Raw genomic sequence first — 60,942 nt, forward strand, 5'->3', positions numbered from 1 at the left:
CTCATTCATCCAGGTCATAGTCATTTCCAAGAGTTTAAATCGAGGCAACTGGACTCAAGGATTTGATTGATTGTTTTTTGAAGACGTTTCGCCACTCCCCCAAGTCAGCAGAACTAGGAAAAGCCACTTGGGGGAGTGGCAAAACGTCTTCAAAAAACAATCCTTGAGTCCATTTGCCTCGATTTAAACTCTTGGAAATAATCCTATAGTAAATCATATAGTATTTCACAATAAAGTCATGAATCAGTTTGTCAGATATCAATCAAAGATGGTCAGACAGGTAGAAATGGATATTCTGTCATCACTGTCCCAGAGTTTGTCCTTTCACCCTTTAGCTGTATATGCACAATGAATGCACATCTTAAGAAGAAATGGTACAGTTGGTAAAATTGTATTTTATTAATATAATTTGCACAAACATTCCCATGGGCTCAAAAGTCAGACAAAAAAACTCAAGCGTTGGTTTGCCTTTGCTGCCATCTAATGTTTGTCTTCAGAACTCACGCTGCTGGTGCTGGTTGAGATGAAAGTTTACAGTCTGCTTACCCTTAATTAAATGAAGTTTAATGCTTGTGATGTTAATTGATAAATGTGGACTAGACAGACACTATGGTGCAGTCGGGTAGTTTCAACAAACATGGACGTGCTGTTTAACTGATAGTGAAACCAAATGCAATCTGATCATCAACAGAAATGGTCATTAAAATGATCTTGATCTTGCCATATTTTATTGACAATAATCAAGTAAATGCTTAACCACCACCACCATTGTAAAAAGCTATAACCATACTGTAAAGTGCACAACAGTGCAACTATTATCAGTAAACATTCTGTCAGTGTCAAATCGTATGTTTCCTGTGTTGAACAGAAATAAACAGGAACCATTAGTAATATAAAGGTGAAAGCCTGATAGATAGCCTGATAGCACAAAATATATAATGTGTGTCTAGCCTAGATACAATTAAATAGTTGACTCAACTTATGTTAAAACTTAGTCATCCAGCTGGCAGAGGCATGCCACCCCACGGTTAATCCAGTGTTTCTGTGGCTTGTCAGAGGGCAACTCGATGGACATGACATAGTTGGTAGAGTGTCCGGTGGTGGACAAGGTACCTCTGCGAGCGCTGGTTTTGTAAACAGGGCACACGTAGATGTGTTCATGTAAAAAGTTTCTCCTGGCCATTTCTCCTGGCTTGAGCTTGATGATAGGCAAAGAGTCAAAGAGAATCTTGGGCAAAGACTCTCCGATGACCATGTTCTGCCTGTCCCAGCGTGCCCCTTCCATAAAAAGACCCCTAACATAAGCTCCATCCTCTGGCTTTTCATCCATGTGGGTCTCCTCTCTGGTTACCTGGAGCACACATAGCACACATAAGAATATTAGTATGGTTGATCCCTAAAATGATTGAGATTGAATATGGTTTAGGTTAGAAATATACACCTCAAATTCAAAGCCAATGTAGTCAATGGGGATGGTATACTTCCTGGCAAAGTTCTGAGACACTCCAGTAAGAAATGATTGTGTGAAATAAAAGCCTGAGAGCCAGAAGACTGTAGGTGGGCCATTATCGATCCAATCCTGTCAAGAGCAACAACAATGTATATGAATCAGTGGGTATTGCAAGTGCATAAAAAAAATCACTGAAATAGATTTATAATAATCAATTGTGATGTCTGCTTTCACTAATATATACTGAAAAGAAATATTTACATGCACACATATCTACAGTATGCTAGTGGCCCTGATCTAATTAGTATGCACTACATTCCTCTCCACAGTCATTCTCCAAGTGTGACCCAAAACAATCATAATTCTTACTTGTAAGAACTGTAGCCTGGCTAAGAAATCAGTCACGTAGCTCCCCATCGGCTTGAGAGAGGGATAAGACTTGGCTGCCCACATAGCGGGCACCTTGCCTACCAGCATGCTGTTAAAGACGTTCTCAAGTTCTGAAGACATAACAATCTGGCCCTTCAGAGCTTTGCGTATGTTTACCAAGCTGACACGCACCACATCTGTAAGTCTAACCAAAGGGGATATGAGGGTGATTTCAGGGTTAATGGTAAAAGCATTTCTGCACAAACAGCTCAATAAACACAAATCCTTTGTTATCTGGTGTAATTGCGTGAACATTGATTACCTGTTGAAGCGGATGACCTCCTGCCTCAAAACAGTATTCATAGATTCTTCATACATAACTGGGTATTTATCCAGCACCATGCCTATGTCAAAGTTTGTAGGCAGCTTAGACAAAATGTCCTCTGCAAGCTCATCTACGACTTCCTGCAACAGAAAGAAACAATGCAATACCTTAGGCATAATGGTTTGGCATCTTAAGGATGTAAGACATAAATCTAAAGTCTGAAACAACAGCAAATGTGACCTGAGGAGACTTAGCTCCACTCCCTGACTGCCTGGGCAGAGTCAGCAGTACTCCGTCTAAGAGCTGATTGGTCTCCTGATTATCCTTTGTAATGTCAGCATTGCTATGAAGTCCAAATACGCATGGATCAGCACAAATCGGCAGGCTTCGAATGTAGTCAACGTAAGTCTGAAATAAAGAAACACAGGACACTGTTCTTCAGCACTAATATAAAAAACTTAAACCATTTAAATTCATTTTCAGATACATCTTACACTGTGTGATTAAAACAATTATTTGGCCCCTTCACAGCAAAGTTCTTAAAACAAGCCTCTGGTTAGTTTGCTAACAGCAGCTTCATATGAAATGACAATTAAACAGTGTGGCATTGACAATACCTGATAGGGGCCATGCGCAGGAACATAATACTGGTCTCCCTCACACAGATGGTAGCAGTCCTGCTCTATCAACTCCCAACAATAGAAGTTGGACAGAAGTGACAGAAGCAGCCTTCTGTCTTTGTCATCTGTAACCCTGCCACCATAGTTGCACTCACCTACGGGGAAAAAAAAAACAAAAAAAAACAATGATCATTAAAGCTACAAAGGCCATGATCATGGAGATGTTTGAGCTATGTTGTTATTCAAGAAATAATGTCAAAAATAAAAAAATAATATCTGCACTTAGTGATTTAAGAATCTGCATGATCTGCTTGATTCATTTTACTCATGTAAATTGCTGCCCTGCTGAGTTAACAGCTACCAAACCCCCACCTGTAAGGTATGTGAGGGCCTCCAGAGGAACCTCATCGTACTCATCCAGAAACATCTGGATCTGCCTGATGCTGATTCTCAGGTCAGACTCATTAAATTCATAGGGAATATTCCAACCTGCAAAAAAAGAGGTTTGTTCTTGCAGTGTATATGTGCTATTGAAATTATAAAGTCCAGATAAAAAAACAGCAACCCTCAATGCAACACACAAATCACACAAGAATCACATGGCAAAAAGGAAGTAGAGATTGTTGCATTTCTCACCCAGAGGTCCAAAGTTCCTCCTCTCCTGCACCAGAGCATGGAAGAAGGTGAGACCGAACAGGAGTTTCTGCCAGATGACCTGTTTCTTGGAGCTGCTGAAGAAGTCAGGGTCAGAGATGGGGTGACTCAGGTAAGAGCGCAGCAGATTGGCTCTGATTCCTTTGGGAGGCTCATTGGTCATCTTCAGCCCATTCTGCAGAATGCTGACAGGGAATTTGTCAGATGGGTAGCTTGTCAACCACAACCTGAGGAAAAGAGCATGAACATACATAAAATACGCATTTGCTGCAAAATTAAAGTTTAAGTTGAGTCTGTGGAGCTTGTTACCTAAAGCTAGTGTGTGTGTTCTCTGGGGTGATAGTTTCCTCACAGATCTTCTCCAAACTGGGCATCCAGCTGCTGGCCAAGTGGCAGTTTTGCAGAACTACCCAGGTGCCCTCCTTCATGGCTTTGTCAATCATTTGAGCTGCCATAGGTCCTTGTCCTTGACCAAGGGAAATGGTTTGGGTCTTATTGCCCCCCATTTGCAAGTCATCTGCAAACTTCAGCAGACCTAAAGTGGCAATGTCAAATTTTGTTAAAGTCTGTCAACATAAAAAACGTGTGCATAACATGCTAAGGAAAGTACCTGCAGTTGGATCAGATCCTGGTGACAACACAAAGATGAGAGGGGAGCAGCAGTTGGAGTCCTTGTAGCTCCCCGCTAAATCAAAGGTAGGTGGTTCAATATATGCTTTTCCCATGTTGTCCATTATGAAATCCTGCACTGCTGGAACCAATTTGTCTGGCCTGAAGCACCTAATGACAAGCATTCGGTCGAGTCCCGTCAATTTACTCCATTGTTCAGGCAACTGGTCTTTGTGGGGCGTTCCTGAATCATACAGATTCTTCCATTTGGAAATGTTATCTTGGACATGTTCAAAGAACCCCTTCAGGTTTGGTAGTTTTGAGGCCCTGACAATCTCTGACCAACATTTGTCAGAAAGCCACCCTGGAGCAGGGTTTGGATAAGGATTATCTAAAGCAATACCACCGGTTAAGAGAAAACGCCAGACTTGATCATCAATGCAGCCTTTACCCTGCATGATGCCAACAGTCAACAGAAAAGAAAAAAGCAGCTTATCCTTCTCAAAAAGTGAGCGGCACACATTGTTGTAGATGCTAAGGGTAAAATGCTCAACAATGTTGTTAATTCTCTTAGCCACATCATCACTCTTTACACTGTTGGCAATAGAATAAAGGTAGAGGTTTACGAACCAGGTCAGGGAGTACTGGTACATAGGTTCGATGTTGGCCATTTCTGAGATACAGAAAAACAAGATGGATGAGTGCTCAGCCACGGGACGGTAGCCCATACGAGTGTCATCAATCTCTTTTTCTGTGACACTGGCAATTTTTTGCTTCTCAGAGATCTTCTCAGAAAGTACTTTGGAGGATGACAACACCATAATGGCAGTCTCATCCTCCAGGATGTTCCCCTCAGAGGAGGACAGCACTTCTAAGATTTTAGCTTCAATTTCCTTCAACTGCTTGTTGTTGGCAGCACTGTCCAGAATGAGCTGGTTCTTTTTCTCTTCCAGTTCAGGTTTCTCTTTGGCTGCTACAAGCCCTAATAGTTGGTCCTGCAAGCCTTGTGGGGTGATCATAAAGTTCAGCAGACAGACTTTAACAGCAACTTCAGGGAGGTAGTGAGGGTTCCTTAGTCCAGTGGTCATGTAAAATAAAAAGCCTTTAGAATATTCCACAATATTCTCGCCGATTTTCATGTACTCTACACCCTTCTGTTTGAAGGTCTGCTTCAACAATACTGGCTCAAGTACTGGATCAAGTTCCTCTCCAACATTTTCCAAGAGTACTGGGGTCCCAAACTGGATACTGCTCTCTAAGACACGCACATAATTTCCATCTGACAGTTTGATGACAGCAAGATTATTGGCCTTCTCCATGTTTTTGATCCACTTGTTGGCTTGACCTTGAGGATCAATCATTAGGGGCCACCGACGGGAGTTAAACACAATCACACCATTGTCCATGGAGAAGGAGTCCACTGGCAGTCCAGCAATCTGCCATGCCCTGATGGACACCTGGTTACCCAGAGTGTTACTGAGGGTAAAGTCCTCAGAGGAAGGAATTTTTTTCTCTTGGCACACAAGGTGCCACTGCTTCTGGCACTCTGCACGGTAATCTACAGTAAAAGCTCCAAGGTAAGATACAGTTCCAGAGGAAAGGAGTATGTCACCTGTCAGATTAGTGTATCTGTGGAAGAAAATGTGGAACCAATCAGATCCAATCAAACCTCATACATCAGAACTAACAGTGACAGTAAATATACTTTACACTTTAACATACTTAATCTCAAGTTGTCTTGCAGCCTCTGTCCACCTGTCCTTTTCCCCACCCAGTCCTCCAATCAGCTTTTCTGCCCTGATCAGTTTCTGAGAACACAGCTCAATGTTGTCCTCTAAGTCCTTCTTCTTGCTCATCATGGCCGCCAGGTCATCATTCAAGCTCTGCAGTCTGTCCACAACTTTTTTCAGCTCAGCTTGTTTCACAGCCAACTTCTCCATCTGAACAGCTAGCTCATCCTCAGCCAGCTTCAGTCTTTCCTTTTTTGGTGCTATCTCCTTGGCTACACGCTCATACACCTCCATTGCGCACACCCATTTGCAAAGACCCTCACAGGCAGAGGACACATTTTTGATGATCGAAGGCTTAAAGTCAGGATGGTCTATGAACTTATCTCTGATTTTCTTGATATTTGGAGCAGGAATATTGTCTTTGTCATAGGTTTTGAGACTTTCCAAAAACTTCAAGTCTCCTAGGAGCTTCTTAGAAGGGCCCCAGAAGTCCTCAATCATTTTACCTGCAACATATTTCAACAGTATGAACTTATAATAATATAATAATTATCTTCATACCATTGACAAAGTTGTGATCTTACCTGAGCCAGAGGGATCATTTTTTCTATCTGGTTTGATACCCTTCATGACACAGATAGACTCCATTACCAGCTTGACTGGACCTGGTGGGTTCTGCATAGACTTAACTACTTGGATATCTGATGGTTTCAACGTGTCCAAGGCTGACAGGGCAGCCTCCAATGCAGGCATTGCTTTTGCTAAGTCTCCCTCACACTCATCCTGTAAAACAAGTGGTGTCAAAGCTGCACTTCCAAAATGTGTCATTGCTTCTGAAATTTGACATACCTTAATGGCTTGAGCAGCAGCTGCTGCCTCATTAGCCACTTTCTCATCCGCAGATACAAGTTCTTTCTTAGCATCTACCTCTACCGTTTCCCCCTCAATTTTAACCATCATCTTGTCAGTCTCAGCTGAGGTCTGGATGAGCTCCGGTTGCAAGGCAGTCAGCTCTTGCTGCATCACAGCTACCTGTAAGTGTGAGGCAATACTAGGTAAGAATGTTAATATCATAAATGCACACTTGACAGGGCAATGCAAGGTACAATACCTCAGATGCAGCAAACTCCAGTTTCTGGAGACCAACAATATAGCGGTTCCTTGTTGTGTTTACTTCATTCCTCTTAGATTGGAGCAGAGTCTTGAAGGTAAGAATGAGCTCAAGGTAGGAGGTGGGCGTGACATAGTTGTGTCTCCTTAACTGAAAGAAGTACCTTTCAGACAATTCTCTGACACTTGTCTGGAAGGTCTTGCACATCTCCACAACCCTTAGAAACAGGAAAGAGGCAAAAAAAAAAAAAAAAACACGTAAGCAAAGGACACAATGCAGTGCAAACTAAATCCATGCTGAAGGCTGAGCTGTGAAAGAATGTCAGGTTTTTGAAGATAATTTTAGATTTTCTTACTCCAGTCTAATGTCACTCTCCATTTCCACATCCTCCAGGAACTTATGGGCCACCATTTCCAGGGCATCATTTGGCCATGCATGGAACCAGTCAATTGTGCAGCAGTTGATAATGGAGGGAAACATTCGAAGTCGGTTTCTAAATGCATCGCCGATGGGACTCATGGCTGTCAAATAAAGCATTTTCCAGTTAGATTTACTCACAAAAAGTCCATTCAAAAACATACAGGTGCCTACCTAGCACAATGTGAAGGTTGGCCCTCACACGGTCAATAAAGAAGTTGTACATTGAGAGAGGGGTTGCATCAATCTTTTTGCCTTCAATCCGTGCAATTCCTTGGACTTTCTCAATGATGTCCGCACGTTCATCAGCAGCAAAGATATTAGGTACATCACCTGTGTTGAGCAGCATGTTCACATCTTCAAGCATGGCTTCATCCTTGATTTGGCTGTCGGTGAACAAAAACACCAGATTCTTTCCCTCGATGCCTGCTTTAAGCATCATTCTTTTCAGATCCTCACGCCAGTCAGACATGCTGTAGTTCTTAGTCAGCTCAATTTGGAACATGACATAATCACTGATGAAAGTGCCCAGCTTTGTGGTGCTTTGCCGCCCCGAGCCACCAATGCCAACAAGAAGAAGGTGGCCATTGTCTTGTTTCAGTACACGGCAGATGCGGGAAATGTGCTCAATGGCAAACTTAAACATTACAAGGGACATAGGAGCTTTGCTGCAGTTATTGTACTCATCCAGGTAGAACTCCATCACCTCTTGTAAGGCATGCAAGTCTGTAATCTCATCATATGCCCTAGTGTCAGAATCAGGTTTGGCATAGTCACCGAAGAACAGGCTACGGATATTCTCATCTACTACCCTGCCATCTGGGCTGAGGTGGCTCAGGAGCTAGACAAACATGGGAGAGGTTTAGAATGCAACACAGAAGCTTTAAATGTAGTGCTGAAAAACAGTTACACAAATCAAAAGTTTGCACCTTTTCCAAACTCTGCTTGAAGACGCTTGATGTTTGCTCTTTGACAATAATAAAAAATGTTTCCTTGTCTTTGTCGTCGATAAGTCGATCATAGAAAACACGGTAGACCTCATGAATCCACAGACGGATCAATTTATCTCCATCCTGACATAATGCATACAAAACAATATATGACATATATATGAGAGGAATACAGGACAGTTAATTAAACCTCTTCCTATACCACTCTAACCTGCATGTGTGTATGAGGAGTTAGGAGTACACCTCGTATTACTCGAGCAAAGTCTCGAAGGTTGAAGATGTAGTGGGACTTAGATGGAGTTGGAAGGAAGCTGTCCATAGTATCCTTATAGACAGCCATTGTGGCCTGAATCATGATCTTTGACAGCCTTGGACAAAAGAAAGTAAGTTTATTTTTTTTTTACCACAATAAAAATTATGGTAATTCTTCTGAAATATATAATAAATGCATTATTAAAATAGGTTACCTGTTGAAAGAGGCATCAAACCCTTTTTTGAAATGCCAGTCAGCAATGGAGCTAAATATCTTAGTCAGTGTATCATCATCAAAGGAATCAATTGAGATGATATTCAAGTGGCGGATGAAACGGCCTAGCATTTCAAACATTTTGTTAGTCACAGTAAACCCCACAGTAATACCACTTTATCCCACAGAATAAATATTTTTGGCGTACCTGTAATGTCATTCTTTCCACCACCAGGAGGCCCCATTGCAGACATAAATAGAACATCCACTATGTTCAGCCTGGAGGTGTCCTTCTTGTCATACCAGTGGTGGTGGTCAAGCCACTGTCTTAACAGCTCAATTGGAGGCTGGGCACCATAAATTTCTTTAGCTGGCATGTTCAGATCATCTGTGAAGAGGTATTAATAACTATAAAATTCTCAATATTTAATATCCTAACTCCTAACTCCTAACTCGTAAATGCAGGTAAGTACTGTATGCGCAAAGCCTTTACCAACAAAAACGACACACTTCTTTCCCACAGGAGGCCCAAATACGCCCTTTCTTCTTCGGTCCAACTTTGCCATAATAATGTCATGGGTCTGATTTGCTGAGGTGCGGGCTGAGAAGTTGATGCAGTTTGGTGTATATTGCTCTTTAGGCAGCTTTACCAAGAAGCTTTTGTTAATGACAGATTTTCCAGTGCCTGTTGGTCCCACAAACAGCATGGGTATTTCATGTGCCAGGTAGGTATGCAGGAAAAAAAGCTGACGTGCTGTCTCCATGGTGGGAATGATGAGATCTGACACCTGGTAAGGAAAGCAGAGTTTCAGGGAACATGGTATCTTTAACAGCAGAAACATATGAGATATAAACATACTCACATTGGCTCCAGGTGGTATTACTGTCTCTTCCTTTGTGATTGAATCACTCCAGACATTCCATTGTCCTTGTCCATTCTTATGGAAGTTGTAATCATAAACAGTGCCTGCAAAACAACAAGGATTGTACAGTGATTATATTCAAAGGCAGTTGCCTAATTAGTATATCAAAAAACAATTTGTGACCTCTCTCCGGGAAGATGCTGTTTTTTGTTAGTTGGATATTCTTGGGTCGGGGGTGCTTGTCATCCATGCCTGCGATCAGATTGCGGTAGAAGACATCAAATTTCTTACGAGTGTCTCCAGTTATGGTCCCACCCAGAGACCATACAACTGCTAATAGAAAGAGACTTTGCAGCCACATGGTTATCTGCTGGTTGGACATATTTTCTGCACCATCTGGTGCAGAAAATTCATCTGTTGGTGACAAGAAGATTAACACACATTACCAAACATAAATATAAGTTTATCAATAAACCAACCAAATGTGACTCTTACATACCCATCAGGCAGGTGTACAGCTTCATTAGACTAAAGACCAAGTGGATGGGAGTTGATTGTACCATGAAACGACACTCTCTATATATGAAATCCAGACAGGGCTGAACTAACCAATCAAACAGATCCATTATCTATGGGTGATTAAACAAATGAGCAAATATGAATTTTGAATATAAACACCATCTGTTAAAACATTTGTTAGCCATCAAAACATGCATGTCTGTAATCTCACAAGCTGCCTGTGTTCAGTAGTCAATCTGTCAGGTAGAGTGTTCATATAGGAATCTCTTAGAGGAGACCAGCCGAGCTGGTGGGGCTCCATGTAGATCATACCACACCTTCAAGTTAAAATCAAAACCACAATAACATCAATATTTTTGTTTTCTATTTACATTTATAAGCATTGCAGCCTATGCCTTTGCTACTTACCTACTGACAGTAGCTGGAGAGGCTTGCTCCAGGTCTGCAGTTTCAAAAATCAGGCTCATCTTAGGACTCATCTGAATGATCTCACCACTCATAAGACATAGCTGTTACAGAAGCCAAAGTGAGTAAGGCTTTTGTTTAGAAGTTGTTAAATCAAGTAAATCAATCTCAAAAAAGAGATTACCTTCTTGTTGTCATCCAACACCGTATTCATGTTCTCAATCCAGACTGCATCAATTGGCCCATCAAAGATGATCCACTGTCGATCTTCTGAGGTAGATATGGCTTGATCTCTAAAGGAGGTTGCCAAGACACCATCAGACCACTCATGGTTGACTGGATCAAAACAGCCATATAGTTGGCCCATGGGGATGGCCTTTGGGTTGATGATGCAATAATTCACTGCAAACTCCTCCATTAGATTTGCTAAAAAGAGACAAAAAGAGAGCATATACATACATACATCTGTAAAAGCTTACTAAGGTACTGACTAGTAAATTGTAAATAAATTCTACCTTTGTAAAGGTCTGTAAGTGCTGCAGCAAGAACTTGGTAGGCAGAAGTCTTTCCTCCTAGAGGGTCTCCTACTATCATAAAGCCATGACGTACCAACATCATCTCATACACCTATACACAATCATAGAAATTACACCCTGAACACATTCATGACTGTTGTGTTACAACTCTTATTTGTCTTCCTCAATACCTGGATGATTTTTCCAATGAACCACGGGACAGGCTGAAGGTTAAGCTTAGCAACATTGTCACTGAGAGCCGTGAAGAGGAGATCATAGTCTGGTTTTGGAAGTACAACTCCAGGGAATAAGTCAGAGATGATACCCTGTGGACAACAGTATGGGGGCAATTACTGTCTATGCTCAAATCAGACTGTAGTAGAATGTGCCATTAAATTACCTGAAACAGTGGCACATCCTGTGCCAGAAACTTGGCCATGTTGACGTCCATCAGTGCCCTAAGCAGCAGCACGCTCTCTTTCTCCTCTGGGTACTTCAGCTTCAGATTTCCTGCTGCGGTCAGCACAGACTTCACAGCTCGCATACCATAGTCATAGTGGTGCTGAGAAGACAGCTGCTCAGAGCATAACCGGTAGGTGGCCACGATCTTCTGGGCCAGACTGTCAGGGAAATGGTCAATTGTATTTGTCTGGTGTATGAACCAAAATATATTTGTTTATACAAAAACTACATTTATAACTCATACCTGCGAGACTCGATAAAGCCCATTGAATATAATGAGATCTCTCCAATGAGACCATAGTCTGGCACCATCATGGCCACAGTACGGAAAAGAGCCTACAAGATCGTCAGGGAGATAGGAAAATTTTGTTGCCTACAGTGGGTTATTAATTTGCTGTGTTTGGCCTGACATGTACCTTTAGGTTGTCAGGCAACTCAGCCCTGCCGGCATATCCAGGATTCATGGTGATGAAGACTGAACAAGTTGGATTGAGGGAAAGCTCTGTCCCCTCAAACAAGAAAGTCTTCAGGTTTTTAGCAATGGCCTGCTGTATGCACAGGACCTGCTGAGCCACTACTGAGAGAACCTCGACCTGTGACACACATACTCATATGGTTATCAGTAACAATGGAGAAATATTTCTGTTCTTCATATTGAGCTAACCCATAACAAATAAATCAATTGCCCTTACTAAAGATTCATAAATAAGTTATCATTTTAAAGCTCACCTCAATTCGATTGAACTCATCAAAGCAGGCCCAAGCTCCAGACTGAGCCAGTCCTTTGAAGAACTTACTCATGGCCTTGTAGTCTAGACCATCAGAGCAGTTGAAGACAACACACTGGAAATAAACAATCACTTTAAGATAAAATACACTACAAACAAACCGCTGATGAGTGTTTTACTGTAAACAGTGTTGGTGTACCTGTTTAGCCAAAGCTTTAGCCAGATCTTTGGTTGTCTCAGTCTTACCAGTTCCTGCAGGACCCTCAGGAGCTCCTCCTAAGTTTAACTTTAAGGCCCCTATTAGAGTACTGACATAGGAGAAAGTCATGTGTCAAAAATACACTGTGAACAAATATTAGTACAAAGAATGAAAATAACCTAAAAATTACCTGTAGCAGCGATCAGTAAGTGGTGTGATAACCAGACGGGGAGAATTGCCCAGATATTCATAGCCATATATAAGGCAAGTCGTAATCATGCGCAGCATCACTTCTCCACCCTCCCAGAAGTAACGCAGCTGAGAAATCCATGCAAAGTCATTCAGCGAGGAGATACAGTCATCTGCCAGTTTCGCCACAACATCACGAGCTACGACAGGAAAATAGCACGGGTTAAATACAAGGGCACACATTTTATCTCCTGAAAATATATTTTATTAATATTTTGGTATTTAGATATTACCATGAACGTCAATCACAGTCAGAGCACCAAGGGTCATCCTTGCCCCTCCTGGTAGTTTCCCACGCACCAACTCCACAATGTCAGCAATCTGGGCATTACACTTCTCCACATAGGCCTGTGGAAAATAAAATAATAATAATAATAAGTAATATGTACTTTAACATTAAAAGACTGTGGATTTAGATACTAACTGGCAAAGAGTTGGTCTGGATGGCTTCAGACACTTCGCTGGTCCAAAAGATGGAGGAGGCACAAATGACCACTTGGCCAGGCCACAACAACACCCACTTCTTCCTGGGTAACTAAAGGAGAAAATAAAGTATGTAAAAAATCTTTCAAAAACTTTTATCTGCTTTATGTTTGAATACTGCTCATGTTTTCAGAATTAAATTATTGTTTTATCAAACCAAAAGTTCATTAAAGATTCAAAAATAAGTGAATCAAAGCACCTCTGCATACTGAATCACTCCTTGATGGATGACATGTTGAACACTCCTGAGCATCAGTTTCTCTACCTGCAGCAGCCACTTCTCCACCATGCCCTAAAATGGCAGTGCACCAAAACAGAAAAAAAACAACAGAAAAAGATGTAAAGCATACATCCAAATACAACCGTTTTGTTGTTAATATGGACTTGGTTTATTTTTTGGTTATGATTTGTGCTTCAAAATGCACACCAATCTCTGTCCTGTTTTTGGGTCCTACTTACTAAACCTAACACGTTTCATACCTTAGCATGCGCTGGATAAATCATTTCTGTGAAGGGCACAATCTCCTTTTCAGAGCTGATCATGCCAGTAATTTCCTTGTCCTTAGTAAACTCAAGCTTTGCAATGCCCTCAAAGCACTTCTTCAGGTGGGGTTGCACACACAGGGGGTCTTTGGTCTGTGACAGAATCTCCAGCAGCTCATCATTTGACAGGAAGAAGAATCTGGAAAGATGATCAAGATAGAGACAACAGAGAAAACTTAAACAACTACTTGACAAGATGGAGACAAAAAAAGATGTCATTGTTTTAAAAATCTTGTTCTGTTATGCACTCAGGAATTTTCATTAGACATTTACATTACTAAAATGTATTAAATTCTATATAGCTGTCATTTCAGGAAGAAGATATAAAATGCTCATATGTATAAAGAGGTGCAATTATGGCTAAAACTAGTGTCAGAACCTTGGGAAATAGAGCCTCTTCTGTTCCAGGTAGTTATTAAGGCCTTTTTGAATGTCATCTAGGAGCACAATGGATTCCTGTAGTCTTTCTAGCATGTTGGGCTGGCCTGTAGCCACCAGCACACGTGTGTCCTTAACCTGGATCAGAGTAATCATACAAAAGATCCAGTAACAGAAAAAAAACCCACTAGAACAAAGAGCTGCATATGAGGGTCTTACCACCTCAGCCATGATATTCTTCCAGTAACCATCCACAATGGAAAACTTACGGCCCTCTTCAGGCATTTGGGCAATGATATCCTCTGAGCTGAAGATGGGTTCGAGGTACAGCCACGTAGCCTGACACTTCAACATACAATCCAGGATGTCCTGCATACTCAGCAGCTTATCCTCCCATTGCTAAGAAGGAAGATAATGTAAGAAGACAGAAACACTAATGGCAAATGGAGACAGTGGAGGTGCACTCTGGGTGGCATTATTAGTAGCAAGCATTTAAATAAAAAACAAACAAACATTTAAATCATGTTAGAATGATCTTCCTTTCAATAACGTTATCCATATCCACTCCCACTGGATGTGTCCATCAAAAGTGACATGTATCAATGTCTCACCTTACATTCGATCTCTATTGGCTCAATGAAAGGAGAACCTCTCATGGTCTGCGTCTTAATAACGTGGTCATCCAGAAGGACTTGTATGTCATCCACAGCTGACACAATTTTGCTTCCCTATCAGACAATGTAAAGAGTTAAAAGTACAAAGAGGGACAATACATACTACTATACATACTATATAACCATTGGAATCATGTAACAAGCATATCAGATAAGTGTGTGGTATGTGATTGTCATACTGTATCTCTGTAGGCAATGAAAGACAAGTGCAGTTCAGCCCATTCATTTTTCATCTTCTCCATGGACTTTTCCAGAGAGTACTCCTTACTAGCAGATGCTCCAATCTCTTCTAGCCTGAGCCAAAGGTAAAAAAAAATCCCAAATCAAGGCACAAGTGTCCTGTAATTGTGGCACATGCATGTCAAGATCTTACTTATCAGAGAACTCGGAAAGACCGAGATCCAACATGTTCAGCAGTGAACTGTTCGCATCCGGTTTGACACTGAACCCTACTACGCTGCTAATCTGCAAGCAGACGACAATTGTTATAACTTATTCAGACCAATGTCATGGATCACAGGAGATGCAGGACATTTAGTCCTTAGACTGACGATGTATGACTACAAGTTATCAACTGACCATCTCCCAGTGGCGATCTTTGATACCAGGATTACAGATGGTCATCAGGATGGGCAAATGCTGCTTAAACTTCGTTGTGTTTGTTTTGAAGATGGTGGCCACATGGCAAGGCCCAGGAAGATTAGATAAAGTCTTTGTCAGGTTATGCATAGTCCTCCACATGACATCCAGCTCATCAGAGACTTTTTCAGCATCCAAGTGCAGAAAGGGACCTGGTAGTTTAAACAACACTGGTTGTTATTTATGCACTTTACAACATATAAAATGCAGCCACACATCAGGTGTGACAAAAAAAACATAATAAATGTAGTTTCCTGAGTGCAAAATATTACCATTCATCCACACTTCTGACATGTTCTGAAAGTTCAGTGCTGTGTTCCAGAGCTGTTCATGTGGCTGTTTATCAGCAAGCAGAGTTTGCAGCATTGGGAACTGGCTCTGTTCCAACTCCAACAATGTCTGCTCCTTGTTGATGTCCTGAATAAATGACAGCAGTATAAATGTATTCCTGAAGCCTTACTATATGCAATTTGATCTTGGATTTTAAGACTGCACTCTTACCTCTAGTTCACTGAGAGCACTCTCCAGTTCGGTATTGATTTGAGAGAGACTTGCAACGTTGTTCTTTATTTCATTCATGCTCATCCTTTCCTTTTCCTTAAATGTCTTCAACTCTCTGTCCAATTCCTGCAGCTTCTGTTCAAAGTTAAACACCCTGAAATAGGGATAAAAATGATTGATTAATTCATTAATTGATAGTTGAATGACCTTATCGATCTATTAACGATTAATGGGCCTAAATTTCCATCAGTTTCACTAAGACTAAAAACTAAACATTGTTTACTAAATAAAATTTGCATGTCATATTCCTTAAGGTTTATTAACCTAGTGGACTATTTACAAGTAAAACATTAGTAGCACCTATAATCTCCTTTAATCTGAGAAAGGTGACAGTACATTTACAGGGCCTCCTTTAGAACAGTCAGTTCTATTTTTGTAGAAATTTTTATTTTTTTTATTTTCAGTATATTTTTGTTTTTAAAAAAACATTAATTAAAGGTAGGGTAGGAGATTTCCTTCTGATGCACTTTTTGTTAAATAAGTGTAACCTCTCTTTACAATAACCTCTCTTTACAATTCAATTAGTTTGTCAGTTTCGCTTTAAAACAAAGACTATTAATCATCTGTGGAAGCTACAAAATGCTAAAAACATCAGCCAATCCTGCGAGGCGCCCCTGCACTGGTTGTCACTCTCTTCCTGCTCTGCGCGCATCAGAGAGGTATGTGCATGTTGGCCAAAGTCACAGACTGGTTGGGAGGCATGGCTTCGAGGTAAACTCCGAGAGAAAGGGCCGTGTGTTTACTTTCAAAATCTGGCTGACTCTCACTGAGTTTTCAAAATTTCCTACCCTACCTTTAATACAAACGAGATGATATTACACACAGTGCAGCCTATGGATGATGAAGCATCTGATGCTGAGGTGGCGGTATGAAATTTTGCTTAGGGCCCCATAAAGGCTTGGGCCGGCCCTGTGTGTGAGTGTGGGTGTGTGTATGTGGGGAAACAGGGACTAAAGTACAGGGGTTGTAACCTGTATTGTTTGTGTGTTCATTGATTCCGCTGCTTATGTTAGTTTAATTTCCTTTCCTTTATTTTTATCATTTCTGTTATTTGATTATACCTGCTTGGATGCAGCTTTGGCTTTATGTGGTTATTTTTGTTTTCATTAGTTTCCTTATTTTGTTGCTATTTCAGTATTTTTATTGGTTTTATTCAATCATAACTTGACGGTTGGCTCTCTTTCTCCCTTTGTTTTAATAGCGTTGGCAGCCGACGGTGGTGGCGGTGGTGTCCTCTTGGTGTGCTGTGTTATTCGGGCTAAAGGTTTTGCACATTACTTTGGAGTGAGTGGCACGTACGTGTGGGGTGAATTCATTTATTTATCTTTGCTTTAATTGGACTCTTTCCGTCCCCCTTTCACCACTCCAACCCATGGACAGAAAGCCCCCAACTGCTCTTAGTCTTTTTAAGTGGAAAAACTTTTAGCCTGTTTCGGCCTACTGATTTTACTGCCTATTGTTTATAATAAAATTGTATTCTTTGCCTTGGGACCCTGTGTCTTGCCTCCCTGGGTACCGAACATGAGTGCCTTCTTTTTGGAGATTGTATAGTCATTACTGGTGTATCCTCGGGCACTCTCCCGAGGTGGCGTTGTTGGTATTGTTACATGTAGTTAGGCTGGTCATTTCACCAGCATGTCGCCACATTACTAACAGACAGCGCGCACTTGACGCGGTTTTCAATGCGTGCTCTCTGTCCGCTAGTGGGAGTTACAGCTGTACACACGTGTGTGTGTGTGTGTGTGTGTGTGTGCGTGTGTGTGTGTGTGTGTGTTGATTAATTTAATCTATCAAATTCTTAACGACAATTAATCTAAAGTTGATTAACTGTTACATCCCTACCCTGAAACAATCAAATAATGATAAAACAATATAACTTCCTCTTGATGGACCAATACACCCAGACACAGGGTAGAGCCTATAGGTGCAGGTGAGAAATGTAAAGGTAGTGATTCACTTGAACTGTGAATTGTGTCATTCTTTAACCTTGTTTGGGTATTGTCCTCAGCCTCCCTTCTCATGTTGTCCAAACGATTCCTGTTGTGCTCAAGTTCATTCAGGATCTGACTGGGCCACTGGAAAATGCGGGAGTTCAGCCTTAAATCATCAGCTGGAGGAAGAAAGAACCCAGGCAACAAAACAAAAAAAAGCATCAGCAAATGTACAGTTCTATGGAATGAGAATATCCAGAGGTAGTTGTATGGGACATACAAGGCAGTTTATCATAGTCCATGAGAAAGACGAGGCGGCATGCTGCTTCAGCAATCTCATCTCTCAGCTTATGAAGGGTCACATCACTGGTCTTTTTGATGTACTGGTTCAGAGACAACAGCTCCTCTGTGTTTTGCGGTGTGCCTCTGACAGTGTCTTTAATCTCCTCATGCTTTTGACAGATCCTGTGAGAAAACCAGATATAGATGACATCTTGTGTCTTGAAAATACATTGAAAAGGCATACAGCATGCTAGTGTCTTCTTACCTCGTGTTAAGCTCACGGTTCTCTTCCACTTGAAACATGATGATCTTATCTTTCAGCCTCTCAACACGGTCACACAGGTCTTCATTCAGTTTGCCAGCATACAGACAAAACATGGAGAGAGGCACAGTGACACGCAGGGAGGAGATCTGCTTCTTTAGGTGACTGAGGCTCTCGATTTTCTTAAGAAAAACAAAGAGACAGTGCTTTGGTAAATCGTTCAGACAGTACAATGAAAAGAGAAATATTTGGTTCAGATAGAAATGTTTCCTTACTTTGGTAAATCCTCCTAATGAGTGCTTCTCATTGAGGAATGCTGATATGTCCTGCTTTGCTGTACTGTCAAGTAGATTGCTGTATTTCTGATACCCATTCAAATATCTGAAAAGTCACATATGGGATTAGCATTGCCTTAATGCCTACGAATGCTTTGGAGTAAAGTATATAAAAGAAAGTTCACATCATTACTTTTCAGGTCCCACTGTGTTCTTGTTGAAAACATCCTTGGCTATGTCGGTGATGTATGTAACTACTGATTCATCAGGCCTTACATGTCGTAGGTACAGGTTCTTGATATCAGAAAAGAGGATACATTCCACCTGGGTGAATAAACATGTCTGTTACATTTATGTGTAACACAAATATATATATGTGTGATACAAACTGTCTGAATTAGGGTCATTAAAGTTTGTACCCTTGGGAGCTTCTCAGCACTTTTGATGATTTCCATAAAGGCTCTATGAATGACCTCCCAACATTTCTGGAAGCTGGGAATAAAGTCAATGTGTGGCTCGTCAACTTGTAGCTTAACTAGCAGGACCTGAGACTGAAGATATTTTAACTCATCAAACTCTTCTCCAAAGTCATTGCCCTCCTGGACAAACAGACGCAGGACAGATGATAAAGAAGAAAAGCAATATTAAAAGTGACGCCTGTATTCTGAAAATGAGCAACAAAAAATGAGGGCCAAACCTCATGTATCATGAAGAATTGCAGCAAGTCCTGTAATGACTCTATGACCAAGCTTCGTAGCTGCAATGACATGAGAGCAGCCACACAGTTGAAGAACTCCGGGACAGCAACTTCAGCCTCCTCAGACTTCTCGGGTATGAGGGGACACCACATGTTCTCATGGGTGTTCAGGAGTGAGGCACATTGAGGCAGCCAGCTTTAAGAGGAAAAAGATTTTTTTGGTTTATTCATACATAAAACTGTTTTTCCATATACAAGATACATAGATACATATTTGATAAAACATATTTTTGATTGTCAATTTATCAGCCTCATTTCTTTTGATTAATGGATGGATGTTTTAGTCCAAAGAACAGTCAAAACCCCAAAGACATTCAATTTACTACAGTAAAAACAACTCAGTTTTGACATTTAAGAAGATGGAGCCATACGTTGTTAAGTTTTTTGCAAGGAAAATATCTGTTGACTTATTTATCATTTTAAATGTCTAAAATAATCAACACTATGTAAATGCAGATTGCACTGGTAACAGGTGTTTTTTAATGTCCCAGTGTCACAGAGACACAAAATGTCTTGAGTCACAGCAGAATAAAGATAAGCAAGGAGAACTCTGTCCACATAAATATAAACAGGTGCCTTTTTTGTAAATTACAACACCTCATAATTCAGTTGTGTAGACAGACATACTTGACAGCAACAACATGGTCTGAAAGGCAATACAACACGAATCCTGAAGTGATGTGGTGTAAGTAATACCCTGAAAGACAGCCTGACAAAGTGGACAAGGGGGAAACATGATCCTGTACATATAATGGAATTTGCTTGCTTGGTTGTGTGAGGCAACATGAAGACACACATAAGCTTATAGAGCTTAGTGACAGTGGCAGCCTGTAGAGAAACTGGCAAAACTCACTTCTGAGTCAGTTCATCTCTTATAGCTTGGCACTGCGTTTGGACAAACTCTTCAAACTCAGATGGTAGGAGGGGTAAGCTGGCGGAGAAAAGGTCCTGCAGTTTGACAAATCTTAAAGATGAGAAGCTGAAACAAGATAAAACACAAAAGGTTGCAAGTAAACAATTCCTGTATTTAAAAAGTATGCGTAACAAGAGCAGAAATTGAAATGTTCACCTTTAAAATATTTAAATGTATTCCTAATGTTCTGTAAAGTGTACATTTCATATGTTTTCACGTAAATAAAATTATTACCTGTTTAACCAGAGATCCTGTAATAGGACCATAATGTGAGTGACTGCAAACAGATGTTTGCTTAGCCACATGTGGGCCTTCCTGTAGCTGTGGGCCCATGGCACTGGAGCACGAATCACTCTCCTGGGGAAAGGCTTGGGGATGCTGTTTATGGACAATCGCTGGCACTCAGATGGGTCCATCAGAATGTAGTCCACTGGCCACATAATCATATAAAGACTCACAGTTAGCTTGTGATAATATAACAATTTTTTTTGCATGATTTTGATACTGGTGACAAATGAAACTAAAGCACAATGACAGCCATTGTTTCATACCTATGCCTTTCTTGAGGCCGAAGTAATACTCTCTTTTGACTTCCTCCTCCAAGTCTGCCCTCAAACTCTGGAGCTGTTTACTGCTGCACTCGGACTCAGGAAACAGCAAATGCTTAATGTTGGTCATCTGCTGGGATGGTTGAGAGGCAACCACAGGGTCGGGGATGGTGGTGATGTAGTGGGTATACCTCTGTGTGACAAAAGTCAAGATCATAAGTCTACAACTCAAAGCATTTGAATCAGCAACCAATTACTTTATTATTGAATTCACTGAAACTTGCTTCTAGGTCTTTGCAAGAAGGCTTCATCTGAGTAGCTGCTATATTCTTCTCTTGCTTAATCATAATGTCGAGCTGCTCTGTAGGACTCATGGGCCGGCTCCTGGGGGCAGGTGGCTCTTCAGGATCAGGCTTTGCCTTAGATGAATCTGAAGCAAGTGATGATGCAGCTCTGTGAAAGTATGAATAAGTCAGATCAAGATGAAGGTACTGCTGAAATGTGCTGGTTTTAAAGTAATATTACCTTTTCCTTGATGTTACTGTTTGTCTCCTTCTAGATGTAAGTGGTGCTAAGAGCCTCATTAAGATCAAAACTGAATGTCAAGAGCACTGTTTACTCATTAAATGATCAGGCAAAGGCAATCCCTACAGATCAAGATTTGGCATGCAACAAAGTTTAAAGGATACAGAGCCTTGCTGGTTTTGCCACAGACTGGTGGAGAGTGTGTTGTCTGCGTTGGAGTTGACTAACTTTCAGGTCCTTAGCCAGGGGCCTGTAATTGTTTCCAACAATTTCAGTAGGAGTTCTGTGATGACGTAGCTCTTTGTATGGAGTTGCCAGAGTCCATGAACTGGCCTGAAGGATGGGCGGGTAAAGACCATGCCCAATCTGGGGTAACACATGAATTGGTTAATATGGTTAAAGATCTACACATAAATGCACTGAATAAAGAATAAGTCCCTATAATAAAGTGATGTATAAGAAAAAACTTACGTGATCTCGTTCTGAGTCCAAAGCTCGTGGAACAGAATACATCATGCTCTGGCTCATATCGGAGGTGGAGTCATCATCCATCTGTAGTACAGGCAAAGAGTGAGTTACAACACAAACACATAATAAAAACAGATTCAGCACAAATAAAACTGAAGGTGAACTGATGTAGTGAGCACAAACCCCGGAATTGGAAAGTGAAAGTGTGTATTACTGTAACCATGACGACAAACAGACCGCGGATAGTTTCCCGTTTCATTCTGAAATTTCTGACCAAGAACGTGTTCCACAGCCTGAACCTCATATTATATTAATGACAAGGTCCTCTGTTTAATGTAAATCATAATGTTTTTTCTAGAAGCAATCAAGTAGGAGGTTGTCAAATACTGTCGTTGTTCAAGACGTAAAACAGGTTAGAAGAAACGGAATAAAAAGGTAAACAGCAGCCTACCTGCTTCTGTCGTTCCATGTTCAAATTGCCAGCTATTGTGATGAAACTTCAAAATAACATATCAATATGACAAAACACGCGCGGTAGCTCACGAAGCAATTGTTTCGAACCACTGTGCCGAGACTTGCTTCGGTCACGTGAGTAGTGACGTTTAAACCACTTCAGTGACGTTTGAAGAAGTTGAGTGCTTCGAACGGCATAGAGTCATGTGATTAGATCGGGTATGTGGTATATGACTACATATCAATATATAGTAATAAATTAGTTAGATAGTGAAATACATTAGCCATATTGATACTTGTATTAAATATGAGTTAATTATAGTACTTAGATGCACAAACTATTCACAATTATTTTAATTGTTAGAATTCCATATCATTAAACGCAGTTTATTAACAGTTATTGCACAGGTGAGTGGAGGTAGAAGTGGTTTATAAGAAAACTGTACATAGTGCATCAAAAACTAAATAAATAAATTATTAATTAATCGCAATTTGTCATTGTGTACATTTTAGTAAAAGACATTTTATTGATCACGTTTCTCTTGCATAGGCAAAACTGTCTGTGTGTGGAGGACCTCTTGCTGATTCGCATATCATAAGTTTCGAACCTGGAACCTCTCGCACCTAAACCAACTATGATTCCCCTACACCACCATCCAGCTTTGTTCCCCACCGCAAATGCTTTAAATGTGTTAAGAATTTGAACTGGATCAATCATGATGATTAACCCTAATTAATATGTATCCACTCCAAATGTAACTTTGTAACAATTGTGTGCAGTAAAACTGAAAGTTTAATGTATTTTATTGTGTCAGCCTGAAACCATTCAACCATGTAGTGTAGTCGAACGAGACTGTGCACGGAGATTCAAATACCAACCAATCCATGAACCAGTAACACACACCGCAGTTCATTTTATTCACCACTAGATGTCCTCCTCGAGTACTGTGTCATTGAAGCCTTGAGTAATGAACCTTTTTCTTGAATCATGTGTCGAAGCTTTAACAACGCCTTTTCTTTACTAAAGAAAACACCGTGAATATCAGTTACCTTCCTTCTTCTTTTAGCTGTAACGTTACGCTGGCTCCGGGGTGGCAACAGCCGAAATGTTTGGTGTAAAACTCCCCATCAGCAGCAGCATGAACATTATTCTCCCCAGGGCCGGCCAGTGGCATAGGCAGTACAGGCAAATGCTACGGGCGCCGTACATCCAGGGGGCGCCAGAAATGGAGGAAGAAAAAAAGTGCAACTTCCACTATTCCTAAAACTAGTTGGTATAATGTCTTCAGAAAAGAATAACCTCACATTAATTTAACTGCATAGCAAAGCCTACTAAGTAGTAATAGTAATAACAACAATAATAATAATATAGCCTACTTTCTGAAGACGCCCCCTCCTCCTCTGAACAATGGACTTTACCTGCTACACGGTGTTTTGATTGGTCAACAAGCCACAACATGCCAAAACTTCCCGAACTGTCTAATGTCCAGGGGACGAAACGAGGAAAGAAGAGGAGGAAAAACATGGTTTGCTAATCAATAAATAGCCAGCGCTATCTGTTAGTTTTACCGTCAGCTAATGTTATGGACGAGCCTATTGTTATGGAAATAGTCATGTAACCCCCCCCCCCCCCCATCACTCCTTCCTAAGGCAAACGTGTAAATATGAGATCTATTCAGCAGCTCTTATAAAGTTAATTTACATGGCTATCTGTCGTTTTCCCTTGTTATAGTCAATCAGATTGCTCTTCATAGTTTTGAGCCTAGCTGTTTGTTGTGTTACAGTTCATATAGTCTAAAGTGCGTTTATCATGTTAAACTTTACATCAGTGTTAAAGTGCACATTAATGTCAGAGCATAACTTAGCATTGCCACATGCAGTATTATACTGCAGTTTACTGATTCTTTGCTGTTAATCAGCATTTCACTGTTAAAATTGACATTGGTACTAAGGTAATTTGTATCAGATACAGTACACTGTATATTATACAGTATAGTCTGCATCATGCGTCTATCTCTAGGTTTTTCATTTAGTATTTCATGTTATGTTATTCTTGAAATCATGTGTTTTTTATTAGACTGCTGTCACATACTCCTCTTCTGGCTTCAGAGGCACTGCTGAGGTTCCTTCTCCTGTCACCTCCACCTCAGCAGCACCCCCCAGCACTGATGCAGCATCATCAAGTGCTCCTCCTGTCACCTCCACGTCAGCAGCACCACCCAGCACTTATGTAGCAGCATCAAGCGCTCCTCCTGTCACCTCCACCTCAGCAGCACCACCCAGCACTAATGCAGCAGCATCAAGCGCTCCTCCTGTCACCTCCACGTCAGCAGTACCACCCAGCACTGATGCAGCAGCATCAAGCACTCCTCCTGTCACCTCCACCTCAGCAGCACCACCCAGCACTAATGCAGCAGCATCAAGCGCTCCTCCTGTCACCTCCACGTCAGCAGTACCACCCAGCACTGATGCAGCAGCATCAAGCACTCCTCCTGTCACCTCCACCTCAGCAGCACCACCCAGCACTGATGCAGCAGCATCAAGTGGACCTTCGGTTGCTCCAGTAGTGGGAAGTGAAGCTTGCAGTCATATACATTATCTTGGCAAAACAAGCCATCAGTTCTAAAATAGTAGAACACATTGTGACAGAGATCAAAATATCCAAATATTTCTCCATCATTTTAGACTGCACCCCCTGATTTGAGGAGCAGCTCTCTGTCATAGTCAGGATATTGTCACAAGAAGACATTGCTCAATTAAAAGAGCATTTCTTGGGCTTTCTTGTGGCAGAGCAGTCAACAGGAGAACATTTGTCATCTCTAGGCCTATATTGCATATGTTCAGCATGCATTTCTTTAATTCTAGTATTTTGAATGTGCAATTGCTTTGTTTTAAATAAAAGAATGTGTAAAGCTATTAAGTTTCTTATGAGTATATGTACAATAGCAGAGGAATTTACTGTGGTGCAACAGGGCGTCACCTGAAATCGTACGCCAAATTGGTTAGGGCCGGGCCTGAATCTCCCATTCAGTATTTAATATTTTGTATTTGCCCTGTCGCAGTCTTAACTAAAAAAGGGCATTTCCTGAAGAAAATGCAAGTTTGATTGCTGCAGCTGAAGCATTGCTTTAAATGCTAATGTGAAGGATTGCTCTGAATTTCTGGAGAATCAGAGCAATTCAGAGCTTTGTATGCCTCTGTGTATGCCTCTGTGTCACCCTGGTAACAGCTAACCACTCCAACTTTGAGAACCTTTGAGAACTTTGAGAATTAGAAAATTCTGAATACAATTTTGATAGAGCGGCATCTTGTAAGCGTGTTAAGACTAAAATCTGTAGTCTGTAGCTTGAAATTTGTAGAGGGAGATACATTTGGCAGATGATGATGAAGGATCCATGTTAAAAATGACGCCGAAAGTTAAAGTTGACCCAGAATGCCTTTTATGAGCTGAATGGCTGAAATTGGTCAATGTATGCTGAAGATACGCTGTGCCAAAAAACGGAAGAATAAGAAAGAAGGAGATAAGATAAGATAATCCTTTATTAGTCCCCCGCAGGGGAAATTCACAAAGGATAGGAGAAAAAAGAGGGTAAAGAACAAGAATTTGATTGCCTAGCAGCAATCAAACTAACTAAGGAAAAGACACCACGCTGCTGGAAACTGAAACACTGTTGTCTTGACACCGGACCGTCTCCATGGTAACACCCACTCATTTGCTTAGTTTTGACAGAATATTAACCTGTGAAACGTTTTTGAGTTATAGATAAATGTGTTAAGGATTTCAGTTTTTGTTCAATTTAGGTGTCATGATTTTAATCATGTAAAAAAACTTTTTGTGTTGTTGACGTTGAATGATGACATGTAGAGTCACGGGGGCTGCATGGGCGTGGTTTTATGGGGTTGCACTTGTTGGAGGGAACGAGGTCGCGGCTAACCTTTGAGTCTGTCTGGCTAAGTTTTAATCATTTTAGACATGGTAAGTTTCAGTGCCAGTTCTTGTGTATATACCACATCGCAACAATCACAGCCATGGAATCACTGTTCCAACTGATAGCTTTTGACTTTTAGACAATGTGCGCTAGCTACCAACGGGGTTAGCACAGCGTTAGCTTGCTAGTGCTAGCTTGACGTTCACCCGGAGAAATGAAAAAGGCGCCCTGCTTGTTGTTAACATCAAATTGGCCAATAACACCTTAAGTTGCTGATAAAGCTAACCGGTTAGAGGTAAATTTAACAAAAGAGTCACTTCGTATTTTGGCGGCGGCTTTTATCTTGATGCTACATTTAGCTTTCGAAAGTGGTGTTTTGTGGTTGTCCGTCTGTCCGACTTGACCCGCGAGGTAACGATTTAGGAAGTTAAAGAAATGTCTTAAGAGTTGGCAAAAAGGTCCACTTTAATTTAATTCAAGACCTCTTTAGTCGTCGTTCTTAAAAGTTCAAGGCTGCTGTGACCTTAAGTATGCAATTCCTTACATTTAGCACATTCACAGTTTTGTCTGACTTTAAATTCTTTAAGTAAGAACTGGTGGTTTAATATCATCTTTACGTCCCCTGTTTGACATTCGTAACGCTATAGACTTTTAGGTGAGCGTCATTGCACCATGTGTGGGAGCTCTTTGTCAGTCCTTGTATTTCTCTGAAGAGTGAGAAGAAATATTTTGGCTGAAATATACATATAAACATACACTTGATAAGAATATACATTTAAGTTTATTTCAGTGAACATAAATCTGCACTGCACATAAACTGAAGACACAAGATGGTAATGTTGGTCTTAAATGTAGCTGGTCTTTGGTTGTTGATGTCAGTCTTTGTATCCTATTGGGATCTTTGTATCCTATTACTTGTGCTTGTTTTTTTGTCAGGATATCAACAAGCCCAGAAGCTACAACCAGACCTTTCCTACTGCGAAGCTGTCAAATGGATACACTCTGCCTGAAGGTAAACTGACTCCCAACGCCCTCTTTGTTGGAGGTATTGACACGAAGGTAAGATAAGTTTAGTTCATTTACACAAAAAGATTACACACACATGCTGTATAACAAAAATGTGCAAATAAGTAAAGGAAAATGGTGGTAGTTGTGTATATTGCCAGGAATCCAAATTTGTTTCCACACAATAACAAACACACTGAAAGAGAAAAATCAATCTAATAACCCTGCAGTGCTTTGAGCAATGAATCTCAAATAGTTTCACACTGTATTATCACACAGAAAAAGAAAGGAAACCTGCTTTTGGCCAACATGTTCAATAAAAATAAATGCAGGTATAGTAATTAAAATGTTTTATTCTGACAGTTAAGTTTTCAATTGGCAAGGCATCTTCGAGTATGGGACCACCTAACCTCTGCAGACTGATGCTTTTGGCAAGTAAATGACATTAGGAGAACCTTAGGCAACGACCCAAGCAATATGGGTATGCACTAATAATTTTAGTGCATCTTCAATAGTTGAATGATGCACAGAAATGTCACCCGAGTGAAAACTATTTAAAATTGCTGCTGCAAAGTTCTCTAAAAGTCACTGCTTTGTTTTACATACTGGTGTGAGAATAGACAGGAAGAGAGACATCCAGTTTTTCTAAATTAATTATGACCCTTAGGTGGATGAACAAGAAATGCGAGACCTATTTGCAAGATATGGTGCAATTAAGGAAGTCAAAATTATCACATACCGAGGAGGGATCTGCAAAGGGTGAGTTGTACCCTTGTGTTTCAACATTTTTACAGTGTTTAATGCTCAGTTTTAAAGTTGACAGTGTGTTGCAGTGTTAGATGTACAGCTTGATTAGTCTTACAGTATGATCTCAAAAGTCCTTTTTCATTTCCACTTCATGTGTTATATATGGTATTGTGAGGTTAGATGTTATTGTTTGATTTTTCTAGTTATGGGTTCGTGTACTTCAGCGAAGAAGTCAATATCTCGTCAATCATTGAGGTGAGTTGATATGTGTCTATGTCTGTTGTAGATTTTACTGACTGAGAGTGATATACCCTTTTCTATAAATATTTTTGGTATAGCAACAGATCAGTTTTAAAGGCCGGAAACTCAAGTTGGGCCCCGCTATCATGAAAGAAAGGAGCGCTCGTATGTATTACTTTTGTTTCCCTGTAGAGGATGTTTGGCTTTGCAGATTAGAAGTATTGCCTCTAAATATTAAACTGTTATGTCTTTTTTCCATTTAGGGTCGATGCCATTCCGAATGGTTGGCCAGACCCCTTGGATGAGTCCCACCCAGTACTTATATTGTACTTGCTGCTTACCTATGGGAGGACAGCAGCCACCTATCCTCAACGGAAGCAGCCCATACAATCAGGTATCTCACACACATAAACAAGATATGAGGAATATTATCTCAGTTCGCAGGCAGGCAGGTTGAATTAGAAAAACATTGGCATTATCATTGCTGTCACACACTCTCCTTGTTACACTCTGAAAAATATTATAAATCTTATTTTCTCTGAGGGGTTTGTTTGATGCCCATTATCAGAGCCAAGTGCGAAATAGAGCTACAAGTGAGTGTAATGTGTTAATTTACATTTCAATTTACCAGAAGACACAACAAAAACAATACATCTTGCTTGATGCCATTGGTAATAATACTTGAAGAGGTGATTTGTTCAGATAATGTCAGTGCAGTGCGTGTAAGGATTATGATTATTATATTAATATGAGAGAAACCTTCACATTTGTTCATTCCTTTGCGCCTGTTTTAAGATTTGTAATATGTATTTAAACATCTGTTTAATACCTAAACCTACATGTACTGTGGTGTTAATCTGTATATCACTGGATCTATTAGCAGCCATACTCCTACACCAGCTTTGGAGGGGTCATGATCCCACAGATGCCAGTGAACTACACCCACAATCCCTACACCTACCAGGTACTTGCACACACACACACACACACCAGTTCATCAGCAGTATTGCATGCAGGTTCTTTCAGACACTGGGCATATATCTTCCTATTTATGAGATGCCTGGTTTAGATCCACCTGTCCATGCATACCCTACAATCCACGCTGCACACCCCTCCTGTAGGAGCAAGTTTTGTCTGTTGCCCTCTGTTTGACAGATCATCGCTTTTCCTGCAGACGCACCCTTCTCCACTCTGGACACCAGACCAGAGGACACGGCCTGTCAATCAGGTGATCAAAAAATAAGAGGCACTGTCAGAAATTTTTTTTCCTGCCCGAAGCCTGCAGTATCCATGCATGCCACTAGATGGCGATGTTTAGCCTGTGTTGACTGAACAGACCATGTGAATCAACAATGAATTCCTATGTTCCCTTGTTTCCCAGAGTGGAGTTTGTGCACTCATGGCATATGTTTTTTGGAGCAGCCCTTTTACTTCTTTGGATGATTTTAATTTGTAATGTTATTCTGTCTTCAGAGCTTTGTGGACTGTGCAGTACAGACTATGCTGAATGTGCTGTAGCGGTTTACGCCTACTGATCTAACCTGCCAGGTAAAACACTGCTTCAAAGTGCTTTCATATCTTAGAGTAGGTAGCAATATGTACAGGAGTGCCATTAGTTGACAAGCTTTCATAAACTGCTCTGCCCCTCCTTCATGGAAGGAATGAGTTAATTCATTCTCTGCCTCACATGAATCAGCTGTGTCTAACATAATGTGTTCACTCCCTGTTGCGTTTAGGAAGCCTCAGTTGCTTTTGCAAGTTGAAATGCAGACATGATCAATATCCTGATGTTCCAGACATCTGGATGGAACCCCACTCCTCAGGCTCTTCTCAGAACGCCCTCATCTCTCCTGCCTTGCTTCAGTTGATGAGAGCCATTTTAAACACCAGACTGATCGTGCTTTCCACTTTTACTAATTCGATCCCAGCCACTCTGACCACTATTGGTAAGGATGACCTGTGGTCATCAGCTTTTAACCGACACATTAATCACAGTGACAGTCGCACAAGAAGAGCAGAGCACCCCTCACCATAACAACTGGTCTCTAGGATCACTTTCTTCATTCCTAACTTGTTTTATTTTAAGGTGATTCTTTGCTTATATTATATTTGTGTTTAATATTTGGTATTATTTTTATTGTCTTTCTAGTATGTTTGCCTATGTGAGGGCTCTCTATTTGTAAATAAATACATTACCACTGTCCAGACTACAATCTGGCTGTTTCAGCACTGGGGTATTTTTATTTGTAGTTCAGGGTCTAATGCTCCTCTGATTAAGAATCTTCATTAACTTGTTTACTACAGCATACACGCACTTGGTCATTCTACTGGAGCGCTCACATTTATTTTGTGCTCTTATTTTATTTCATTCTGTGTCAGTTGAGGCAGCAAATGGAAGGTAATTTTGTCACAGTGGAGCACCTCATCAGTATTCCTCATTTTATTGTTTTGGTCTGATGTTTGTCAAATGGTTCCAGGAATTCACACTCAAGGACAATCACAGCATCAATTTTGTTTACCATCCATTACTGATCAATCAACAATAAAAAAGACCTATAAATGGGGCACATACATTTGTCATTTGTTTGGGTTCACTGTTAAATGTTCACCGAATACTCTGTTGTTTAGGTTTTAATCTAGGTGCAGGTGATAGAACACAGAGCATTTTACAGGATTTTCATGTCTTATGTTTTTTTTATGCTTTCTTTTTCCTGTAAGTGCATTCAAGTCTTAATTTATGAGCAGTTTTGTAGCATTTAAAAAGCACATTGGTGTATATGGTGTACAGCACTGATTTTCTTTTTTCAATGTAGGTTTTATAGACATTGATCTCGAGGTCTGGTGTTATTTGAATTCTGTGTCCAGGTAGCCTGCACTCCTCTGTTTCTGTGTTTTCGATTGTGTTGTTTAGCTTGAAGGAAAAAAAATAAAAGTTTAAATATGTTGTAAGATATTTGGTTCTATATCAGTTTGAAAATAAATGCTATTGTGAAGCTTGAGGTTGTGAGTCATGTGGTGATACACGCATGGAGCTACACTAAAGCAGCGTTCCCACTGCTCCTGCTTCTGCTCCTGCTCCCAGACTCTGTAAGCCTGTCTGCAGGTTTTTTCAGTCAGGGTTGAATTGCCTGTCTTCCCTGGCAACAAGCCCCATCATCTCCTGGTCACAGAGCGTTTTGTTTTTGTCACAGTCTGGTGGTGTGACTGGGTTCCCCAGGGTGCCCTGTCCAGCCCTTGGCCACCCACCAGCCCCACCCACATACACCCCCAAAGTCAGACGTTTCTGAATTATGGATAAGTCTGGATAGCTTCTTATGAAATATGAATTTTCCAAAGGAGAACATTAAAAACACAAACACCTCCAGCAGTGATAATCTTTATTAGGAGCCACACATCCACGTGTGGCACGGGTCAGTGTCTATTAGGGGAAACATGTGGAAGTTGCACATCTGCACGATTTCTTTTAACCAAATATATATTGTTGCTTTTCTGAGAATCACTTTGTCAGTAATCACTCGATAATGAGATGCATATAGTTTCACAAAGTGTTAAAAAAAGATCCAACCATGAGCAGCGAGTGAGGAGCATCAGGAAGAAGAGAGGATGAGATAAACCGCCCTCCCTCCCTCCCTCCTCTTCACACTGGCTGCTGACAGGCACGGAGGTAGACGGGAGTGTTAATCATGAGCTTACAGTCAGCTGTACTTCTTTCTAAATGAAGGATCCATGTTTGCTTCTCATTGGATCGCAGTGTCTTTCAGGGCCGGTGGCTGTCTCGCTGCAGCTGCTGTGACGGGGACAGACAGCAAAGACAGAGAGAGGAGGGACACGCGTCGACTTGAGTGAAGTGAAAGGAAAGCGTCCAATCCAGTTCACACTGCGTTCAGACCGGTGACGGGGATAGGTGAGTTTTAACTCTTTAACTCTTGTGGATGTTCATGAATTCTGCAGAGAAAATGTTTTATATTGTGTTTTCAGGCGGAGTTGTTCATATTTTGGCAATTATTAACGATATGAGTGACCACAATGAATGACATATTTCCGTAAACATTTTTATTCCAGGTGTTGCTGCATATGAGTCATTAGATTTTGTATGTTTTTAAGCACTTTAAATACAGTTAAACTAACTACAGTAAAAGAACGAGAGGAGTCTTTGGGAGCCTTTCACAATAAAACACGGGGTGACAGAGTGAAATCAGTTTCGGGGGTTTAGACATTCATGCCATTCGTTTGATTTGTGTGATGTTGTGTATCATTTGTTTTTGTTTCGACGGAGCGAAATGAATAAGCCCTCTGCTCACTGTCACAGGTTGAAGTGAACTCAAGATATGCGTGACGGAGTAATGTGCCGAGCGCAGATGGAAGCAGGGGATGGAGTGTGTGTGTGTGTGTGTGTCGGAACGAGAAAGATGTGGTGCGTAAGCGACCTGTCATGTATCATTTCCCGTTAACGGGGAGCACAGCTCGCCACGTGTTGTATGTGTGTGTGTGTGTGTGTGTGTGTGTGTGTGTGTGTGTGTGTGTGTGTGAGAGAGAGAGAGAGAGAGGTTGGACGCACCAAAAAGGAGGAAAAGAAGGGAAACCAGAAACATGCAATTTCAAGCTAGACTGCACCTACAAAATGCATGGGGCATCAATTAGTTACATGGCTATGTATGGCTGCTCACTGTATAGCTGGAAATCTATTAAAAGAAAGCATTAGTGGTGAGTGACATCCAGTTTATCACTCTGGTCGTGCAAACAGTATAGGCTGATGTTCTGTAAGTCTCTCCACAGGAATGGGGTCTAATGTGTGATGGATTCAGGAACCTTAAGAGCCAAACTTGGGGCTTGGTAAATGGATGCTCCCTTTGTTCATAAACACTTCTTTTTAGAGGAAAAAATAGGCTGTGTAAGAAGCTGTGAGACAGCCCAATACATCACTGTCATAATTTGTTTTTTATCCTCCCCGTGTAGCCTCATTAAAACACTGTTTGAGGTGACTACTTTGTTGCTTGGGGGAATCACACCTCCCTCCAGGCAACTTGACATGCTCCCACTCTGCTCTCTCTATCTCTCTCTCCATTTCCACCTTCCTTCTGTCTTTTTTTTCTTGCTTTCTCTGCTCATCCCTGATCATCAGCATCCCCCATTCTTGGATGGGAGTGGAGCTCCAACCCAGTGGGAGGGAAGCCTGCTCCCCAGGACTCAGTCTGTCACCTCTAATTTTGAAATTCAGTGAGATACTGTATGTGTAGTGTATAATGTGCTAAAATAAGCCCTTTTTCCTTGGGCACATTCTAATTGTTGTTGATAAACAACAACACAACTGTAAAATGTCACTTAATTCTGAGTTGGATAACCTTTACTGGCCCAACAAAACATGCATAATTCTGCTGTTATTGCAAATTACTCCTTTCAAATCGGCCCATAAAGGCAGCAGTGACAGATTAATTTGCTGATTCTGGCCATAAATCAGTTTAGTGCTACACAAATTAACAAAACATGTAAATAAAAGTAACATTAAAAGCTGTGAAAATAACAACAGGTCTGGTCATATTGAGATCTGAAGCTATAAGGAAGGTTAAAGGTTAAAAGATAAACTGTGTTGATTGACATCACAGATGCGACTCAGTAGGTTTTTCCATACAGGTCACATGGGTCAACTTAAAAATCTTTCTGTGTATTTTTTTTTCTGAAAAAATGTTCCAGTTAATACAGTGTTAATGCAGAGTCTTACTCACCTCCACATACTTAAAGTTCTTCCGTCTCTTCCTGTAATCCCAGATGGGCTTGATGGTGTTGAGATCAGGGCTCTGTGGGCGTCAAACCATCTGTTGCAAGACTTTTCGAGCTTCTTGTTGTTGAAGAGGGTTCTTTTTGCTGCATATCATTTTGAGACAGACGCCTCCGTGATGGTAATGCTTGATGAATAAGTTTCTAAACATCTCAAGTACCTGCATACTGCATATAAGGCAAATATTTTCTGTGCTGAACCTATCAATGTGCATATATATTGTGATAGTGATCTTAAGTGTGACTTTATGTCAGCCTTTCTTACCATTTAGATCATCACTCAAAGTAATGTTTTTATGGCTTTCCCATTATTTCTTATATCCGCACACCTCATTCTGTATTATTGCCTTCCTGTTTCTCATAATAACCACTGTTGCTGGCTCTGGTTCATAGCACAGTCATAGATAGTATAAGTTTATGGTGCCTTTTTTTGAACAACTAGGAGAAAACAATGTAACTTTCCTGCTACTTGTATCTGTTAATATGTTTTCCCAAGCCTGTGTCCATCTGTAGCTCTCCCTCTGCTCAGGGTGAATATTGCTTCTTGGAAAGCGCCCCCCCACTCCCCGCCCTCCCGAGTGGCATGGAGGTTGCAGAACAGTGGCACAGCGCAGACGGATTATGCTCTCGCGTAAATCTGCTGTCATTTCAAAACTCTCCGTTGCAAAAGATTCTCTAATGAGAAGCCCTCTCTGCTACTCCCTGTCTGTCTCCCTTTTCACCGTGTTCTTTCTTTTTTTTATATTCCTTTTATCTGTCTCTCTCTCTCCCTCTCCTGTCTCTACCCGTTTAATGGATGTTTTTTGCTGTCAGTGCCTTTTTCTGCCTGTGTGTTTGTGCGACAGCAAGCGAGAGAATCTGTTTGAAGTCAACATGTAGAGAAAAAGGCCTCATATGTAGCAAAAAGGCCTCGAGTCTTCAACTCAGAAGAGTTCCTCTGGTAGTACAACCTTGGTTTTTCATCTCTGCGTTGTGTCCAATTACAGATATCTGTTTCTAAAGCTTACAGACGGAGTTCATCTGTTAAAGTGAGGCCTTTGTTTTGAAACTGAACTGTCAGCATGCAATGAAAAGGATAATGAGATATTGGATCAACCAGAAGAGCAGTTAGCCAGTCAGGGCCGAGGCTAGAACCAATCACTCTTATTTGAGAGCAATAAAACCAACTGCTGCTGGCAACATAGTAAGCATATTATTCCAAATTGTTATGATTTTTTAGCACTGCATGATGCATTATGAATAGAGAGGAGGAAGGCGAATGTGATCTGTATGAAATTTAGACCATTTGCATTGGAATAAGGAAGAAATTGGATTAAAATACAGAAGAGGAAAATTGAGAAGTAGATCAGGCAATTCAAGCCTAATATTGTATTGTGACCCTCATATGCTCAAACTTAAATCCCTTTTCCCTGACCAGCCAGAGATGAAGGCTGCTGAGCGTCCCCACATTAACCTACCTTTGTCCTCTTCACAGACAGAGAATATTGAAGTACAGCCCTAGAGTAAAAATGTTTGGGAGTGGATCTACATCCTCTAACTTAGTAATAACCTGAGGTACGCTTAGCTGGCTGTCTGTCTGGAGACATTGTAATAGTTTTATGAGACTTAACAGGCTCAGCAGGAGAGTGCTTTTGTGAAAACTCATTGAGCTACCAGACAGAAGGTCTTGGAAAGAAGGAGTCCATACCAGAGAGGGCAGAAGGGTGCAAGGTACAGCTTTTGTACCTTAAACATCCTCACATCTTTTTGTAGTTGTTGTCTGCTACTGTGTGCTACCAGCCCAGTCTCATCCCATAATGTGAAGTAGTCATTTTAAATCACTTGTTTCATGCACAATGACACAAATTGTTCTTTTGTTTTAATGACAACAGGCACAGATTGTAAACTAACGCATTTCAATTTGACTGTCTGCAGCACATTGTTTTTTCTTCCCAGTGAAATATTGATGTAATTTAATATATTGTTTCATGCAGACTGACATGAATCATTTTCTGAGAGGCAGCATTACAGCCTGTTTTTACCACCCAACCTTAACCAGTTGTGTTTTAAAGTCTAACCTCATCCAGGAGTGGAAAGTGAGATGAAAGTGATGGTATCTTTGTCAAAATAAAGCCACAGTAGGTTGGACTAGAACCCAAGACTCCTGGGTGAAGATCTACTGTAGGTTAACAGAGACATTTTCAACGTTTTACAGTGTAATATTTGATTTGTGCACAAACAAAATGAAAACGAGAAAAAAACAAAGTGGATCATTCTTGTCATTGTATAGGAAACAATAGATTATATTGCACTGTTTCCTGCAATGGGATGAGACTGTGTTTGTGTTATTGAGGTCTCTCTCCAGCATATACACTTTCATCCTCTCTTGTATGTAAGAATTTTAGCACTGATTGCTTCTTAGAAGTATGGATGTCCCATTACCCCTTGAAGTACCAAGATGGTACTTGACCCTTGACAGGAAGGATCAGAAATGGTGTGGACAGAGGGTGCAGTGGAATAATAAGGGACATAATTGGAATAGTAGCAAGACTGGCTAGAAGTTGAGAAGACGGTCAAAATTGACTGGTGATGAGAGTGCAAAGGTTGGGAAGCCTTGTAATCACATGGTTGTAAAAAGCAAGAAAATAAGGAGTTAACTGTAAGGCTAATCAAGGCCATTGTACCAACAGAGTACAGGGACTGGCTTCAACCAAAGATGGTGAAAGGAAGCAGAAAAGAAGTGATTAAAGCATGGGTCAGAGTAGTAAGGACATTTTTGTAATTATGGGCAAGGCAAGCAGAATCAAATGCTAAAAGGAGGCAAGATAAGATCACATGATATACTTCCTCTCCCAGTGTCATCCTCATTTGTCCTCATTATAAAACAGTGTGTCGTATTGAAAGAATAATAACTCCTAATTGCTTGTTCTTTGCAGAATTAAAAGAAAAAGTGTGTTCTCTCTCAGGTCATAAAATGTAACCACACGTTGCATTTTTGCAGCTTTCTAACCTTTCAAAATGCACACACCATGCAATCAAAGTCACCAAACACACATAACACCGGCTCTCATATACACGGCACACACACACCGGGTCTAATGTAGTCTGTTAGGATCGTTACCCGAGTTAATGTCCATGCACTTGGCCCAATGGGAGTAACTGTGTCATTCTCCATGCTCCCCAAACAGATACAGAGATACAGATATAGACCTGCCTCTGGGGAAGACATATGCACACACAAATACACACTCATGCAGATGTGCGCCTCACCGTGTGGCTCTTACAAGCCGTGGCAGACAGCAATATTAAGTGTGTCTGTGGTGATGGTTTGAGGGTACCGATCCTGTCACATCAGATTAGCTTGACGAATGTTGGCCACGCCTGCTTTCTCTTGTCGTTTAACCCTTCTGTCTCTCCTCTTTCCCCCTTATTTGTCTCAAATATCACCCTGGGCTTTTCTTCTTTATATGCAGACCTTTGAGTGTAAATTGCCTGTTGAAATTCATAAGACCAGAATTTCAAACTCTAGCCAAAATTACCACTTCCTGAGGGTTTCCTTTGGTCCTTATACAATATGAAAAAGTCTTTGGGTTTCTAGGCAAGCCTTGGATCAACATGTAAATTAGTTAGCAATACAAAATGCTAAATATTTCCTCTCCTCTCCTCTCCTCTCCTCTCCTCTCCTCTCCTCTCCTCTCCTCTCCTTGTTCTGTCTATCCATGCTCATGTCGCTCCGCTTGACAGGGCAGGAAATCAGTCTCATTTCTGCTTTAATTCGTTCTGATCAAACATGTCGCTCTCAATCAGCCCTATTTGATTAGGAGGTGCCTGTATCACAGCCCACCAAGCAGGTAATGGCTGACACTCTCATATTTCAGTGTAGCAGTGATTGTGTGTGTGTATGAGAGTTACATACACACATCATTTCCTGAAGCTCAAGCTTGCACATGAACAATAGCATTTAGGTTTGTGTGTGACTATCACACACCCTGTTGGATGTGCTATTACATTCTTTATATTTAGAAACACTATTGATTCCAGGCCTCTTACTAACTCTTCCCATCCCTTCCTCTTCTCCTCTCTTCTTATCTCTTCTCACAGAGATATGGGGTGTAGGCTCCCTAAGTTGCGAAAGGCAGAAGAGAGGCGTAGCCCAGGCAACATTTACTCCACCCTCAGACGGCCTCAGGTGGAGACAAAAGTTGGGGTGGCCTATACCTACCACTTTCTGGATTTCCTGCTGGGGAAAGAAGGTATGAAGTTCAGTCAGTCATGTAAAAAAAATCTGTTATTTTTTCTGTTATATTTAACATAGCTCCACTTATTTTCATTGTTCTTTTTGAGAGCTTGGGCTGAGCCCATGAAACCCAGTGAGACATGCATCATGTGACTTGACTTCTCCCACGCATGCATACTTGAAATAGTCATGTGTTTGTTCATAGTTCACCTCTTTTAAAGAAACAACATTAACAAGAGAGGATGATCTATCTATTTAGGCTCCTTTCCTACAATAACATGAAATAAATTAAATAAGCCCTTACCATACAGGGCTTCTTAGTGATGATGATGAATGAGTGATAGAGGAGGCGGAATCAGATACAGCTCAAATGAAAACAACAAATGTTGGCCATGGAAGGCAGCAGGCAAGTTTCATTCAGATCTGATTCACATTTGTCTGAGTTCCAGTCCGGAGGACGCTCAGAGGAGTGTGTCTTCACATTCAGTCCTCCCAAAGAATTTCAGAGGGTTTCTTTCTCCAGACCACCTTGCTTTGTTTTTAACATGACTGTTCGCAGTTTAAACTCTGCACTGCTTTGTCATCCTGCGCTCTGGTTACAGTCTGTGTGTGTTCCACTCATAAAACAGCCACAGTTGCTATTCTAACTTTACTCAGTCAAATGAAATGTTTGGGTCAGCAACATTTTTTTTCATACTGTAAGTATCTTGAGGGCAAAAAGTGACTTATAAGCTGCAGTTGTATCTGAGTGAAGCTCCTGTTGCAGAGTTCAAAGACTTCTCTAATTCTCAGATTCAGCTATATTGTGCTCACTGCAGCAGTGCCCTCTAACTTTCCCCCCACTGCTCCACCACACAATGGCAAAATACTAAAGCTGATATGTGTTTGCAGCATCTTGCCGTGTGCGTATCTGTTTGATAATATGTAAAATTGTGCGTCTGATAATGTGTGGGTGTGTGTTTGTGTGTATGTGCCTTGAGAACGTTTGATGAGAATCCTCCAGAGGCATGTGGTTTCTAAAAATACTAATTCTGCCATTGTGATGGTGTGGTCTGTGAGTCGATGGGGAGGGACGAAGCAGTTATTGAAAAATAAATAAAGAAATAATTCTTTTCCCTATGGCTTAATGTTTCTACAACCCTGCGTTTTGCTCTCCATCACCTTGACAGGCAGAAGCAGGTGCAAGATTCTCACCAAAATCCTTTTTAGACGAGTCTCAAATGCAACACTGTAACAGACAGCAGGCACGACGACACAGCCAAGTGGCCGTGGTCTGGTTGCCAGTCGGCTTCATTTTCAGCCAGCCCTGTTATGTTTGGCAAATGAGGTAAGCTGTGGTGTTGGCAGGAAGAAATCTGGCAACCCAGAATGCTGGTGGTGACCAAAACAGACAAAAGACATGAGGGCTGCTTGTCGTTCTTGTTGCTAAAGGCAGCAGCAGATAAATTCTCTGATCACGTGTGCAGCAACAACACACACTGTATTATGGATACAAAAAGACCACACACACACAATGTTCATACAAGCCGCCTCGGTGGCTCATTCACACACACTCACAAAACACTTCATAGCACTTAGTCAACAGAGTTAGTGTTATCTTTCAACAGACAGGCAGGTCATTTATATGGTAAATTCAGTGACGCTACCATAGCTGCTTAAGATCGCTAGACTCTATTTTTGGATAAACACAGCTACTATATGAATTGTGTGCATCTGTGTGTGAGTGGGTATACGCCGGCCTCTTTCCGTTTCTCTCCATTTGTGATAGAGAGACCAAGAGAAGTGAAGGATTCCTGGAGGATTATCTGATTGTTTGTGGAGATTGAGAGACCTCATTCCCAGCAAAGGGATTTATTTGTATTTGTGTGTGTGTGCGCCTGTGTGTGTGTGTAAGTAGGAGGCAGATAGAGGAATCTGTATGTCAGTGCATGACATTGACGAAACCCACGGTCAAATCCATCCTTTAATTCAATTTGGCTTCCATTAATAATATTATTTCCCTGCCAGTGTGACTTGATGACTCCTACACAGTAATGAAAAACAAATACCTTTGTGGTGCCCCGGCGAAATATGTGAGGCTAGATTGCTGTTTATTAAACAGAGTTTTGTTCTCAGGATGAGGAGCTTAATGTTCAGACTGAGGAGGAACAAATTGTGATTTTGAATTTGACCCTTGACCAGTCTGAGTGATGAAACCCACCAGAGACGATGCGGCTGACGATGCAGTGTCAGACTTTGTTTTAAGTGCTCTAACACTGCAAACATATTTCTGTGTGACACAACCCAGCTCACACACTCTGGGTCACAGTGACCCTGTGGTGAATCCAGGGTGGAAGAGGAGAAATATGTTCCATGTATCAGGCCTGCAGTTCACTCATGGATCATTTATTTGTTCTGTCATCTCATCATATGACCTGAAACCAATGTCTCATTCTACTCAACTGTCTTATTACTCTCTAATCACCAATCTGCTGTACCTTGACAGATCATCCACCTTTAAGAAAAGGTGCCATGATCTTCATTATTCTCATTGACATGTCAGCATGAATGTAGGGTATGAGATCTAGCAGCCAGGTGTGACATTTTAACCCAGCCTCCTTTGTGTCGAAGCTGCACTCAGATAATGAGCAGGAGAAATGGAAAGAAGGGGAAAACAGGAACTGAGAAGAGGTTGAGCAAAGGGGGGAAGAAAGCAAAAATAGATGGGAGGCAATATAAAGTCAGGGAGGTGTAGCGGAGAACAGGGGGTGAGAAAATGAACAGCACATAAAAACCAGAGTTGCGGTGAATGTTAGTCAGGACCAGAATTGGGAGGGGCGAAGTCGAGAGGAAGAGAGTTAGAGGTGTGAGAAGAGCATGCAGGAGTCAGGACTCTGTGGATGTGTGAGGAAGTAAGTTAGGTGTGATGCTGTGTGACTAACGCTGGTCTCTGGAGCAGGCAGCGAGAAGCTGAACTCTGCTGATGACATTCTGCTGCCCTGCAGAGACGGAGACCCACTCGGCTCATTAAAACTTACAACATGTGTCTAATGCTCAGCTCTGTGTGCGTGTGTGTGTTAGTGTTACTGTTTGCGGCGTTTTTGTATGCCTTTGGACAAGTTTATTTTGACCTGAGGTATCTGTACAGATTAGGGCTGTGACAATATCACATTTTATGGGGAACAAGGACATTTACAGTTGCAATATTACTGCAATATATCTACAGGAAATGAAAAAAAATACTCGAATGTCAAATTTATCTTTAACATTGTTTATTGTGTGTCTGACTCAAACAGTGTTAGCTGAGCCAAACCCCTGACTTTCTTTAGGAGATTTTTGTGATTTTGCTTGCACATATAACCACTGTGGTATAGCCACTAAGCTTATGTGAACTGAAGAAGCATTAGATAATTCCCCTAGTATCATTAAATGTGGTTTTAACTTTTTAAATTTCAATTACTATCAATACCAATATATACCTACAGTTTTATGCAGTAGCTGTTTCTCTGTGTGTGTATGTGTATGTGTGTGTGTGTGTGTGTGTGGATCTACACCACAATCATATGATAAATGTTCACTCTGTTGACAAAGTGTGACGTATTCCTTCTGCCTTACATGATATGTCGTTCCTATTAGAATCTGTGTGTGATGTATTTGGGCTCAGAGAGCAGGCACAGATACATCAGTGTGCAGCATCTGCATTGCCTGACACACTTTTCAAGGTAAGCACATCCACATTTTTCATGAAAGATTGTTGATCTGACTGTGACATCAAATTCAAATCATTTTTCTGCATGATTGTGAGGCAGTTTCAGTGATGTTGGCAAAAAGCCACGAGAGAACGCCAGCCAAGATGGCATAGAGCTGCTATGTGTCAAAAGTGAGCCAGACTGGAATTCACAACCTCACAAGTACATGGGTACTGTATGTGCCTTAAGCGCCACACTGTGTTCTCACCACAGCAAACCTTTTTTTTCTCCTGCTTGTACTTGTCAGCCATTTTTGTGAACCCGTCGCTCTTTCTGAGACTTTTCTAATAAAGTGGGCGCTCTGAGGAGATCAGACCTCCTCTGACAACTACTGACCAACAACTGTCATCACTTGCGGCTACATTCTCTGAACAGCAGGGAGCCCCTGGCTCCAGGAAGTTGATTATTTTATAGTCACTGTTTTGGCACATATCCTTGCCTAAAACCTCTGCAAGTCATTAGAAGGCTATTTAAATGAACGTGAACCTCCAGCAAGCAGAGGGATAAGCCTTGAGGGTGGCTGTAAGTAGTAATCCCCATGCATCACCTAGCAGGCTTAGTACAAACTCTTCCTTTCTCATGCATGCACACTCAGACACTGGCAAAAACAGACTAGTCTATACACACTTGCTGAGATAGTGTGGCACACATACACTGCAAAATATGCTTTACAGTCACACATAGAAATTCAGGGATTTGTACAAGGCATTAATAAGCCCTTCCAAGCAGTTACAGGGAGGGGATGACTCTCACACTCCACACACAGCCTGTGAAAGCCAGGGTCAAAAAGTGAGGCGGCTGTGATGTGGTTAAAGCTGTGGGTTGGAAATAGCAGAGATGAACAGATGAACAGGCGCTCAGTTGCTTCTGGCAACCGTTAAACAATGTAAAGAAGTAACGTGGGATGAAAGTAACAGCTAGGTCTGTTTGTGTTATCACATACAACACACACCAAACCCATAAAAAATCATGTGGATAGGTCTGAAAAAGCTCAACCAAATGTATGTGAATTAACTCAAGGGGTAAATATCTTTGGATAATGTGTGCTTTTGTTTCATGTCTCGTGTTATAGTCATTTGACAGATTGTCTAGTTAACATTTTAAGACATCCAAAGATTGTCAGACTCCTAAGTTCCTTTTTAATTTATCTGAAAAGTTTCGCTGCTCTCTCATGACAACATTTCCCCCCTTTGTACCCTCAAAGGTGCAAACAATACCATCATACCTTGGAGCACCTTTTTCCTGCACTTTCACACTGCTCCCTGGCCTTGCTAGCTGGCACTGTAAAACTCCAGCCAGCTTTCCCGCCTTGAGCCATTCCCATGTTCCCATGCTGCAGTGGAATTACAGCCTTCACTTTTAAATCCCACAGTGGCAGACAGTATAAATGAAGTCGCTTCCCTGCCTAAAGCGCTGCATAACACCCTAATAACTTTCTGTATGCCTTGCCTGAATTAGCTGCCGTGCCTTGCCTGCTTCTTGTCTGTGGGTGAGTGCCAGCCGTGCAGAGCTAATGACAGCTAATGACTGTTTACGGTGACAGGATCGTTGTTATCCCCCCCTGCCACCCCACCCTAGTCTCCAGCTGTTATTATTATTATCACTGTACTGCTTTTGATAAGTCCCCACAGACACCCGTTTAAGTGTTTGCTTGATGAAAGGCTCTTGTGGTTCCAAGCGGTCATGCCAACATGATGTGATGGTTGGATTTTCTCTGGGAGTTTTTTTTTCTTCCACCCCATTGTTTAACTATGATGGAAGTTAGAAAAGTGTTTGCTCATGTCCTTGTATCCTGATAAACTAGCCAAGTTGTGTGTGTGCTTGTGTGTGTGTGTATGAGTGAACATGCCAGATGATGGAGAACAAATTGAAAATGAGATGGCTTGCACATTCCCCCCCCCCCTTATGTAGATGTGTGTGTGTGTGTGTGTTTTGTGTGTTTTGTGTGTATGTAGTTAATTTATTCAGGTTATTTTCTCTTCTCCAGACCCATGCAAATGAGATTGAATGGGAAAGGATGACAAGCATTCAGGCACAGACAGCCTCATCTCTCTCTCTGCTCTCTCTGCTAACTGCCTCACTCTTTCTTTCTCCCTTTTTTTCCCACTTCTCATCTCTTTTTCCATCCTCCTCCTCCTCCTCACTCTCTCACACACCTGGCTTCACTCAGAAACACACAGCCATACATGCATGCTCCCTTAAAAGCCCGTGAACAGACAGGGAGCCTTACTACAATACAGCGACCTCAGGAGGGTCGTTCTCACAAACATTGCGCTCTCTCTGGTGGATTTGCCATGACAGTTTGCTTCCATATGATAAGCTCTGCTAACCACTTCCACTGAAGAGAACGGGCTTTCTTTCCATTGTGTGTGGTAATAAGACAAGCGGCTCTGTCTTAACGATAGCCGCTAATACCATATGCCCAAACAAGCAATGTGATACCATTGTCTTTCAAACCTTTTGATGAATGTGTGTGTGTGTGTGTGTTATACTGATCCGTGGCTATTTGTGTTGGTGAAAATGTGTTAATGTATGTTCAAATGAGCTCTTTCCAGCATCTGTTCATGCATAACGGAGCATGCACACTTGTTTATCTCTGCAAGTGTGTGTTTTCCAAAAGCCAGACTGCGCCGGTGACAGTGAGGACAGAGGCTAATAGTTCTGGTGTAATTAGTTTCAGATTTAGCGTGAAGATGCCATGTGTTGTTGTTCAGTGGGAATTTTCATAATGAAACATGCTCTCTCTTTGTTCTTTTGCTCCCTATGTCCTCTTTTTCATTTCATTCTCCTTATTGATTCAGCCATATATTTATTTTTTCCTGCCGCTTTTTCAACTTGTTCCACCATCCTCATGATATCCCTTTTTGTCTAACCTCGTTTTTTTTCTCTGTTCCCCTCTCACCCATTCTTCTCTTTTCAGAGGTGCCGGTGTCATCTGTGCTTTGTCTGTCCTCAGTCAGAGAGCTGCCAGTTCAGGTCAGGGAACTCTACACACAGGGTTTTGTGCTGGTTGCTGTCCACCCCTTCGTTCACCCCTGTGGCCCTCGTCATGCACACATCCAACGCCAGCTCCACCGGGCCGTGCTGGTCCGAGAGACACTGAGGTACACATAGTAAACACACACCATTGTCATTTTCACTGTACGTTAATTAAAGCTACAGAGTTGTTTTAACACAGAAGCCAGTTGAGATGCATTGTCATGAGACACCCTTAAAGTGAGAGCAATTACTGTTGAGTCAGCCGCTAACTTTAGCTCAGTATCCCAATTCTTTCACTCTTGACTCTACAAGATAACATACATTACTGTACTGTGATTACATTTTGTAGCTATGTACTGTTCCCTAGTTCTCCCTCTGGTAACACAGAACTCCAAGAGTGTCCATTCACTTTTGTCTTCTTTGAGGTAATTTTTGATCTGTAGGCTTACCTATATCCATATACATCATTATCATGACTGTATTTCATAGACCATACATAAAGATGGACAAGCCATCCAAGAAGTCAATCAGATTTCCTGAAGAGCGGTTTTGAAGCTCACTGTAGTGGCTCCGGCTGTCACCTACCTGATGGTGCCTGAGATAATCCTAAAGTGGGCAAAGAGGTGGAACATAAGTGGAGCTAAGGATGGCAGGTGACACACAGGCATCACTACCATCATCTCATTAGGACTTATTATTATTATAATTTGAATGAATAAAATATTTCATAGCAGCAGCTCGACCCCTGCCCTGTGTCTTTTGCCAGGCCTAGCCATGGTTAACCTTACTTTTGTTGTCAGATTTCAGTTAAAGATATTACTGTGAGTAGTTTTGGACATCTTATGTTTTTTATTGTGAATACATGAAATAGTGTATTGTAATCACACACAAGCACACACTGTAGTGCACAGGCAGGTGCCAGCCTGCTCCTTTGATGCCCCTCCTGCCAAGTGGTCCTGCTGCTTCCTGGCACCTGTCACCGTGGAGACGGCTGATTGCATCATCAGCGCTCGCCAGAGGGGAACGGCACGCTGGAAAAGAGAAACCATCTCTCCATCCTTTCATCTGCTTTCTTCAGTGATGACCGTCCCCCCTCTTTTCTTTTGTCCCCATCACCCCCCTTAGTCCCCTTTACTCTGCCTTTTATCTCCCCATCACCGCCATCCCCTTTCATCTGAAAACCCTAAAAAAATGAAAGAAAAATATATCACAGATCTGCTGTTTGAAATCTAGCTGAGAATGTCACTCACGCCTCAGAGCACAAGATATTACCTCGGCCTTCCCACTGACCTCAATCCAAATCTGAAGAGGCGTATCTGAATACTCCTTTTATGATGGTGTCTTGCAGAGGGAGCAGACGGAAATTCAGTCTTTTTTCTGTCTAATAAGTCTTTTGTGTTTGTGGTGAATGCGTGCTATCCTTAAATGGAAAATTCACTCAGTATCAGAATCGTCATTATGTTACTGCTCTGATCATTTGGGGTCAATGAGTGCTAGCGAACATGAGCACATCTGCCACAGTATATGAAGTCAAGGCTCCTTTTTCAACAGTAACTGGGTGATGTAACAGCAAATAAACCTAATGGCCACAGTCCAAAGTAATTTTATAACAGTGCTGACACAGTTGACATTTTCTGCTTCATAAGAGCAGGATTGAGCTGAACTATATGTATGATTGATGCTTTGTGTTGAATTACTTTTTTTTCTCACCTTTTTAGTTCAGAGAAAAGCCAACTGAAATGGGCAAGAAATCGCCTGGAGACAGATGTGTGTGTGGCAGGTCACCAGGTTGCTGACCCAGAGGTGATCCAGAGCTATGTCAAGAGGGTGAGTTCAAGCCCAGTCATGACAGAAATGTTGATTTGGTTTATTACTTTGCATTCTCTTTCTTGTATTTATTGTACAAAAAAAATGAATCTTTGGGGGTGTCTCACAAGCGATCTGGCAAGTGTCAGTGAGTATATCTGAAGATGGATACATGCACTAACACCTGCCTGATCTATAATTTGGCAAACATGTGGAGCAAAAATGCTAAGTATCATCCACCTGGCTCTGCAGCCAGTGTCCTGTAACAACAGGAGGCCACCGAGGTGCCAGTTGCTTGAGTGGGCAGCTGAGGCTGGCTCTGAAAAGAATCCATCCCCATAGATCTCCATGTTAAAATGACCATCGTAACAGCAGAAATAAACATCTTTACAGCCTGGTACATGGCTATATACATAATTTTCATCATACATAACAACTGAGTTGATGAGTCGGTGCCACTCACTTTAGTTTCAGTCATACTTTTGCAACCTTTTTGTTGCTTGATGGCTGTTACGAATGGAACCGAGTGGTACTGAAGGCTTCACAGTTAGCTAAAAGAAGACAGGAGGAAAAGAAAAATAGTGTGAATGTAATTACATTTACATTTTAGACCTTGCCTAATCTAGGTATGCACAATTCAAGAAAACATTCACAAAGAATTTTTTAATTAAATTAACAAAAATCAATGTTGAATTCACTTCTCCATCCTTTTTTTCTGTCTTTATACTTGTTGCACTGGATGTTTGTGTATGTGTCTGCGCAACACATACACACCCACACAAACATGCCGCACTGCTGTGACAGGGAAGGAAACATTACGGTTCTTAAAAGGCTACAGGCAACTGGCTATAATTGTCTGTGTGTGCCATATGGTAACCCTGCCTCTGGTACTGACATGCAGAGCTTCTCCAATTCAAATAAGGCAAATATGATTAGCTTTTTTCCCATTTTAAAATATTGCAAATATATCTGATTGAAAGAATTTCAATAATTAATGGTGGCAGTTGCATCTGCCTGCTATCCCCTAACATGGAAATTAATATAATGAATGTAAGGTTGCAGTTGTAATGGTAAACGATAGTTGGAGTTTACCCTAAAATACCCTGCCAACCCACAGCATCATGGCTGCCATTTATCAGCTGTTAAACTCACTTTTTTTTTGTCTCTCTGCTCATGAATTCGCCAACAGTCCAACATTGGGAAATGAAAATGTGCTCTATTGAATAGATTTGCATCTGAACACCCAAAGAGCACAAAGGAAAACCTGATTGGATGGAAATGCACATCACTGAGTATAATGTGATAGGCTCCGGCAGCGTGACATGAATAACCAATCAGCTCACAAGCTGCCAGAGAGAGTTCGAGATAAGAACCCAGGAGCTGCAACGGGCAGAGAGGAGTGACAGGATGGCGTGTGTGTGTGTGTGTGCACTCAGTTTTGAAATTCTATACTTCTGTGTATTTTTCCAGCACTCACTAGCCTTTCCACACCCTCAGTCTGTCACTGGACATATACTCATCAGACATAACTGTGTGTGTAAGCAATGCTGTGCTGGTAATAGAGAGACTGTTTTCAACAAAATGTGATGCGCGTGTGTATAGATGAGTGAAGTGTCAAAAGTAGTGGGTAATAGGGGAAGATGTGTCTCATTATTGTTTGGGGGTAGTTTGCAATCTGATTCGTCTCCCGTCGAGCCTGTCTAAAACTGTCAGCCCAAATATCAACTGACAATTAACCACCAGAGCTCCATGGGAGGGAGCAGTGCACACACACACAGACATACACACGCAGATATATACACACAGAGTCACACACAAGTACACACACAAATGCGTTGAAATAATGAGGTCCTTTTGTCATTTGAATATTTGATCTTTGCTGATGATTAGGTAGGTTGTTATTTTGTGGAATATCTGCCCCGCGTATGTCAGCCTTTGTTTGTGTGTAAATGAGGCTTTGTTTGTCAGACTATAATAGAAGCGACTGTGCTAATTTATTTGTAAGGCTGTGAAAGCCGTCCTTTATATTTATGAGTCACTCAGATACACTTTAATAGAGTCAATGGATGTGGATGCATGATAACATTGCGGTGTGTGTGTGTGTTACTCTTACAGATCCAGGATGTTGCTGAGCAAGGGGTGATGTTTGTAGGCTTCCTTCAGCAGCCAGGTGGAGGGCCCTGCTTCTTAGGCCAATGGGACCCAGAGGAGCTGTCGTCCTTACATTCGAGCCCTTCACCCATACATCGACACCCTTTCAGTGCCACCACAAGCCCTACAGATCACACAGAATCTCATCAAAATGTTACAGAACTGGATGTGTGTCCCTCTGAAGCTCAACTGTTTGATAATGGTGATGCAGAATTCAACAAACAGGACACTTTGGTGCCAAGAGAACCAGGCTTCAGCCCACTGAAGCCCACTCATATTTCAGAGCACAACCCAGAAGAGTCTAATGAACAAGCTCTCAAAGAATCAACAAAGGAGCCTCAAAATTACATCAAATCTCAACACCCAGCAGATGTCCAGGATAATCAGAGAAGTCTGAGCCCTTCAGAAACAGATGGTGCAATAAGGCAGGAGGAGTGTGATCTACCAGAACCTAATGAGAATCTCAGCGGATCCCCAGAGAATGATTATGACCTTCCCAACCAAAAAGAAAGACGAGGTTCAAGCTCAGACAGCTGGCTCAGCTCTCCAGAGCTGGATCATAACCATGGCAGAAACTCTACTTGTCCAGAAGGCCAAACCAGAGTGACAACGCACAACAACAATCACATCAGACTGAAGAGTTCCGAGAAAGACAAAGGTGCGACTTCTCCACCAGCACAGGCTAGTAAGTAAAGAGGGTTCTTAGTCTGACAGCTCATCTGTAAGACTGTCTTGTCAAACTTGCTGTTTATTTGTGTCTGTAGGGATGCAGCTCTTTGCACTGTACAACCACACAGAGGAGCTGAACACCTCTCTGAGGTTTTACTCGCTCAGGGTGCCGCTGCGAGTGCAAAGGGATTCCGGGTTAATCACAGAGGTTGATGCACACTGGCTTGACCACATGACTCAGCATTTCAGCAGTGGGGCGCATCTCATTGATGGGTTCTTCCACCTTGGGGATGATAATGGTATGACATCGTGTTGTCATAGATGCAACTCTAAACTGGTCTCTGGTTTCTGGTAGCAGTAGGTACTCCAATTTAAATACACTGATTTTGATTCTTCCAAAGTCAATCGATCTCCATCCAGTAAGTCATATCAAACTGCCCAATCATTTTTGAAAGAGTGGTGGTAGCACGCAGGTAAACTTGAGCAAAATCTAGACTTGTCATCAATATAAGAATATTGATTATGCCAGCTTAAGTGAATGTTACTTACCTCCTGGCTGAGAATTTTCACTGGCTGAGTGACACCAGGGATTGACAAGATGAAAAAGCTGCTCAGGCTGTAGGTCTCTGCCTCACTGCTGGGTAATGGATGATATGCATGGTGTTATGTTTCGAAAGTCCGTGGCTTACACCGCAAGTCACTGCTCAGCCGGCCGTGGAATAAGCAGGCTTAAGCCAAAGGGAACGAGGGAGCAGTAGTGAGAGATTGGAGAGTGGAGATTAGCTTTTTAGTTCCTGTTTGAATCACATACATCCTCCCGTGTTTATCTGGCTAATTTGTCCCTTTTACTCCACAGACAATGGGGTTTCATCTGTGGACAGTGTGTTCATCTTCCAGAACTCTGCAGAGGAGACAACAAACACTTCCTATGATGCTATTGTGGTTGAGCAGTGGACTGTTGTTGATGTGAGTTATACAATCCTTCTGACAGACAGCTTATGTTGTTCTTTGAACATTATATAGGAGGAAAGACTGTACAGGCTGATATGAGTTTTTGTGTGAATAATTTGTTGCCTCTTTCCTCCATCCAGGGTGTTGTAGTGAAGGCAGACTACGTTCCATTGCTTCAGTCTTTGGCCCCGTATGGATGGAGGCTCATGTGTGTGTTACCCACACCCATTGTCAAGACAAACAAGTAAGAAAACACATCTTCTTTGCACTTTGAATAGCATCACCTAAATTCAGCAAGGACTAATTACAGCTTTGTTAATTTCAGAGTGAGTATTCCTTTGTCTAAGATGTCTCCTGCCTTATTCTTCTTGGGATTAGGACTGACAGTGCAGTTTAAATAAGCAGGACAGACGGTTCGAGATCTGACAAATCATGATCATATGCTCCATCCCAACATGAAACCTCTTTTGAAATCTGTCAGAGCCACGAACAAAAACACCATCGCTGAACTGCTGTTGTCTTGTAACTGTCACTTTACAAACCGCAGCAAGCAGAAACCTGATTTTTAATACAAGTAATGATCTGCAAGCGCCTCACATCATCCTGTAACATACGATAACAGGTAACTGTAAATGTGCCGCTCTTCTCTTTGTGCAGTGATGGGAGTTTGTCGACCAAGCAAATCCTTTTTCTTCAGAGACCCATTTTGCAGCGCAAGAGAAAAGACTTCAAGGTTTGTCTACCCCTTTTTCTTTGCAACACATCTGTCACTTGTCTGTGATGTGCCTTTAGGGCGCGCGACTTTATGTCACACAAGGTGTCATTAAAAAGTCATGTTACTAAATATGGGATGTACAGCGAATATAAACCTGCTAAGTAAAAGTCTAATAATAGGCAAATAGCTGGTCTCAAACTGTACAGGAAAAAGGCATCAGCGAAAGAGTCTTTGTTGTGGTTTGTCAGGTGTCTGGAGAGAATGAAAGAAAAAGACATGACACAAAGCACAAAACCATCTCAAACACATCTATTTGATTTCAGATGCTTAACCTCAGGAGTCGCAACAAGGCAAAGAAGAATCCTACTGGAGACACTCTGGAGGAGAGAGGAGAGAACAGGTCCCCCGTGGTAGAGACAGAGATGGACAAGTTGGGCAGACGCACAAAGGAAGAGGAAGAGGCTGAGGGGAGGATGAGCGGGGATAGCGGAAGGAGCGAATACGTCCAGAAAGGTAGGGAGCAGAGGGAAGAGGATTCACAACATCAAAAGGCCTTGTTGTTCCTATCGCAGAGTAGAGCTTCTGTGGAAGAGCAGGAAGAGGAAACTGACATTGACAAGATCCCTCTGTCCAAGCAGGAGAAGTCAGTGAGATGGACAGATTTCTGTCAGGGAGATGATGGAGGGGTCAAGGAGGAGGTGAAAACAGAGGAGCGGATCAAACAGCAGCTGTTTTCCGGTGTTTGTTGACACATTTGGCACAAAGGAAGCTAAAACCTGGATAGTTTCTAAAACAAAAGAAGAAGCTTTTCAACATTTTGTTGACTTGCATTTTTAGTTCCTCTGCGGACAACTGAGATGTAGTAAATCTTATACTGTATCTGTACTGCTAACGCTTCTATCTGCTCAGTGTAGAGCGTTAAGACATGGATGTGAGGTTGTAGCTCCCGTAAATGGGGAAAGTGTATCTGCTGCTTTTCGATGTGTGGAGACTGTGTGTGTGGAGGTAGTCTCCTATCCAAGCCTTAAGTAATATTTTTGTTCACACTGTTGTGCGTTACGACTTTCCAGCAATAGGACTGTGAGTTTTGATTTTGCTGGTGCTTACTGTACTTTTATATGTAAAGACTATAATGCAAGATAAAAAAAGGCAGAAAAACATGCAATGTAGTATGGTGACTTAGAGCCGGACTCCATGCATACATATACAATACAGTAGGTATTAGCTGATGAAAGAACCTAACTGAAGTAATATGGAAAATGTCTTGATTCTGTAGTTTTAAATTCGAATGTTTTGCTTAGCCCATATCCTGGGTAATAATTTTTAATGTTTTATCTAATTTAAGATGTTGCTGTTAAATCTATAAATATGAATCTCAAAATACAGCAATGGTCAAGCTGTAAACAGTATTTTTGTGAGTCTTTTTAAATACAAATTGTCATTGCAGGGAGCATACCAATTGTGGGTTGTAATTTCAGAGACGGCTAGCACCATGCTTTGATCAAATCAAATTACATGAGACTGGTAGGAAACCACTTTTTCATAAATAGGTAATATGACCCCTACAAATGTGTAAATTAGAAACAAGCTATTTATTACTTATATTTCCTGGACCACCTGTGTTGTGTATAAGTAGTGTAATATAGTAACGTAGGTCTGAATATAAAAAAGGTCAATAAAGTGTTTTAAAAAAAGATTGACTCAATTTTCTTTATTTCTTTTGCATCTCACATTACCGCCATAAACAGTTTTCCTCATATGAGGAAGAAAATGCAGAAACAACTCAAAAATGAGTCTCAACAGCACAACCCCTGCAGAGAGATGACAACGAGAAGCTTGCAACCATCTCCGAGGGATGTTCAGTGATGCGAGCCAATCAGAGACCACCTGGAGGTTCCATTACAGGGCACCATGGGATACTTACTCCACCCCGGGATGAAAAAACGTTTATGGGTATGTGGATGTGTGCAATTGAAGACTGTCTGGGAGATAGGCACTGTGTATGCATGCATGTTACAGTGTAAGCAACAGGCAGGGTTGCTGGCCAATGTGTGAAGGATTGTGAAGTTTTGATTCTAAAAATATGCTCAGTGGTGTGAAGTAAAATTAAAAAAACAATGTAACTCTGTCAAGCAAGTCTAAAATCGGCACTTAAGAAAATTAAGTTCATTCATTAAATACACCTCTAAGAACACCTTTTTATAAATTATGTCAACTCTGTAATGAAAAAGCTCAGCGTTCCAGGACTTTAAAGCAGCAGCTTCACATTTTAGAAAATTTACTTATTTACTTCTTGCTGGGAACTAGATGAGCAGATCAATAACAACTTACACCTATCCATGGAGCCAGGATTTGGTTAAGAATGGAAACAGCTAGCCTCTGCTGATACCACCTTTAAATTTCCCTGATTTACACTTTACTTTTTGTTTGTTTCATCCAAATATTGTGTGAAAAACAAAAAGTTAAAAGTTTTACAAAGCATTCCGGAAATAGCCCGGTGCCTAACACTTCATAACGTGTTGATTTTACACTTCTAGCTGAAGATAAATGGAGCACAATAAGTCTTTTCAAAAAGCCTAAGCATATGTCCCAAACTGTCAAACTACTGCTTTAAAACATTTAGGTAAAACTGTGCATAAAGTTTCAGGTGGATATATTCATGCAAACAAAATAACTTAAGTCAAGTAATGATAATTTGTAAATGTACCTAAAAATATGTAACATTTACACCACACTGTCTCCAAAATACACGTGACGGTACAGATGCCTTTCTGTTTATATTATATGGAATAAAGTTCCTCTCTATTGTCTTTGTGAGTCAGCTGCTAGCTGAGGAGTGGGTGGTCCCAGAGGTCTTTCAAAGATCAGGCACAGGTTGCAGCAGCAGGAATAGGAGGATGATGAAATAAGTCCTTCAGTGCTCATATTCCTGGAGAACTGTAGTTACTTTCCATTCTCTCCGTACATCGGTCCACTGATGAGTGCAGACAACCCTGATGGTTTCTGGGAATTGTAGAAGCTCCTACCACCACTTCTCGAAGAGGATCCTGTCTTTTGAGAGGCCAAGCTGCATGAGGGTTTTCGAAATGGTTTCGATCATGGGTGGCGGTCCGCACAAGTAACACAAAGTCCTTTGTGGGTCCACGTGAGCCTGCAGCACCTCCTCCGTGATTCTCCCGCCTAGGGAGACACAGGGGAGGTAAATCAATTAATCAAGACTCAGCACTGTGGTGCCTATTGCTTCTCGCTCTCAGACACGGAGCTTTGATAGCCTGTTCTACATGATGACACAGATAAATCAGCAAAGACAGGCTGTACTAGTGTCACTCAATCATCCAAACAAAACAATGCAAAGTATGTATTATTTACGGTTGACAAATGGCTGGAGTTGTGGGTCGACATCTGTGCTCTGTTGTGTGACGTGGAAATCACAAGAGAACGTGTCAGGAAACTCTTGGCACACCTCAGTGATAGAATTCTGGAAACACAGACAGCAGCTTGTTTTTTCCTTATTACATTAAATCACAACTGTTTTTAAACATTCCTCACAAGAATAAATTCTGACCTTGAAGAGCAGTTCCTGGGTGTTCTTGGCGCTATAACAGAGATGGGCAGAGCCTATGTTGTACCCTCGGTCGCCTAAGGCTTGGTTGAGATGTAGCAGATCTGCCGTGTGCAGCAGAATAGAGTAGAGGGGATTGATCCCTACACCACCTGCCACCAATAGCAAATCCATAGCAGGATCTGAGGGCTGAGGGTCAAAGAAGAAGTCCCCACCGACACGCATGGCCACGCTGGAGCCAACAGTACACTGAGGAAAAGGAAGAGCAGTCAAAAGTTGGACTAAGCACCTAAAATGGAAAATACAGTATCACAGCATCCTAGACAAGTCTCAGGAGACAGTAAAAAGAGTTTTACATTTGAATGCATATGCAAAGAACCCTATGGTATAGCACAGGTGAATGAAACTTCACAAGTTGAAAAGGTCTTTTGAAGCCAAAAGGAGCCATAAATATGCCTTCATCTGCTTTTGCACACGTTCACATAATAATGGCTGCACTCTTAATCTGCTACAAGTCTGCTATCTTATTCCTGGAGCACAAAATCAAACAAAAGGATCATCAAATGATCCCAGAGCTGAGAGCTCCAAGTCTTAGAACACTTGCCGTGCACACACTGCTTTCTCCTATTTACACATGCTGTAGTAGCTCAAAGCTGTTTATTAGGGCCCATCATCAAAAAGAGAAGCTGCAAACAAACATGAAGGCTACAGAGAGATAGGAAAGAGAGAGGGGCGAGCTAAAAGAAAACACTGTTCATATTCATACCCGCAGCAGTGGATTTAAAAAAAAAAAAGAGAAAAAGATACTTGAATAGCAGGTTCCTGGTAGATAAATACAATGTAACACATTCAGCTACTTATTTACCCACTGTAGCACTGCTGACTGCAAAGGTTTTTATAGAAAGAATCTCCTGCTCTGAACTTTCTAGGACACCCCTTCAGAGGAGCTAAAGGCTAGAAAGCATATTTCCAATTCATTCCAAGCACCTCAGTACAAAGTTTGATTGAGAGGTGTGACAGAACAAGCTTCAAGTGCATTTTTTTTAAACTAGACACAGGCAACATGAGGCTATACGCCAGTCAGCCTTCAATATTTCTTTGATGTTTTGTGTGCCTGGGCCTTAACGTCCACTCGAGCACATGTGTGAATGTGGTAGTCATTATCACAGTCACATGTCCTCCTGACTCAGTTTCAAGGTGAACCCCAGTGCTTCAAATACCTGCAACAATAAACTAATCTTTGATCGACACACCACTGATGCACTTCATGTTGCCGCTTAATAAAAGTATTGTTAAAAGTAACAAATTAAATGCTTCCAGTTGGGAAAAAAGTCATACGTTATTCACAAATTTATTGGCTTTACTGCCCCAATCTCTCAAACCTCAACAGCAACACAGGCAAGGAGCACATGCTATTACACAGGACCCCAACAACCCCCTCAACCCAATCTTCACACTTCTTTCATCCAGTCACAGATACAGTCCCCACCTCAGACAACAGGCATGTTATGGCAGGGGTTTATATCCTTTCTGTCATAACATCAATAAACAAAACACCCTGGCAACAATCATGTGTGATGATGCTGTGTGATATGTGTGTGCATACTACACAGATGTGGACTTCTCCTGTTTGAATGTGGTGTGGTACTATGTAAAGCTATACAAAGCTGTACCATACATATATAAATAAATCCTAACTTTTTTCACACTTTCAGCATGTCATTTATAAACACATAAGCATATGCAGCTTATTTATTAAATCAAGTTTATACATATATTTTCCTAACTTTAGTGTACATATGTAATATCAGGGAAACTGACAACCACACTCACCATGGTGTGGATCCAGTGTGCTGGCGGGTGTTTGGTGTATTTGACGGCCAGCTCAATGACACCCTCCCGCTGCAGCAAACCTGGACTGGAGCACATGGAGAAACCTCCCACCTTCTCCACACCAGGGATGAAGAAATCCACCCTGCTCAGACACACAAAACGTGAATGTTGAGTTATTATAAAAAAGCCGAAGGCTAAAAAGGCAGAAACATGCTGAACTGAGGGTCAAAATGTGAATGACAGTAGAGCAGTGCCCTTTGACCTCAGTTTGGAGAATACTCCATTTCTGAAACCAAAGAGAAAACCAGAGCATGTGCAAAGTTGCCTCTTTGTTAGTTTAGCACAAGCACAACAAAATTGCCACAGTGGAAAACAGCAACAGTTGGGATAATGCTCCACCAACACAATGACTACCCTCAGAGGCATCATGAATATGGGTCTGCCATGAAAATGCACACATATGTCCCCCCGTCCACCTCCACCTTCTCTTTTCTCATGCACTCCCACCTGGAGAAGATCAACTAACAGTCCATTCTTCTCAAAAACACTAAAACTCCTGGATTTCCATCTATTTACATTCATTATCAATTGCCGCAGGGCAACTGGCTGCCAGTTTTATTTCTCACCACCGCCCACCTACAGTATGGGCTCATGTACATACTGCATGGGCATGGTACACTAATTAACATTGGCAACACTGACTGACAGACAAGCACAGCAGAAAAAAGCCCTGCTTTCATTGCTGAAAATTATAACTGCTATCATGGTTCTAAGAGTCACTTGAGGTTTGCCTGAAAGGTAAAATATTTTCCAATGTTGTTTGTACATAAACTACAAGTACGTTAGCCAGTTTTTGCATAAATCTGTTTGACCGAGCTGAAGTCACCTGACAGGCTGTAAATGATTAATAGGCATGTTTCGTTCCTATAGCTGATGTGACAACATCTAATAACACCGTACTGACTGCACAGTTTCAGAAGATATAAAAACCTGGACCCCAAGGAATAAGAACCTGACACAATCCTGCCACCATGTGGTGACTATGAGCAATACAAGTATCATTAAAGGAAATCTCTAATGTTCTTTCTAATGTCAATTGAGAAGTAAGAGCCTGGTTTTATTGATGTGACCTAAGAAAAGGAAAGCACAGATTCATTTGATAGTCATACTAAGAGAAAAGTTTAAACTCTTATAAGTGTTTACTCACCACTGCCCTGCTTTGAAGACAAAGTCTGGGTGGACTGCTATTCTCAGTCGTTTTACAGTCTCTGACTCGTTTATGATTCCACATACTTGAGCTGGATACAGAGCCTGCATTAATACGCACAGCAAAATCAAGAGGTTAAGAGAGACAGCATACATATGCAGTAAAGATTAATTCATTCAACAAAAACATAGACTTACATTCTGTCTGTAGTTGTTTGCTGTCCTTTCCAGGTGGTCCGTTTGTCTTTTGGAAGACATGTTTCTTCTACTTAGAAGACAAAAACAATTTGGTCACTTGCCTTGTCAAATATTCGTCTATGCAGGAAGCGACAGCAGCATTATGTGAAGAGAAAAATACTTTAAAGTGGAATTTGCCCCCATTCTCACTGAGGAGCAATGCACTTAAAGGGCCAGCTCACCCAAATTACAAAACAGCCTTTTCTTATCTTTTAAGCTTTGTGTATAATTTCATTTTAAGTACGTGGATTGTAATGATGTCTGACTTTGGTTTAACTGGCTAGATTGCAGACTTAACGTAGCAGAGCTAACAGGAAACATTTCGTTGGATGATGTGAAGATATGATTCCCCTCGTTGTTCGTCATGTAAACCATAATGAGCTGATACAATCCAGACTTAACTCACCTTGTGGTAACTAACAGGCGGAAGCAGAGCAGACTGGCGCCAGGACTGGGCAGGTAGAAGCTTCGGGCTGCCGCCGACAAGAAACAGGGGACGCTCATTGCGATCTAGTCAGAACAGAGCAAAACAGATCTTCAGCTATCAAAGCAACACATGCACATCTTTACAATAAAACACTAGCTGAGCGCCTCAACAGGACGGGTCTAAGGGACAATGATAAAGACAGACTGATACAAATAATCACAGAAAATCAGCTAGGTGTAGCATTGTGATCATTTTAGACAGAGTTGACCTCCCTCGTGATGCGTCTCTGAGTGAGGTTAGCTCATTAGCTAAAGCTGCTAAGTAGTAAACAGTCACTTTCGGTTTGTTATTTGACAGCGTTACACAACATAAATATTTCTTTACCGTGCTGGGCTGACACTGTATTTCTGTCAAATACAATTCATATTTTCCCAAACATCTTCGGAATAACCTTGGTCATGTTATGATTACATGACACTGCCACATCTTCTTCTTCTTCTCGTCGAAATATATAGCGGCTCACGACTTCTTCTTCTATGACGCGCATGGTGTCAAAGTTGTTGTAGCAGCGCCCTCTATCGTTGGACTTGTTTGTAGCAACTAGTGCAAACGACACACTTTCCTAATACAAAATAGGAGTACACACTAATATACACATTTCAGATAAACGTGATTATAAAAAAATACCGTCTCAAATTAGCCAAAAATAATAATGATAACACCTCTAAATCACTCAGCTGGTCTAATCTTATCAGCCAAAATATACAAAGCAGACTTCAAACAGTAGATACAGATACACACAATAGTCCTTTGCTCAATCTTTACCAATAGTTTATGTAATTTAATATTTAGAGGATTAATTGAATACCATGCATCTGCTCCATTGTTGTCTCAAAATGAAGCATGTCTTCTGCTTCTTTGCCTCAAAAATCATGTAAATGATGTGTTTGCTCCATCATCACAGTAGTAAACCCTATGAAATACACATCACTTTAAAACATCTGTCTGCAATGTGTTTGTTGTTTTTCTTTTGCTTTTGCCACAACATATCCAACCACCACCAGAAGACTAAAAATACAATCAGAGTCCTGTGTGTGTGTGTGTGTGTACTATAAGAAGAGTACTTCAGAGAAGCACACTAAATACAAAGAAACTGTAACTGTTAGATTCCTTTCTGCATTCCTGGAGGATTCATCCTGAGTGTCTGCACGTCTAATCACAGCTAAAGCTCTGTTGTGTTTTACGCACAGTAACTATGCAATCCTCAAATAAACACACAACACAATACATCGCAACTCAAATTATTTAAAAGTCAGCCAGCTCCACCCAAATGATCCGGAAGAGACAACTGTTTGTTTTTTTCAAGTCAAATTCCTTCTACAATTTAACTTATAATTTTTAAGTTGTTATGTATGTATGAGGTAACCAGTGTTTAAAAAGCCCATATAGTGTTTGTTTGCTGTCACATGACCAGTAAAGCAGGTCTCTGTCTGTGTCTTTACTATCAGAAGATACAGTAGCCATTTACTTCCTTTGCTGTTATTTTTCTTTTTCCTAGCTGACTCTACCAGTTTGACTGGCTCCCTTCCTCCCTGCACTCTTTCCCATGCTTAGCACGCCTTGGTTCAACCTGTTGTTCGAAGCTGCACGATGACAAAGAAAGATTTTTCAGGTTTATCAGTTAACAATGACTTACTGCGCCCGTACACACAGGCACATGCGTGATGTGCGAACACATTGTCGTCATAACAACCAAAAGCATTAGCCTGGAAGGGCACACGTAGTTTGAACTGTACGCAACACTGTCAACGTAAATATTTATATATGGCTGGATGAGCATCTTTGCTGTGATCAGAAAGAAATCTCAGTTTGTCTTCACCAGCACTAAGACTTGGCAAATAAAGGCGTATTTGTATATAGAAGCTATCAGGAATATGCATTAAGAAGATGTATCTGCAGGAAATAGAGAAACATGTTTTCATATGTAATTGCCCAAAAACATATTATCAACCAATTTTACAAACTCTTTTCTTCTGAGGCAAATGACAGCAATTTTTCATCCCTCTGTTTGATTTGTACTTCCTGTATGACAGTGTGTGGCTGTCAAGGGGAGGGGAAAAAAAGGTTGATTCATGAGGTTTCTGATGGCAGAAATTCAACCATTTCTCCAGGCAGAAACAAGACAGAGAGAGAGTTCCTTATGCAATACCAGTCATTATTTCAATATCTCTCCACAGCATCACATAGTTTTCAACAAACATTCTCCACATGCTTTCCTGTTTCACTTGAGACATACTCTCTATTTACCTTTCAATCGGTTGAATTAAAGAGTTTTGGTTAATGAGTCTGAGGTTTATAGATCTCTATCTAAAATGTGTTTTCTTTATCTGTTGCTGCAGGAGTTAATGATCAACTTACAGTCAGACTACCTGC

At 41.3% G+C, this 60,942-nt stretch overlaps 4 protein-coding genes across 10 annotated transcripts; 2 read left to right on the forward strand and 2 right to left on the reverse strand.

The window, feature by feature from the left end:
* Positions 1–375: 375 nt before the first annotated feature.
* On the reverse strand, positions 376–22,471 carry dnah3 (dynein axonemal heavy chain 3). Its single transcript, XM_028428347.1, has 62 exons — positions 22,332–22,471; positions 21,884–21,964; positions 21,577–21,778; positions 21,413–21,458; positions 21,172–21,340; positions 20,891–21,080; positions 20,574–20,769; positions 20,280–20,405; positions 19,367–19,562; positions 19,089–19,268; positions 18,863–18,993; positions 18,670–18,775; positions 18,398–18,576; positions 18,131–18,315; positions 17,906–18,029; positions 15,860–16,013; positions 15,631–15,775; positions 15,299–15,510; positions 15,093–15,184; positions 14,899–15,013; positions 14,657–14,773; positions 14,265–14,444; positions 14,047–14,183; positions 13,605–13,806; positions 13,324–13,416; positions 13,066–13,176; positions 12,875–12,989; positions 12,583–12,781; positions 12,393–12,501; positions 12,195–12,308; positions 11,882–12,058; positions 11,710–11,801; positions 11,404–11,623; positions 11,195–11,329; positions 11,004–11,115; positions 10,673–10,914; positions 10,492–10,592; positions 10,295–10,400; positions 10,064–10,193; positions 9,748–9,978; positions 9,565–9,668; positions 9,195–9,489; positions 8,910–9,089; positions 8,703–8,826; positions 8,447–8,603; positions 8,215–8,358; positions 7,460–8,126; positions 7,224–7,389; positions 6,869–7,085; positions 6,607–6,789; positions 6,342–6,540; positions 5,750–6,263; positions 4,029–5,656; positions 3,728–3,953; positions 3,401–3,645; positions 3,137–3,253; positions 2,762–2,919; positions 2,385–2,552; positions 2,142–2,284; positions 1,820–2,024; positions 1,442–1,579; positions 376–1,351 (listed from the first exon to the last, which is right to left on the reverse strand). The coding sequence occupies exons 1-62, from the start codon at positions 22,347–22,349 to the stop codon at positions 992–994; spliced, it is 12,108 nt and encodes a 4,035-aa protein (XP_028284148.1). The 5' UTR covers positions 22,350–22,471; the 3' UTR covers positions 376–991.
* Positions 22,472–26,228: 3,757 nt separating this feature from the next.
* On the forward strand, positions 26,229–29,772 carry dazl (deleted in azoospermia-like). Its single transcript, XM_028429423.1, has 9 exons — positions 26,229–26,309; positions 27,199–27,321; positions 27,935–28,026; positions 28,218–28,269; positions 28,353–28,419; positions 28,518–28,648; positions 29,138–29,218; positions 29,429–29,482; positions 29,728–29,772. The coding sequence occupies exons 1-9, from the start codon at positions 26,307–26,309 to the stop codon at positions 29,770–29,772; spliced, it is 648 nt and encodes a 215-aa protein (XP_028285224.1). The 5' UTR covers positions 26,229–26,306.
* Positions 29,773–31,903: 2,131 nt separating this feature from the next.
* rftn1a (raftlin, lipid raft linker 1a) lies at positions 31,904–53,065 on the forward strand. 6 transcript variants are annotated; one of them, XM_028428666.1, is made up of 11 exons: positions 31,904–31,918; positions 32,006–32,158; positions 38,110–38,261; positions 44,894–45,077; positions 46,671–46,779; positions 48,874–49,594; positions 49,674–49,877; positions 50,435–50,544; positions 50,670–50,773; positions 51,187–51,262; positions 51,568–52,852. In XM_028428666.1, the coding sequence occupies exons 3-11, from the start codon at positions 38,114–38,116 to the stop codon at positions 51,991–51,993; spliced, it is 2,082 nt and encodes a 693-aa protein (XP_028284467.1). In that variant the 5' UTR covers positions 31,904–31,918; positions 32,006–32,158; positions 38,110–38,113; the 3' UTR covers positions 51,994–52,852. The 6 variants fall into 6 exon arrangements, with proteins under 6 accessions (XP_028284467.1, XP_028284468.1, XP_028284469.1 ...); XM_028428667.1 differs by having other exon boundaries at positions 32,016–32,158; XM_028428668.1 differs by adding an exon at positions 34,021–34,151 and having other exon boundaries at positions 31,910–32,158.
* Positions 52,926–59,035, reverse strand: oxnad1 (oxidoreductase NAD-binding domain containing 1). Of its 2 annotated transcripts, none has more exons than XM_028429236.1 (8): positions 58,894–59,035; positions 58,489–58,592; positions 58,044–58,110; positions 57,847–57,950; positions 56,640–56,781; positions 54,810–55,055; positions 54,614–54,722; positions 52,926–54,424 (listed from the first exon to the last, which is right to left on the reverse strand). In XM_028429236.1, the coding sequence occupies exons 2-8, from the start codon at positions 58,584–58,586 to the stop codon at positions 54,267–54,269; spliced, it is 924 nt and encodes a 307-aa protein (XP_028285037.1). In that variant the 5' UTR covers positions 58,587–58,592; positions 58,894–59,035; the 3' UTR covers positions 52,926–54,266. The 2 variants fall into 2 exon arrangements, with proteins under 2 accessions (XP_028285037.1, XP_028285030.1); XM_028429229.1 differs by having other exon boundaries at positions 58,044–58,113.
* Between the last annotated feature and the right edge of the window lie 1,907 nt (positions 59,036–60,942).

This window comes from Parambassis ranga, chromosome 2 (genome assembly GCF_900634625.1).
Source record: "Parambassis ranga chromosome 2, fParRan2.1, whole genome shotgun sequence".
Lineage (NCBI taxonomy): Eukaryota > Metazoa > Chordata > Actinopteri > Ambassidae > Parambassis > Parambassis ranga.

Bases quoted from the DNA above. Each gene is read 5' to 3' on its own strand.
- dnah3 (XM_028428347.1), bottom strand. The intron at 21,341-21,412 runs GTAATATTACTT...ATACTTTCACAG, and splicing joins ACAGTAACATCAAGGAAAAG to AGCTGCATCATCACTTGCTT. The intron at 18,030-18,130 runs GTATGTCCCATA...TTCTTCCTCCAG, and splicing joins GGACTATGATAAACTGCCTT to CTGATGATTTAAGGCTGAAC.
- dazl (XM_028429423.1), top strand. The intron at 28,027-28,217 runs GTGAGTTGTACC...TGATTTTTCTAG, and splicing joins CGAGGAGGGATCTGCAAAGG to TTATGGGTTCGTGTACTTCA. The intron at 28,270-28,352 runs GTGAGTTGATAT...TTTTTGGTATAG, and splicing joins ATATCTCGTCAATCATTGAG to CAACAGATCAGTTTTAAAGG.
- rftn1a (XM_028428665.1), top strand. From the start codon at position 33,393: ATGGGAGTGGAGCTCCAACCCAGTGGGAGGGAAGCCTGCTCCCCAGGA. The intron at 46,780-48,873 runs GTGAGTTCAAGC...TTACTCTTACAG, and splicing joins TCCAGAGCTATGTCAAGAGG to ATCCAGGATGTTGCTGAGCA. The intron at 51,263-51,567 runs GTTTGTCTACCC...ATTTGATTTCAG, and splicing joins GCAAGAGAAAAGACTTCAAG to ATGCTTAACCTCAGGAGTCG.
- oxnad1 (XM_028429229.1), bottom strand. From the start codon at position 58,586: ATGAGCGTCCCCTGTTTCTTGTCGGCGGCAGCCCGAAGCTTCTACCTG. The intron at 55,056-56,639 runs GTGAGTGTGGTT...CCTTTTCCTCAG, and splicing joins CACACTGGATCCACACCATG to TGTACTGTTGGCTCCAGCGT. The intron at 54,723-54,809 runs GTCAGAATTTAT...CTGTGTTTCCAG, and splicing joins CCCAGGAACTGCTCTTCAAG to AATTCTATCACTGAGGTGTG.